This window comes from Rhinoraja longicauda, chromosome 3 (assembly GCF_053455715.1).
Source record: "Rhinoraja longicauda isolate Sanriku21f chromosome 3, sRhiLon1.1, whole genome shotgun sequence".
Taxonomy (NCBI): domain Eukaryota; kingdom Metazoa; phylum Chordata; class Chondrichthyes; order Rajiformes; family Arhynchobatidae; genus Rhinoraja; species Rhinoraja longicauda.
The window spans coordinates 80,421,980-80,494,068 of NC_135955.1; the positions used below are offsets into that span (position 1 = coordinate 80,421,980).

At 41.4% G+C, this 72,089-nt stretch overlaps 1 long non-coding RNA gene across 2 annotated transcripts; it reads right to left on the bottom strand.

Annotated features, from left to right (window-relative positions):
* Positions 1-21,147: 21,147 nt before the first annotated feature.
* On the bottom strand, positions 21,148-49,924 carry LOC144592455 (uncharacterized). Of its 2 annotated transcripts, none has more exons than XR_013547130.1 (4): positions 49,890-49,924; positions 40,566-40,682; positions 38,583-38,699; positions 21,148-21,227 (listed from the first exon to the last, which is right to left on the bottom strand). It is a non-coding gene; the product is annotated as an uncharacterized LOC144592455 (long non-coding RNA). The 2 variants fall into 2 exon arrangements; XR_013547131.1 differs by lacking the exon at positions 21,148-21,227 and adding an exon at positions 36,716-36,870.
* Between the last annotated feature and the right edge of the window lie 22,165 nt (positions 49,925-72,089).

The window sequence follows — 72,089 nt, forward strand, 5'->3', positions numbered from 1 at the left end:
CGAAGGCAGTGGAGGCCAATTCTCTGGATGCTTTCTTGAAAGTTAGATAGAGCTCTTAATGATAGCAGAGTCAAGGGATATGGGGAGAAGGCAGGAACGGGGTACTGATTGTGGATGATCAGCCATGATCAAGGTCAATGGCGGTGCTGGTGTGATGGGCCGAATGGCCTACTCCTGCACCTATTGTCCATTGTCTATTGTCTATTGTACCGGCACATGGTGGCGAATGTCGAAGAATTTCCATGCAAATGTTAACCTGAGAGAAAGGTTGTGGGTAGAGATGAATGTGGTGTAGGTACGATCGATCCTGGTTTGGAAGCCAGGAAACAGAGCTGGAAGCTAAGTGCCACAAGACTGCTGTGCCGGCAAGTGCTGAGGAAAAACATGTGGCTGCGATAGTGACATTGGGTCAGAATATGGTTGGTATGTTCCTTTCTTAGTACCTGCACTGGTGTACAGCACTTTGGTCAATGTGGGTTGTGTTTAAATGTGCTATACAAATAAAATTGACTTGACTTGACGAGCAAGAGAGCAACAGGAATCACAAAGGAATCATGAAGGCTGCTGCTACTCCTGATGTATAGGGGACTGGTATTGGCTTGATGGTCTGTAACCTCTTTCATGATGTGTTAATTCCACAATACTATGATTCAATATAAAGGAAAGCTACTAAGCAAAAATGATCAATCTGTACAGTCACTTGAATAGCGTGATACATTCCTGCAAAATTAGACATAGTGCCTCAACTCAGATTGCTAATTCACCTCTGACATCTGACATCCCAAACAACTTTGTCAGCAATAGAGTCTTTTTCGAAGTTTAGACATCATTAAAATTTAAAAATATGACAGCCAAATTGAATTTACCAAACACCCACATTTAACATTGTGATAATGACCAGGTAGTGTTTCATTTTCTGTTGTAAATATTGAATGCGTGACAAAGTGCTTTGAATTCTTTTTCAGACGTTCAATTCCATTGAGTTTAATGGAACTGGATGTCTGAAGATGAATTTAGCTCATGCACAATGCCACATTGGCAAATTTAACAAAAAGCATATGTTAACTTTTCTTCCACAATCTTATTTTTAGTGATTAGGTTTAGGTATATTATTGTTGTGTGTACAGTTAAAAGAAATGTTTTGCATGCCATCCAATCATCAGAAAATACTATAGAAATACAATCAAGTCTAAACTCAAGTACATTAGGTACAGCGAAGGGGAAGATACACAGTGCAAAATATAGTTCTCAACATTGTAGCACACCAGTTCCATAGACAAAGTCCATTGTTTACAAACTCCATTGTCTGCAATGTCCATTGTCTGAATCAGGGTGTACTATAGCTTATGGTGAAGATAGACACAAAAAGCTGGAGCAACTCAGCGGGTCAGACAGAATCTCTGGAGAAAAGGAATAGGTGATGTTTCGGGTCGAGACCCTTCTTCAGACCCGAAACATCACTTATTCCTTTTCACCAGAGATACTGTCTGGCTTGCTGAGTTACTCCAGCTTTTTGTGTCCATCTTCGGTTTAAACCAGCATCTGCATTTCCTTCCCACACACCTTAATTTATGGAAGTACGATTCAGAAGCCTGATAGGAAGAAACTTCCTGAGTCTAGTCATGCATATTTTCCAGCTTTTACATCCTCTTCCTGACGAGAACAGAAGATAGATTGGGCTACAGCTACAACTCTCTGAATTTTTTTTGTATTATTACATGATATTAAATGAGCTATAGGTAAAACCATTGGCCAGCACACCACAGATAACAGCTCGGATGTTCTCCATAATATCGCCTGAGATATTTTACACCGATAAAAGAGGCAAATTGGGTCTAGTTTTACATCTCAACCAAAAAGTAGCCCTTCCAACAACGCAACATTTCCTTGCTGTTAGTGTAGAACAACAACCTCTATTTTTGTTTTCAAGTTTCTGAAGTAAAAGTTGAAGCAATAACCATCTGATTCAGAAGCAAAAGTGCGACCGACTGAACCACAGCTAAAATGTGGTCATGGGTGCTATAACCGTGATTTACATACTCTATAAAAATATCAAGCCCAACCCAAAGTTTTGGGAACAGATGATGGCTTTAAATAATAATTTTCATAAGATATTAAACACACAGACAAATTAATAGATATTTGCAGTGAATTTATTGAAAAATGTGTGTTTCTTTGAACATTGTATGTTATTTCAACCTTTAAAATGGACATGCTGAGTATAAGTGAAACTGATATATCTTTGGGAAAGTATTTTCAGTGCAGCAAAACAACAGGATGATTATACTCCGGTTAATAAATAACAACCTTTGTGCCACACAGTTTGGCACCTTTAATAAGGAAAATAACTATTGCAGCACCACTCATCTCTGCAGCTGGATCGTTGACTTCCTGACCAACAGACCACAATCAGTGAGGGTAGGTGACAAATCACCTTAGATAATCCTCAATACTGGTGCTCCACAAGGATGCGTTTTCAGCCCCCTTCTTTACTCCATTTGCGTCCAAGACTGTGCAGCTAAGTACAATCCACCACAATTTACAAATCCGCGGACCTACCACTGGGCCGGATATCAAATAATGACAAGACGGAGTACGGGAAGGAGATTGAGAACCTCGTGACCTGCTGTCAAGACAACAACATTTCTCTCCATGTCAGCAAGACAAAGAAGATAGTGATCGACTTCAGGAAGCGCCACAAACCCCAGTATAAATTGACACTGCTGAAGTAGAGATGGTTAAAAACTTCATGTTCCATGGGGAAAATATCACCAGCTTCTTGTTCTGGACTAGCCATATTGAGGCAATAGCCAAGAGAGCACACCGACACCTCTCCTTCCTTAGAAGGCTTAAGAAGTATAGCATGTCCCCAAAAACACTCACTGACTTCTACAGATGCGCCATTGAAATAATTTGATCAGGATGCATCACAGCATGGTTTGGAACCAGGTCCATCCAAGATCGCAAGAAATTGCAGAGATTTGTGGACCGCAGCCCAGATCATCACACAAACTAACCTCCCTTCCATTGATTCCATCTACTCTTGGCGCTGCCTCGGCAAGGCCACCAGCATAATCAAGGAGGAGTCGCACCCCCAACACTCTTTCTTCTCCCTTCTTCTATCAGGCAAGAGGTACAGAAGTGTGAAAACGCATACCTTCAGATTCAGGGAACAGTCTCTTCCCAGCTGTTATCAGGCAACTGAGCCATCCTACCACCAACTAGAGGGACCACTGGACTATCTTTCATTGACTTCACTGGACTTTATCTTGGACTAAACATTATTCCTTTTACCCTTTATCTGTAAATGTGGAGGGCTTGATTGTAATCATGTATAGTATTTCCGCTGACTGGGTAGCACACAACAAAAATGATTTTCACTGTACACATGACAATAAACTAAACTAAACTACCTGGAATTACAGATATCTGGGCAAGTCTAACATTTGTATCCCATCTGTCAAATTAAACAAAAAGATAAAAGAACAAGTCTTAAGTTCTACACTAGTCATGCAATATTTCGTTCTCCTCAGACATTAGGTCAGATATCAACATTTCAAAAGTATCTTCCAAATTGAAAGAAACTTTTGATCTGGAACTGGAAATTGACAAGCAATTATATCTCCAAATATCTCTACCGATGTAACTTCTTAATGGTTATAATTATTTACAATGTCCAATTAGGTATAAAAAAACAATGCAAGAGTCAGTAAATAAAATTGACAAGAAAACATGAAAGACTTTGAGAAGGATAAAACAAAATTAAAACATAATTTTCTTAATAATCTTAACAGAACATGCAATATTACATAAATGTGTTCCAGACTTCAAATTACCTGTGAGCAACAGCGGATGAAATTTTAAAATAATCACATTTATTTTATGCATTTGAGAAATTTTCAACATGATCAATTTAATATTTATTAGATAATGCGGAATGATGTTTTCCACAGCTAAATACAATTGTCCATTCTAAGTCGTGGGTAACCATCAAAAGGAATGGATTTGCAGATACAGACATAAGCAAAAAAAGATAAACTGCAGCCCTGGTTGTCGTGTAAAAGTATTGCATACGCACAAACCAAACATTTAAATTCTAGATTGAGGATCCTCCAATTATACAAAGTGTTTGCTTATCTTCACATACTTTAATAAGCTGACTGTCCTCATTTCAGCTTGAATCCTTGGTGTTGATGTACCATAGTCGTAATTAAATCCTCTGGAGTGGTTGGCTGTATGGGGTTAAGGTATCATTATCCAATTACTTTGCATTGTGCTTTCTGTCTGATTAATGAAGGGTAAAATATTCAAATAAATATCATCTCATTATTCTGACCATACAAGTCAAGCTGATTCAACAGGCAGTGGATAAACACAAATGTTGCCATAGAAACAGTAACACAGTTTGACCCAGCAAGCACTTCACTCGTTTTATGATATTTCATATCCAGAGATAAGTAAATATTATTTTAATTTTTTCTCGATATGTGGAACAAAATAAAAGTTTCACAACTGAGCTATACTTGTGAAAGTCCTTGATTTTAGAGGAACACATTTTAACATACGGTATATGAAGAGTGAAGGGCGTAAAGGTGAAATGCCTTCAAAGAATCGTCTTCAATTAACTCATTATGTAATTTGCATATTTAAGGATGTGCTCTCTTTCTTTACCCAAAGATAACAATTTCAGGATGTCATAAATTGCATTGCAGTCTATGAACTGCTTTTGAAGTGTAATCACTGTTATTGTGCTCAACATGCACAGACGTACTCACAAGACAGAGGTTTACAAAAACTCCACAAAATGCTGGAGTAGCTCAAAGGGTCAGACAGCATCAATGGAGAACATGGATTGGTGATGTTTTGAGTCAGGACCCTTGTACAGCTCGGATGTATAATGTGATAATGGCTGAATAATCTTTTTTTTTAATTGATGAGTATTTAGTGACACATGTTGGTAGGACATCTGGTAGAACTCTTTAAGATAGCACCTTGAGATCTTTCGCATTCACCTGAGAAAGCAGACATGACCTCATTCTCATTAGAAACACGAGATAAAATGGAAGTGGTGCTTTCGTCATTGGAAAGCAAAATATAATCCAGAATGTAGCTTATTTTGCATGAGTTTGCAGTGCTGTTCCAAAGGAATCAAGGGTCAAAGCATGAAGCAGGGTAAGTTAACAAGTTCAGGGTTCACCACATTGGAAAGAATGGCTATAAAAATAAATATTAAACATTACAATGCAAAGGAGACACAAGAAACTACAGATGCTGCAATCTTGAGATAAACACAAAGTGCTGGATTAACTCACTGGACCAGCCAGTATCTGTGAAGGGAAGTCTGGAAAAATCCATGCAGTCTGAAGAAGGATTTTGACACGAAATGCGCAAAATCCGTGTTCTCCAGTGATTCTGCCTGACATGCTGTGTTACTCCTGCACTTTCTATCCTTTTGTGAAAGAAATGGGTAGACAACGTTTTGGGCTGGAACCCTTCTTCAGACTGGTTCAGGTGACCTAAAGAAGCACCTATCCATTCCCTCCACAGGTGCTGCCTGGCCCGCTGAGTTACTCGAGTACTTTGTGCAATGCATCAGGACATCTCTGAAATATGTGGCAACATGTATATTTATCAATATTATTGTTTGTGTAGTCCAGGGTTCTAAATAAAGAATAATCATATCAGCATCTAGTCATCATTATGTAAGCACAAGGCCAGTCTTCAGCAATAGAAGAAGCGAAGGTTTAAGGGAACAAAGTCAAAATTATGTTCTGGATGAATAATACGTTACCAGCAGATGAGACAATCGTATCACTTTTGGTTATTAATGGATGTACAATTCCATCCCTGCCCTCTCCATGATATCAAAATTTTAAGACTTACACAGAGTTTGTGCCCCAATGATGCACCTGGTAGGGCTGCTGCCTCACAGCTCCAGTGACCTGGGTTTGATCCTGACCTTGGTGCTGTCTATGGGGAGTCTGCACATTCTTCCTGTGACCACGTGGGTTTCCTCTGGTTGCTCCAGTTTCCTCCCACATCCCAAAGACGTGTGGGTTTGTTGGTTAATTGGCTGCTGTAAAAATGCCCTGAGCATGTAGGGGGTGGATGCAAAAATGTGATAACAAAGGACTAGTGTGAACAGATAATTGATTGGTGACATGGATGATGGACTGAAGGGCCTGTTCCCATGTTGCATCTCTAAGTGCTAAGTTTAAATGAAATTAGGGCATTTTAGTCTTGCTATTTTCCACCACCTGCTTGTCCTACTTGCCACGTTGATGCATGTGTATCACTGTAAATGTGTGTGTCTTGCATATTCCAAGAATCCTTTTTCCCAATGTGCATATAAAGTTGATATTGTCTGCAAACAGTGTTTATAACAAGGTCTTGTGCCAATATAAATCATTGTCTAAAGTTTCAAGTTCAAATTCAATTAGATATAAATGGTTTATATTAAAAATTAACAAAAAATGTTTTTAAAATGGTAAAGGTATGTAGTAAGGAGCCATGAAATGGTGCATGCCTAAAGGTTACTAACTCTTTTAGATATTTCACCAAATAAGGGAGCATTTACAGAAATTGGATTCATCTATGCATAATCATTTGTGTTAAGCTTGATACTACACTTAGCATCAGGAAAAAAATCCTGTGTTTTGGATCAACTCAGTTTAGTAAATAATTGCAGATATTTTCTTAATGCATTTTCTAGGGTGTTGCTATTGAAAAGTATGAAAATAACAGTTTTGCTTCTTCCGCACAATATTTGCACTTTTGGGAAAAGTGTTCTGTTACATTTGTCAAGTTCTGGCATTGACTGATGTGTTATAAATACCTGTTTGTTTCTGGTTACGATTGGGTAAACCAGCAAACACATAAGTTCCAAAATGTACTTTAGACTAACTGCCTGGTCCGTGGAATGTCATGAGTCCTTTCTGCACTTTATAGAAAGCAACCAACAATCACTGAAGTTCCTGAACCTGATGTAATGTCTTTACATATAAACCATTTTCCATGCAATTCAATATATTTGTCTTATTTTCCTCTGGTTTCATTGCAAGTAAGCACTATCCCCATTGTGTGTGCTGAATGAGCACTTGAACTATCCAGTCAGAAAGATTATAAATAAGGAAAATATTCAAATTGTGAAGTGACAGCGAAAATATTTGCCCAGATTTTTCAATTGCAATAATGGCAACAATCTAGGCAATTCCCACTGAATAAATAATATCAAGATGTTTGCACTTGTGTAGTTTAATGCAACAATGCCAAATCCAGTAGTCAAAAAACTGCAGATGCTGTATATCTGAAACAAAGACAGAAAAAAGTCTGCGAACATCCAACAGCCTAGACAGCCTCTGAAGAAAGGTCCCGACCCAAATCTTTGTCTGTCCATTCCTTCCAAAGTTGTTTACTTTAGTTTAAAAATACAGGCAGAAACAGGTTCTACACCGACCAACGATCCCCACACATTAACACTACCCTACACTAGGGACAATTTACATTTTGGACCAAGCCAATTAACCTACAAACCTGTACGTCTTTGGAGTGTGGGAGGAGACTGAAGACCTCGGAAAAAACCCACGCAGGTCATGGGGAGAACGTACAAACTCCATACAGACAGCACCCGTAGCCAGGATCGAACCCGGGTCTCTGGCGCAGTAAGGCAGCAAATCTACCACTGCGCCACTGTGTTGCTGAGTTCCTCCAGCACTGTGTTCTCTGTTCCAGATTCTGGACTCTGTAGTTGCTCATGTCACCAGATACCCTCTGTGGAAGGGGACATGTTAAAGCTGCATATATATCAGAAAATAACTGCAGATGCTGGTACAAATCGATTTATTCACAAAATGCTGGAGTAACTCAGCAGGTCAGGCAGCATCTCAGGAGAGAAGGAATGGGTGACGTTTCGGGTCGAGACCCTTCTTCAGACGCAGATCTGGCACCTTTCTGGCACTTATTTTTCTATCTTTCCCATTTTTGATGAAGGGGCGGCACGGTAGCGCAGTGGTAGAGTTGCTGCTTTACAGCGAATGCAGCGCCGGAGACTCAGGTTCGATCTTGACTACGGGTGCTGTACTGTAAGGAGTTTGTACGTTCTCCCCGTGACCTGCGTGGGTTTCCTCCCACACTCCAAAGACGTACAGGTATGTAGGTTAATTGGCTGGGTAAATGTAAAAATTGTCCTTAGTGTGTGTAGGATAGTGTTAATAGTGTTAGTGTGCGGGGATCGCTGGGCGGCACGGACTTGGTGGGCCGAAAAGGCCTGTTTCCGCGCTGTATATATATGATATGATATGATATGATATGATTCCAGACTTGAAAGGTTAACCATTTCACTTTCACAGAGGCTGCCTGACTTGTTAATGGTTTCCAGCATATTCTGTTTTTGTTGCTGTCTGTGGGTTAGACTTCCTCTCTCTAGAAAAGAGATTTAAATCTTTCTCCGCAAACATGAGATGTATAAGTTGTATTATAATAGTACAAAACAATAATAATGTCACTCTTTATTGAATGTAACTTGTCAGTGTTAATGGCTCAACAAATTCTCCATTGCTAATACAACCTAATTTTTATTAATTTTTCTAAACATATTGGACTATGAATAATGGTGGCACTGTTTAGGGTGGCACCGTGACGCAGCTGGTAGATCCTGACCTCGGGAGCACGTTTCCCTGTGACCGCATTGGTTTAATCCGGGTGCTCTGGTTTCTTCCCACATCCCAAAGACGTGCGGGTTTGTAGGTTAATTGTCTTCTGTAAATCGCCACTGGTACATAGGGAGTGGATGCAAAAGTGAGATAACATAAAACTGGCGTGAACGGGTGATTGATAGTCAGTGTTGACTCACTGAACCGAAGGGCCTGTTTCTCTGCTGTATCTCTAAACATAACACATTGTTAACATATCTGGAGAGAAGGAATGGGTGACGTTTCGGGTCGAGACCCTTCTTCAGACTGACTGGGTCTCGACCCGAAACGTCACCCATTCCTTCTCTCTGGAGATGCTGCCTGTCCCCACGGAGTTACTCCAGCATTTTGTGTCTATCTTTGATTTGAACAAGCATCTGCAGTTCTTTCCTACACACATTGTTAACATATGATGTCTTAACTTCCACTTTATTTTTATGAGTATGCTTTTATCTTTGCTTGGTACCTTATAGATAGTTAATATGTATATATATATATATATATATATATATATATATATATATATATGTATATATGCCTTTTCCTTTGTGTCATGCTGCCTCAGTAATGTGAGTTGGTGGGTGGGGACAGGGTGATGACTTGGCTGCAAAATATTAGGTATCTCTTTAAATGAATCCTGACAGCAGCCAATTTCAAAACATTGGAATTTCACCCATCATCAGATGGATATGGGGAGTTTCCTTCAAAGTGGAAGGTGAAAAATGTTATCACGGATCTGCCTGCACTTGGGACCAATACTAAATCAAGTATAAAGGAAAATAAATCATCTTTTCTCCAGAGATACCGATTAACAGAGTGACAAAGATTGGATTAACAGAGTGACAAAAGAGACAGAAGGAGAATGCTTAATCTTTTTATTTTTAAAATCTCCAATAATACTTCAAATATGAAGAATGAGAAATGTGCTTGTTAAAGTCAAATTTCAGTGCAAGAGAGAAACAAAATGTTGTTTGAAGAAGGGTCTCGTCCCGAAACATCACCTATTTCTTTTCTCCAGAGATGCCGTCTGACCCGCTGAGTTACTCCAACGTTTTGTGTCTATCTTCCTCAAATATCTGGAGCTGTGTTTGTCCTCACTCTGACAGCAGAGGAGGCCCAGGACAGAAAAGTTATTATTGGAATGGGAAGGGGAGTTCTCCTCCAACTTCATCAACTGTATCTGCTGTTCCAGGTGTGGATTTCTAAATATCGGTGAGACCAAACGCAGACTGGGCGATCGCTTCGCTGAACATCTTCGCTCAGTCCGTCTTGGCCTATGTGATCTCCTGGTTGTTAAACACTTTAATTCCCCCTCCCATTCCCACACTGACCTTTCTGTCCTGGGCCTCCTCCATTGTCAGAGTGAGGCCAAACACAAACAGCTTGGGCAGTTGACAACCCAACGGTATGAATATTGATTTCTCTAACTTCAAGTAACAGGTAATATAGGTACCTTAGGTTACATAACAAAAGCACCATATTTTAAGTTTAGACGAATATGGCAAAATTGCAATAACAATTGTTTTACCTACATCCTGTTGTGGAAGATTAAACATAATGTAGATAAAGTGAGCATAGTAATAACTCTCTCTTATGGAAATATCTTATTGACGCCACATACAATACTAGGGTGATTGCAGTGTTGGCTCGAAGGGCCAAATTGCCTCCTTCTGCACCTATTTTCTATGTTTTCCATGATCTATCTCTGCCCCAATTCCCCCCCCCCATGCTTTTCTCCTGTACTTTCTGTCTCTATTCCATTAATTTGCGGCTCTAATTTCATGCATTCTAGCTGAGTCAGTTGGGAATGCAGATATGAAAAATCACAGATATTTCATAACTGTTCTTGGATAGAAAGAAGCAACTAAATTATGGGAGATACGAAGGAGGAAAGCTAACATCTGACTCCAGTTGTGGAGAAAAAAAACTTTTAGTTTAATGTGGTATTCCTAAAGAAAGCTAACTTGTGTTTTTCTTTCATTGTCAAGAACTGCTTTGTTCACTCGTATAAAATGAAAGCATAAGGAACAAAAATGAAAAAAAGGCTTTGTGAGAAGAGAACCATAGCATATCATTAATCAGCATTTTTATCCACTTACTTAAAGCCTCTTTTAACTCAGAACACGCATTAAATCCCCATGAGTCTATTTAGAACATGACCTTATCTGCAAAGAATGGAAAATAATGTTTGCCATGATTTGTTCAGCCTACATCACAATTATTTTCTGGTTGAATCCTTTATTTAAAGTGATATATTTCTAAAGCTCAGTGTTTACCATCCTTAATTATTGATTTAGAGCTACTGGCTTTAAGCTTGAAATACATGGAAGAATAAAATAAAGGGCAGGCAGATTGAGATTTTGGTATCTTTCTCGACTTCAAACTATACAACCAATATTATTACATTTTCATATTTGCAAAGAAATCTGTCCCATTTCCATTCATCTTAACACTTTAGAGTTTTATTTGCCATTTTCATTGGAGATTTTAAAAAAACTGGGATTCTTTTTCTTACCCTATCCTTCAGCTACTTTGCTCATTTATGCTCATGTGAGATGGTCTCATTATCATTGGGTCAGGCAAATAAGTTTAAAAAAATGCACCACCAAAATCAAAGCTTTAAATCATATTGTCAGCTGACATCAGCAGCATTAATTATTGGCACCAAGTGCTGTTATGCAAACAAGTAACAATAAACTGTGAGCTTTGAACATAATAATGAAAGACCTGCCTTAATAATTGGATGAAAGGTAAATGATTTTTCTGCTGCCTCATTCTTTTAAAATGGCAAATGTTAGATGCTCCAGTTGACATTCAACATAAAGAAATCGATCATTCCTGAATATATTTTATTTCCATGTTTCTCAGGTCTAACTCAACCTTTATCTAAATTAGATTTAATTTAATAATTAATGCTCTTTTGCATGTTTTTGCTTTGTGCGAGTTTAGTTTAGAGATACAGTGTGGAAACCGAGTCCATGCCGACCAACGTTCACTCATCCACTAGTTCTATCCTACACACTAGGAACAATTTACAGAAACCAATTAACCTACAAACGTGCACACCTTTGGAATTTGGGAAGAAACCGGAGCACTCAGAAAAAATCCATGGGGAGAATGGACAAACTCCGTGCAGACAGCACCTGTAGTCAGGATCGAACCCGGGTCTCCGGCGCTGTAAGCAACTCTATTGCTGCGCCACCCTAAGTTGATTTATGAGATGTAAATGGTGGGAAGATGTGGAACATTGGAACATTTTATAACATTTTGTTAATTAAAGCCTCGATTTAATCATCATTGCACTTTTTCAAATTTCTCCACGGGTCTGTTCAATTCTACTTTTGCAGTCTCCTCCAGCCCAACAAACCTTAAAAAAATCTCCAAAAATGGCCTTGCATTTTATTCCTCCACTATCAGTGGTCATAGTTTGAACAGCCTCTTTGGAATTCTTTTCAGAAACCTCCAACCTTCCTTATATTTTCTAGCTCCTCCAATATATCCCTTAAAAAGTGACTTCCTCTTTGACCAAGCTCCTGGTCACCGGCTGCCCTAATATCCATATGCTTGGTGTCGTTCTGATAGATAATGCTCCTATGATATGTTTTTTAAAAAGTTATTGGTGCAATATTGTTTTTATACCACAAAAATAATACAACTTTTTGTTAACACTGAAAAATATCTGCAACATTAACAATTATACTGGAGCCTGGAATTCTCAAAAGATACCTGATTATCACCCTTGGATAATTTTAAATGAAGTCTAGCTGGAGAGGCAATGCACAAAAAAAGAAGTAATTTACCACTGTGCAGTCATCTTGGCTGAGTGTTAATTAATTTATAAGCAAGGGACATTAACAATGAAGTTATCATTTTATAGGCAGGTTGAACATTCTGATCCATCACTTTTTGATTATGAGCAAGGGACTTCTAAAACTCCAGAGCATTTGTTCCTCGGCCAAAAGAGAGAAAACTACTAACTAGGAGACTGTTGGGAATTCTATATTCCCCACAGACCTCTTGCTGTCTACAAGCAGCTACTGCTTACCGCACTGGTGAATAACGAATGTGTGAGTACTGAAGAAATCAATGTCCAATCTACAGTATTGAGATGCAAATAGAAGTGCACACTAATTATACCGAATTGTTTTTAAAAAAAGCTCGTAGGAAGAGTGCACTTAGTCCATGTCACTGAGCAGCCTCAATATGCTCAGAGTCCCTCAACAGCTGTTCCAGTACTGTAAGAAGATGTTGCAGAAAAGGGGATCAACATACACTAATAAATCAACCCAAAGCACTCTGCAAAAGGACAGGAGACCTTGATTTAAAAGGGGGTGTAATATCCTGAACGATTGCACAGCAAAAAGGGAGTTGCGACGTTGTTTTAAAAACAATCATTCATTCATTTTATATTTTATAAGTGTGCAGACTTGGAGAGATTTGCAGCAAGATTTCAATGTTGCAGTTTTTCATTGAGGTTAACACTGTGCAAGAATATTAATGTTAAAGTAGATGGATATTCAAGATCAAGATTCAAGAGATTCAAGATAGCTTTATTGTCATCCAAATTGGACGAAATTCAGTCACCCACGGTCCAACAACAAAAGCACCAAAATAGGCATTAAAATTACACAACCCCAAAAACACACAAAAAAAGGAACATCCATCAAAGAAACATCCATCACAGTGAGTCTCCTCCAGTCCTCTCCTCACTGTGATGGAAGGCCACAATGTATTTTCCCTTCTCCTGCCGTCCTCTCCCGCAGTCAGGTTGTTGTGGTTGCAGGCCGCGCCGGACGGTCCGCAACGGGCCGAGCCTAGAATATTCGAAGGCTGAAAAAAAAGCCTGGTCTTATCGTGACAATTTTCTTGTTCAAAGGTAAAAATATATTCGGCATAAGGATAGGTTTAAAGAGCATTGTCATGCACAATTACCCTCAAGATTATGATAGCATATAATGAAACCTTCAGTTCAATAGCATGTATCCTGAGTTAATTCTGATCGTTTAATCGTTTACCAAAGCAATAAATGTATATTCTGGTTACCTAAGTTAATTTTAGCAATTATTTACTAATAAAAAATAAATACTCATTCAATTATTAATATTATACATTTAAAAATCTGTTCGTTTGTAATGTGTATTTGTCGTGGAATCTAAAAGAGTATTAAATAAGTAACAGACCGTATTGCCGTTCCTGCAATAATTATTACTTGGCACTATTATGTGTTTTTTTTAACATTTCATCTCATGTATGCAAGACAAACATTGCATTCTATGTTTAGTTTCATTCATCTAAGACAAAGGTCATGCTTATCTTTCTTCAATTTTATGTTAATTCCAATGTTAACCATTTTGGTCATTAACTGCTTTAACTGTTTTTGCGTAATTGTTTTCTGCTCAGATGGACTGTTACTAAACACCTACTTGCTTCATTTTAATTTAAACTGTAAACCAAACATTTTTATATCATATCCAACGAACATGCAAGGCCCGACGTGAGAAACATGGAAATAGAAAGTCTGCACTAATACAGTAATTTAAATTAAAACACACTTCATTCCATTCATTGCCACCCCAACCGTCTCTGTTACCTAGACTAACATGTTTCTCTTTCTCATTTCCGATGAAGGGCTCTCACACAAAGTGTTCATTGTTTCTCTTTCCACAGAGGCTGACTGATTTACTGGTTCTTCAGCAATTTCTGCTTTTATTTCAGAATTCCGACTTCTCGAGATTTTTGTTCAGATTTTCATTTAAATCAGTAGAACATGAAATGGTGCAGGTAGACACAAAATGCTGGAGTAACTCAGCGGGACAGGCAGCATCTCTGGAGAGAAGGAATGGGTGACGTTTCAGGTCGAGACCCTGCTTCAGTCCCGCTGAGTTACTCCAGCATTTTGTGTCTACCTTCGATTTAAACCAGCATCTGCAGTTCTTTCTGACACATGAAACAGTACAACACAGGAACAACACAGGCCCTTGGCTCACAATGTTCTTGTCACACATGACACCGAGTTAGAGATACAGTGTGGAAACAGGCCCTTTAGCCCACCGAGTCCACGCCGACCCGGCCAGCGATCGCTGCATATTAACACCATCCTACACACACACAGGACAATTTACATTTATACCAAGCCAATTAACCTACAAACATGTATATCTTTGGAGAGTAGGAGGAAACCAAAGATCCTAGAGAAAACCCACGTGGTTACGCGGAGAATGTACAAACTCCGTACAGACAGCACCCGTAGTCGGGTTCGAACCCGGGTCTCTGGTGCTGAAAGCGCTGCAAGGCAGCAACACTACCGCTGCACCACCATGCCGCCCCAAGGCATGTTAAAAGTAAAGTGAAGGTGTAGTTTAAAGGGTGGCACTGTAGCGCAGCTGTATTGAGTTTGTACGTTCTCCCCATGACCACATGGGTTTTACCTGCGTGCTCCGGTTTTCTCCCACATTCCAAAGAAGTACAGGTTTGTAGGTTAATTTGGTTTGTAAAATTGTAAATTGTCCCTAGTGTGTAGATAGTGCTAGTGTATTGGAATCGCTGGACGGCATTGGCTTGGTGGGCCAAAGGGCCTGTTTCCACACTGTATCTCTAAAATAAACTGAATGGGAATGAAGATCAGCAGAGACGTGAATAAAATGGGTTTGAATTGATATAATCTATTTTCTAGCATCTCCCAGGGACACAAATATCCACTGTGGCTCATATGTTCACTGATGCTCCATATTGCATTACCTTCAATGGCCTAACTGAAACAGGGGACTGAGTTTCTGCATGTGTTAATTTCTTAATGGCTGCTTTATCACAATGAAATCGTGCCAGTCTTTCTCGAAGATTTACATGGTGCTTCTGCTGAGTTTACCATAGATGGTCAGGAGAACCCCCGCTGAAGTTGAAAACCATAAAGGAGTGAAATTTCTCCTGAGTGTAATTTAAATGCATAAAGCAGCTTGTTTCAATTCTTCAACAAAATGATTGATGTGCAAAATTATACAGCATTTTCAAATTTCTCTACAAGGTTTTTGTTCTTTAAAAAAACACTTCCATCCCTGATCCAATACTACAGTGTACAAACACCTTGTAGTTATGAGTTTATTGGCAGCTTTTTAGAAAATTTGATTAATACCTCGTAAGCTCAGATATTAGTTCAAGGTTTCTTTCTGCGTGATAATAACATATGGGATTAAACACCAGACTATTCTGGCAAGGGATTGGAGAAGTATTTTGTATAAATTCTCAGACGGGAAGTATCCTTCTGCTGGACCCTTAAAGGTCTTAATCAAAGCCTTGTTTTATAATTCTCCAGATTATCCAGATCCGACATATTGAACACCTGAAAATAATCCCCCCCCATCAGAAGTCGTGACTTAAGCCCCTCTAAATTCTCTGCACAAGCCTCACATTTTCTTTATATTCTCAGCTCCTTTAACATTTTCATTTGTGTTTTCAAATACACAGGACGTGATGTTAAAAACCACAGTGCCAAATGTCAACTTGCTCTCGGTGGTGATGGGAGGCTTATGCACTCACCTATGCTCCTCCGATGTTGAGAAAGGCTGGGCAGACACATCATTGGGGTTATTAAGTGGGCACCTACTTTCATCGACGTTTCGCTGACTGGGTCCACGACGTCTCCAGTAGGCATTCTAGCGTCCCTGAACCAACCCCCTCTGCATCTGCCTAGCCGGCTTATTTGGGAGTGCAGATGGGGTCTTTCCTCTTCAGCCAGAGCCACTGGCTTCTCCGCTCTGCCACCCCTGATGTTTCCTTGATGGCCTGGCATCGGGCATTTATTAGGTTTTTTTGTGTGACATCTTCTGCATTCTTTAAAAATGAATATGAATTCCTATACCCATCAAGGACCCAATCCTTTAAATGAGTTCTGTCACAAAGTGGAACTTCGACAAACTAACAAAGTAGAAAATCACGTACAAATCATTGAACACAAATGGTTCATATGTTCACAAGTCATCGGAGCAAAAGTAGGCCATTCGGTCCATTGAGACTACTCCCCCATTCAATCATGGCTGATTATCTTTCCCTCTCAACCCCATTCTCCTGCCTTCTCCCCGTAACCTTGTGCCTGCCTTCTCCCCATATCCCTTGATTCCACTAGCCCTTAGAGCTCTATCTAACTCTCTTTTAAATTTATCAAGTGAATTGGCTTCCACTGCCTTCTGTGGCAGAGAATCCCACAGATTCACAACTCTCTGGGTGAAAAGGTTTTATTCATTTCAGTCCTAAATGGCCTACCCCTTATTCTTAAACTGTGACTCCTGGTTCTGGACTCCCCCACCATCGGGAACATTTTCCTGCATTTACCCTGTCCAATCCACTAAGAATTTTATATGTTTCTATAAGATCCCCTCTCATCCTTCTAAATTCCAGCAAATATAAGCCCATTCGACCCATTCTTTCATCAGACCATCAGTCCTGCCATCCCGGGAATTAACTTGGTGAACCTACGCTGCACTCCCTCAATATAATAATGTCCTTCCTCAAATTAGGAGAACAAAATTGCACACAATACTCCAGGTATTGGATCTTACCAGGGCCCTGTACAACTGCAGTAGGACCTCCTTGCTCCTAAACTCATAATTCCTCTCGCAATGAAGGCCAACATGCCATTGGCTTCCTGGGCCTGGCCAAGCTGGCCATCCGCGAATCACAGCACCAGGCGGAAGAGGGCTCTGCCCGAGCCAGCTGCCTGCCCCTTTTCTGGGGTTACGTCCGCGCTGGGTGGGGTTAGAAAGGGACTACGTGCTGTCCACGAGCACCCTGGGGGGTTTCCGGGACCGCTGGGCACCATGAGGGGTTGAATGCATCCTTGACAAGGATTGTAAGATAGTTGTGTAATAGTTTATTGTTTTATGGTGGTGGGTTCTGTTTTGGTTTTATTTAACTATATATTATTTTAATATTGAATAAATATTTTTGATTTTTTTTAAAACGTGCCATTGGCTTTCATCACTGCCTGCTGTACCTGCATGCTTACTTTCAGTGACTGATGTACAAGCACTCCCAGGTCTCATTGCACCACCCCTTCTCCTAATCTGACACCATTCAGATAATAATTTGCCTTCCTGTTCTTGCCACCAATGTGGATAGCCTCATATTTATCCACATTATACTGCATCTGCCAAGCTTCTGCCCACTCGCTCAACCTATCCAAGTCACCCTGCAGTCTCATAGTATCCTCCTCACAGCTCACATTGCCATCCTGCATTATGTCATCTGCAAACAGAGAGATGTTATATTTAATTCTCTCGTCTAAATTGTTAATATATATTGTAAACAACTTAGGTCCCAGCACCAAGCCTTGCGGCACCCCATTAGTTACTGTCTGTCATTCTGAAAAGGACCTGTTAATTCCTACTCTTTGCTTCCTGGCTGCCAACCAGTTCTCTATCCATGTCAATATCCCACCCCCAATACCATGTGCTCTAATTTTGCACACTAATCTCTTGTGTGGGACCTTGTCAAAGGCTTTTTGAAAGTCCACATACACAGCATCCACTGGCTCTCCCTTATCCATTCTACTTGTTACATCCTCAAAAAATTCCAAAAGATTGGTCAAGCATGATTTCCCCATCATAAATCCATGCCGACTTTGTCCGATCCCATCACTACTTTCCAAATGTGCTGCTATAACACCTTTAATAATCGACTCCAGCATCTTCCCCCACTACCGATGTAAGGCTAACTGGTCTATAATTCCTAGTTTTCTCTCTCCCTCCTATCTTATAAAGTGGAGTCACATTGACTACCTTCCAGTCCACAGGAACTGATCCAGTATTGAGAGAACATTGAACAAATGTGCAGGGAATAAACGGTTAAGGTGATGGGTGCAATGTCAGTCAAATAGGCTACTTGTCTCAAATGACATCATGTTTCTTGTGTGTTGTTGGATATGCGCTCCTCCAGGGATGTTGAGTGCATTCCAATACAGTGTTGACCTGTGCTTTGCAGACTTGGAGGGGATACCGCAGGCAGCAGTGACCAAGTGCAGTTGTTGCACTTGTGCCTCTTGGTGGTAAAGGTCAGAGGTTTGGGATAGTTGCTAAAGCAATCTACAGGTATGTGAGTTATTCCAGAATCTAGAGTCATAGTCTTACAGGGTGGAAACAGACCCTTCGGCCCAACTTGCCCATATTGGCCGACACGTCCAATCTATACTAGTCTCACCTGCCTGTGTTTGACCCATATCCCTCTAAACCTGTCCTAAATTGTACCTGTCTAAATGTTTCTTAACCTCCGTGGTGTTTTGATTTCAAACACATGTGATGATACATTCTAACCACTGAGTGGGTTAAGAACATTTTCCTGAATTTCATTTTTGATTTATTAATGATGATCTAATATTTATGGTTCCTACATTTAGTCTCCAGAAGTCAAGTTCACAAAGACAGCCATGCGTGCCCACACTCTTGGGCTATCTGAATAATGTTTACATATTGGATTGTTTCCTTCCTTACACCAGGAAAGAATATGGACACACTGCAGTGTGTAAGAAGGAACTGCAGATGCTGGTTTACACCGAAGATAGACACAAAAAGCTGGAGTAACTCAACGGGACAGGTAGCATCCCTGGATAGAAGGAGTGGGTGACTTTTTGGGTCGAGAAAGAAGGGTCTCGACACGAAACATCACCCATTCCTTCTCTCCAGAGATGCTGCCTGTCCCGCTGAGTTACATGGACATACTGCACAAAATGCTGGAGTAACTCAGCAGGTCAGGCAGCATCTCAGGAGAGAAGGAATGGGTGACGTTTCGGGTCGAGACCCTTCTTCAGACTGAGTCTGAAGAAGGGTCTCGACCCGAAACGTCACCCATTCCTTCTCTCCTGAGATGCTGCCTGACCTGCTGAGTTACTCCAGCATTTTGTGATACCTTCGATTTGTACCAGCATCTGCTGATATTTTCCTACACTACTGGACATACTGCACATGTTTATATAAACCTGTTTGCAAAGGACGTCCTATTTTGGCCCATTTTGGCATGAGGTATCACTTCAGGAATGCCAACTTCTGATCATAGTTCATGTTAAGGTTCATGATTCTTCCTTATTCCTGCTTGCTTGTTCATACGGTAAGCTAATATGATTGATAGCAAGAAACCAAAAATGAGAAAAAGAAACATTAGAAATGCTTTAGAAACCATAGCCAAAAAGAAAAGATTAATCAGGCCTCTTTAATACCTGGAGATTATAATTAAAATTGAGCTCAGCTGCAGCTGTTTCTAAAGTGAAATGAGTTCCAGTTAGTCTTCATTTACCCATTTACCCCAGTAAAAATAAATAAGTGATGCAAATTATTAGGCTCATATTCTCTAACAAAGAGCAGAACGTGAGATATGGAGTCAAAATGTTAATGATAGAGAATCGCATGAATCAAATCTATAGTTTCACTGCATTTGTGAAATTGTGTTTATTAACGATTTCTGTATTGGGTTGGCCAGGGTTTTTTTTCTGCCTGCCTGTGAAGACATTCATAGTCTCGACAAGATTTGATTTTTGATAAAGAAAATGTGCTAAATCTTGGCGCGGCAAGGTAGCACAGCAGTAGAGTTGTTGCCTTACAGCACTTACAACGCCAGAGTCCTGGGTTTGATCCCAACAATGGGTGTTGTCTGTATGGAGTTTTTACCTTCTCCCTGTGACAACATGGGTTTTCTCCGAGATCTTTGGTTTCCTCCCACTCTCCAAAGACGTACAGGTTTGTAGGTTAATTACCTCGGTATAAATGTAAAATTGTCCCTAGTGTGTGTGCAGGGATTGATGGTCGGCGCTGACTCAGTGGGCCAAAAGGCCTGTTTCTATGCTGTATCTTTAAACTAAACTAAAATATACTAATCCACCTTCTACCACGGAAGCCCATTTCTGATAACATTTTATAAAACTCAGCAGAGTAACCTGAAGAGAACAAATTGCCACAGGGCACATCTCTGAATTTAAGATTTCACCAGTTCTTTCTGAACTCATGGCTTTTTGTGTGTTTTGTCAAAAATAATGCCTGAATAATTTGGTACTTGACAAAAATCTTTTGGCTTCCAATAACAAGGGTGAACAAATTATTTTCAACATCTTTCTCTGGATAAAATTTGGCATGGCATTGCCCCAGTCGGGAAAATATATTCCTTCCATCAAAGTAAGGGTGGCATGGTGGCACAATGGTAGAGTTGCTGCCTTACAGCGCTTACAGCGCTGGAGACCCATGTTCGATCCCATCTACGGGTAAATGTAAAAATCTTCTTTTGTGTGTAGTGTGTAGGATAGTGTTAATATGCGGGGATCGCCGGTCGGGGCGGACCCGGTAGGCCAAAGGGCCTGATTCCACGCTGTATCTCTAAACTAAACTAAAATAATAACACTCTAATAACTGCACATGTAAACCTATGATTACAACAAAGCTGCCTAATCCATTGCTGTTCCTGGTTTCCAATGATACTCACAGTGTCCAGCAAATTCTTCATTACTTTGTCAAATATTTAAAAATGTGTAGGATGATTCTTGCTCCATATTCTTCACATCATTTGCTACCACAGTTTTAGGAAGAGGAGGAATAAATTAGAATGGATGATTTTTTACGTTACATTACCTCATTTGTTATTATTTTCCAACAGGCATTCTGCATTCTATGCAGAAGGTTAGCCAATGTAGGTGCTAAATTGTAGGACTCCTAAGGCTAGCAGAAATATTTCCAATTTTTGTGATCCTCGTAGGATCATTATTTTTCTTGTACGTCTGGTGGAATGCGACAAACATTTCGAGTATCAGATCCCCTTGATTCGGCATGGAGCATGTGAGCAGCAAATTTTCAAACATCGTATAAAACTATGTACATCATAGTCATATAGGTCCTTCAAGATAGAGAAAAATCCCTGTATTTTAAAACACAATACTGAGAGGAAAGTGCAGAGACTCAGACGCAAAGACAGAGACACGAAGAGAAAAGTAGGATGAGACCTTTGTTAAGAACTTGTATTTCACTTTCAGGTGCCGAAGGCAGCACGGTGGCACAGCTGTAAAGTTGCTGCCTTACAGTGCTTACAGCACCAGAGACCCGGGTTTGATCCTGACTACAGCAAGAGCCAAAGATTGAAGGATAAATTACACCATACACAAGCCATACACAAGTACTGGTTTATTATTGTCACCTGTACTGAGATACAGTAAAATATGTGCCGCCCAAACAGATCATATGAAACATGAAAGGGAGAGTCTAGGACCAGAGGGCATAGCTTCACAATAAAAGGATTTACCTTTAAAAAGGAGATGGGGAGGAATTTATTTAGTCAGTGGGTGGTGAATCTGTGGAATTCATTGCCACAGATGGTGGTGGAAGCCACGTCATTTTGCATTTTTACGGTGGAGACTGACAGATTCTTGATTAGCACGGGTGTCATGGATTATGGGGAGAAGGCAGGAGAATGGGGTTGAGAGGGAAAGATATATCAGCCATGATTGAAAGGCGGTGTAGACTTGATGGACCAAATGGCCTACTTCTGCTCCTATGACCTATGAACATTAACTTACGAGTACAATCAAGCCATACACAAGTACCAACAGGTAATGCAAAAAGACAATAAACAATATGTAAATTATAGTGTTAGCGAGAGAGAGAGAGAGAGAGAGAGAGAGAGAGAGAGAGAGAGAGAGAGAGAGAGAGAGAGAGAGAGAGAGAGAGAGAGAGAGAGAGAGAGAGAGAGAAAATAGTGACAGATAGAGAAATAAAATGCAGATAAAAATGTGTAACGGGTGCAACAAGGTAGGTTGGGAGACTATGGCTACATTTTTATTTTATGAGAGAACCTTTCAGTAGTCTGATAATAATGGGGAAGAAGCTCTTCCTGAATCTGGTGATACTTGCTGGTAAGCTTTTGTATATTCTGCCCAATCGGAGAGGGAAGAAGGGGGAATGATGTCAGTAAATGGACCTTGATTATGTTGGCTGCTTTCCTGACGTAACCTTAACTGTAGATGGCATTGATGGGGGAGAGGAGGCTGGTTTATGTGATGGATTAGTCTTCGTTCGCAACACTCTGCAATTTCTTACAGTTCTCGGGTAGAACTGTTGTCAAACCAAATTGTGATGCACCTCAATAAGATGCTTTCTACAGTGTGCCTGTGGAATCAGAGGAAAAAACCCCTTTATTAGTACTTCTGCTATTGCTGATTTTCAGGGTCATTACCAATGAATCTAGATTGAGTGCGAGCAGACGTTCATGGTGAACAGTTTTAATGGAAGGAGGTGCTGAGGATTATTTATGGGAAATTGGAGACAATTGACGATAGAGGACGTTGTTATTATCCAATTTTCCCACCAGCTCCACTTACTTTTTATCCAGTATCAAACAATATTACACAGATCAATGCTTTCCTTTGCAATTTTAGATTCTGGGAGCACGTGGATTTTTTTTTATAGAGCCTGGTTACATAAAGCAAGCATAAAAATTAAAGCATAACTGATGGCTAGGGGCTGACTCTTGAAATCTGTTCTCTGTTTGCATTATTTTCCTTGCATTTTGCTGGAAAATTGGCATTGGGTGTGCTCTTTCTGATGAGATTGTCACTGCAGTTCCAGGCCATTACAGTCATACTTTCTCCAGGGAGCAGGACTGGAATTGTCCAGTGTTTATTTTTAAATAAATTCTCACACTCCCTCAACTTTTCCTTGACTTGGTGAGTTGTTTTTAGTTCAATGCAGGGCACGGAGGCATTCTCAGAGGTAGTACCAGCGCATATTCCCAAAAATGGCAATTTCCCACATCATTAGCAGTTTACAACAAAATCAGTCGATGAATGGTCTGAATCATTCTTGAAAAGAAGCTTGCAAATGGTTACGATTAATTCAAAAGTCCAAAACTCTTGAATCAAGATCTTTAATGAACTTAAAATCTCTCTCCATCGATTTTGTTTAAATGTTAAACTTTTTATTTATTTTCCAGCATCATATTTTTGCTTTGTGATCTTTCTCCCAGGGTTTTAAGTACCATGGGCCAAGCTAAACTGGAAATGTCTCCACAATGTGCTCTTTCATAGGATGAGCCTAAAGGAGCCCAGTCCACACAAAGTCAGGTACGACTGAGCAGGACTGTACTTAGCAAAATATTATTCATGGCATCTCACTGAAATAGAGTTCCTCCTGGCAATTTAGAATGATGCTCATATCTAATGACAAAGACAAACCATTTTTAACTCTAATAATGCCCTCTTCGTTCCAAAGCATGCGGGTCCAATCGTAGTTTTGCAAACTGTATAACTGCTACCAAATAAATAGTTGCAGCAATGTAAGTTAAGTATATTTTGGATTGGGCTTTGCAAGGTAGGTTTTTTACAAGAACCAATTGATGAGCATATCCAGTCTAATTTACTAAATATGATAAATGAAAAATAGACACAAAAAGCTGGAGTAACTCAGCGGGACAGGCAGCATCTCTGGAGGGAAGGAAAGGTCTTGACCCGAAACATCACTCATTCCTTCTCTCCAGAGATGCTGCCTGTCCCACTGAGTTACTCCAGCTTTTTGTGTCTATCTTCGGTTTAAACCCACATCTGCAGTTCCTTCTTACACATGATAAATGGAAAAGCATATAAGATAGCTGCATCTATGGAAATGGCTTTTAAAATTCCAGATAAATTTCAGCCTGCACAGATGTGTAAATACAATGCACAAATTAATGGCGAGAATAGAGGTGGTAGTTCCAGCATTAAATGTGGGTCCTGGCAGCATGAGAGGTGTTGGTGTTGGTTTATTTTTGGTTTATTTTTGTCACAAGTACTGAAATACAGTGAAAAACTTTGTTTGTGTGCGATTCAGTTAAAAACCAAACCATAAATGAGTACGATCAAGCCATACATAAATACGACGTCGTGCAAAGAGAAAGATACCAGTGTGCAGAATATAGTGTTACAGCATTATAGCATTACAGTCACAGGGAACATGCGTAAGGTCCACAGTGGGGTAAAGTGGAAGATCTTCCCCCTAGCTTTTGGGAGGTCCGTTCAATAGTTTAGTTTAGTTTAATCTAGAGATACAGCACGGAAACAGGCCCTTTGGCCGACTGAGTCCGCGCCGACCAAAAATCCCCATGCACTAACACTATCCAACACACACCAGGGACAATTTACATTTATGCCAAGCCAATTTCCTCTACATACCTGTATGTTTTTGGAGTGTGAGAGGTAATTGGAACTCCTGGAGTAAACCGACGCAGGTCACCGGGAGAACGTACAAACTCCGTACAGACAGCACCCGTGGTCAGGTTCGAACCCGGGGCTCCGGCACTGTAAGGCAACAACTACCGCTGTGCCACCATGCCGCCATATCCGATAGAATATCAGAATAGTCTGATAACATCTGTTCCTGAATCTGGTGCTATGCACTTTCAGCTTTTTGTATTTTCTTCCTGACAGAAGGGGAGAGAAAAGGGAATTAAAATGGTCCTTAGTTATGTTGGCTGCTTTCCCGTGGCAGAGGGTAGTGCAGCTGGGGTTGATTGTGGGGTCTGTGTGACAGACTGGGTTACATCCACAACTCTGCAATTTCTTGCGGTCTCTTGCAGAGTTGTTGCAAGTCAAAATATGTCAGAGAAATAACATCCCAATGGAAGCTAAACTGTGATGAGAGAAAATCAAAGGAGATAGACTTTGAAGTGGATGAGCAATGCAGGAGGATATTTTAAGTAGCCCCTATTATAGAATAGGGGAAATGATTAGCATGGAGAGTGGCCATGAAAACCCATCGCTTAAGTTGCACGCACACTGAGTAAAAGTAAGAAAAAAGGCTCAGACAGAGGAAGATCTTTGGGTGGGACGGTGGTGCAGCGGTAGAGTAGCTGCTTACAGTGCTTGCAGCTCCAGAGACCCGGGTAGGATCCCAACAACAGGTGCTGTGTGTTCAGAGTTTGTACGTTCTCCCCGTGACCGCGTGGGTTTTCTCTGAGATCTTCGGTTTTATCCCACACTCCAAAGATGTACAAGTGTGTAGGTAAATTGGCTTGGTAAATGTAAAATATGTCCCTAGTGTGTGTAGGATGGTGTTATTATATGCGGGGATCGCTGGTTGGAGCAGACCCAGTGGGCCGAAGGGCCTGATTCTGCGCTGTATCTCTAAATTATAGTCTTGTACAACTGTAACTTGACATCCCAACTCTTGTATTTAATTTCCCATCCGAATAAGGCAGATATGTCGTACTCCATTTTCACCACCTAGTTTACCCCTGTCATCACTTTCGGGGAACTATGTACTTGTAATCTTCGATCTCTCTGTACAACAACACTCCCCAGAGACCTGGCCTTCACTGTGTACATCCTGCCCTGACTTAACTCGAAGGGCCGAATACCTACTCCTGTACCTATTTTTTATGTTTCGATGTTTCTATGTTTCTATGTAACTTCCAAAAATACATCACTTTGTACTTATCAGAGTTAAATTTCATCTGCCATTCCTTAGCCCATTTTTCCAGTTGATTTAGATTATGTTGGGGTTTAGAAAGCCCTCTTCATGATTCACTGCATCACCAATTTTGGGGTCATTCAGAAAAACGTACAAGTAACAGTGGATTGATCTCTGTTGCACATCACCAGTCACAGGGCTGAAAACAGATCGGTGGAACTGTCTTCGTCCACAACTAGTCAACTGGTTTGCACAACTCCTGTGCCCTGTCTGCAACAGCCATCAAAAGCTTTGGCCTCTTGCCCTTTCAACTTACCATTCCACTCCTACACTGATGTGGGGGGGGGGGGGGGGGGGGGGGGGGTGGTCAGAGGGGGAGGGGGAGCCGCGACCTCCGACCTTCGGGTCACCGCCATCTCCGCGCCCCACCACCGCCGCTTCCTCCTCCTCCTCCTCCCCCACAGTTGTCGGCCTACTCCACCTTGGAAGCGACAGCAGGTGAGAGGGGCCACAGTGACTGAGGGGGCACACTGAAACACAAAGTGTTGGAGTAACCCAGCCGACTGAAGCAGTCTGAGGAAGGGTCCCGATGTCACCTATCCGGGTTCTCCAGAGGTCTTGACCCGCTTGAATTACTCCAGCACTTTATGTCATTTTGGTGGGTGAAGAAATGATGCACCTTGCAGGGTTTGGAGTGGCGTCAGAACCGGGGCTCTAAGCGGCTGGAGAGATGGTGTGAGCCGGGGGATGGGTCCGCAGGTCATTCAATTCACATTGAGGTTACATTTTATACTTGTTTTATTTAGGTTTCTGACACTCCGTGGTGCTTTAGAGACATGGGAGGGGTGCCATTAGCAGGCACTCAACTGCCTCTGACTCCCAATTCCATTCCTCCTCAATATCTGCCTCCTTCTGCCTATCATACCTCAGCTCTCCTTTGTCCATCTAACCCCTGTCCACCCCTGTAAAAGGCCCACCACTCCAGAGGTACTTCTCTGAGATACTTCATCAAAATTTTTTGCTAAAGAGTCCAGCATCAGAGGTCTCATGTCTTCATTTCCAGGTGTCTCTCAGATAAGGGGATAAAGCCAAATTAAATAAGATTTTAGGAGGGAGGATACAAAGTACTGGAGTAACTCAACGGGCCAGGCAGTATCTCTGGAGAAGATAGATAGGTGACATTTCAGGTTGGGACCCTTCTTCAGAATGATTGTGGGGGTGGGGGGAGAAAGATGGAAGAGAGGAAGGGCAGAACAAGGCCTGGTAGGCAATGAGTGGTGCAGATGAGGGTTTTTTGTTAGGCATGTGGTAGGACAAAGGCCAGAAACAAAAAGGCAGACAGTGTGAGACAATAGGACTGATGAGTTGTGAATTGTGAAGCTAGAGAAGGAAATATAGGTGAAAGAGGAAGAAAAGGGGAAAATAGGTACGTGTCCTGGTGGGGAACAAGGGAGAGGCGGAAAAAGGGGGGTGGGTTGTATGGGATGAAGGGGGAGGGGGAAAGGCAGGGTTATATAGTTCCCTAAAATTAGAGAATTCACCATTCAAACCATCCAAGTAGAATATGAAGATTTGTTCTTCAAGTTTGTGTGTGGACTCACTCTGACAATGGTGGAGGCCCAGGGCAGAATGGTCAGTATGGGAATGGGAAGTGGAGCTAAAATGGTTAAACCAAGATTTTAGGAGGGTGTATAAGTAGGATGCTTTATAAGGAACATCTTAGAGAAAAGATGAAGAAGTGACACAGGGAGCCATTTAGGAAGAGAATAGCAGTGGAAACGTTTTACTGCTTATTTGATATATTTTTCATGTGGAATCACTCTGGCTGGTTCTGAGCTTGCATTTCAACATTAGTTGCTGGCTTTGGGCTTCACAGACACCCCTGTTTCAGTACTTAATCCTGACTTGCATCTCATAATTCTTTGATTTGCTTACTTTAACAAAAGGCCACGGCACTACCGAAAATAGTGAAGATTTGGATTTTGTTCCCACGTCATATTTCATAAGGTGTGGGAGCATTTGCAGTCTGAATCATTCCAAAAATGTTGGCATTTGTGACCTAAACTACAAAACTCTAGCATTTGCTTTTGAAAAACAGAATGGTACCAAAGTCTCATTTATATCTTTCAACTGGAACATAACTTGTATATTTCTATATGCTTCTTGTGGGAATTTTGTTTTCTCCTCCCATCACACAATGACGCTGAATGTTTCCATTAACTGATTCAATTCCACCCCCGAATCTTATGTTAATGCTGGCACCGAGGAGACTGCAAATTGCTGACGCCCTGCATAAAATAGGATAGTCAGTGTGCATGGTGCTGGAAATAGCTTCATTAAGTTAATTGATTTTTAGAAGCTATTTTGGGATTCAGAAGTAAAAATACCAGCGAAGGCAGCACAATAAATACAAAGGAAACAATTCCTATCTATTGCCCAAGCTTTACATTTGATGCTTACAAGGATTTAGGCAAGCAAAACTGATATGGAAAGAATGGAAAGACTGAGTAATAATAAATCTGACAGTTTAACGCTGGTGCTGGGCAGATTATCGGAAAGTATTCTGATCGTTGGTTTATATTAAAATCCGGAAAGGCACAGAATGTTCAAATGGTTTGTTAAGGGGGTTTGGTGTTTGGCTGAAGGTTGAGGTAGTAAACGGACAATCAACAAAGGTTTTGAAAACCATATCACATGGGCAAGCTCAGATACCAATGCGCCAATGTTAATCAAGGACTGAGGACTTAAAATTGTGTTTTAAGAATGAAATATGTGTGTTGGAGTGTTTGAATGATGCAGTGAACATCATGGGATGGGAAATGCGTTTTATTGGTGTTTTCACTAATTTTGACATACGTTTGAGGACCTTAGCCTTCTTGAAACTGTGGGCATGACCTCGCTAGCTATGGCCACCGACTGCCATTTCATCTCTGCCCCTGGTGATTTGGTAAAATGTTGAGTTGGCCATCTGTTCCATAGTGACTTCAAGGTCAGTGTATATGAAAGTTGGTGTTTTTGTTCCATTTCCTGTTGGTTGATTTACTTTTCATCTCTCCATTAAGAGATGCAGAAATTCAGTAGATTATGCTGTTACCGGTTCATGCTGGGAGAAATAGTGGAATTGGCGTCTCCTGTGCACAAAAAGCTGTGTGCATGTAAGTCATGCATTACTGGAAATGGGTTAAAGTGGCACCAGGCCTTCATGGAACACCATTCTTGTACTTGCAATTTGAAGTCCAAATCTACCTGATCATTACTAATAGCTATTTTATTCATTTCATGGAGCAACGGCATTGCTGACAATGCCATAAATTATTGCCAGTGTATAATCCCCTTGGGAAAGTGGTGATGATCTATATTTTTCAACTGTTGCAATCCTGATGAAGATAATTGGGCAAATATCAGAAATAGACCCAGTTCCCATGAAGGATTGGCAATCTATGACTCAAGTCAGAGGAACTCGCAGTTGGTGGTATTTTCCTTTGGCTGCTGCACTTGTCCTGATAGATAGAAGGGGTTACATGTTTGGAGATCACTTGAGAGGATGTATCAAGCCTGGTGGTATATAGGCTTTTGTGACCTGATGGGGCAAGATATCATGTCAGTACTTGTGGTATTGACCCAATGAACCATTTAAAGTGCAGGCCTTTGTAACCATTTGGTCATAGAGTCATACAGCAAGGAAACAAACCCTTCAGCCCAAATTGCCCCTGCTGGCCAAGATGCTCTATCTACACGTCCTACCTGCCCGGATTTGGTCCATAATCCTCCAAATCTTTCCTATCCACGTACTTGTCCAAATGCCTTTTAAATGTTGTTATAATATCAGCTGGTGTTATGCTCATGTGTCCATATGACAAAATGCACTTTAAGTCAATAAGGAATGGCTTGACATAGTCAGTTGACTTCTCAATAGTTTTAGTTCATTGAACACTTATTTGTGAATTGACTCATAAATAGCAATGGGATCCACCTCAAATGGCTGCTGACTACATCTGAAGAAAGGCATCTAATGTCTATTTATGTCCCAAAGTTGGTATCAGAAATTAACTTGATGTTTCATTCACTTTGGCCACTTGAGGATGTTGTACAAGTACAGCTAATTTTCAATCTTCCCATTCCAGTTGCCACCCTATAGTTCCCCTCTCACCCGAAAACCTCCCCATAGTCCCACCCCACTCCCACTTATAGAAACGGGATTCTAGGAACAAATACAATTTCCCTTCACAATGAGATGACCTGCTGAGTTACTGCTGCTTTTTGTGTCTGTTTCCCCTGCATGATGTTCATTCCCAATACAATGAGACCCTTCCCCCCTCAAATACAGCTTCTGATCCTAATTATGATTTCTTAGTGAGGTAATTAATTAGTATCCAAACAACTTTGTTAATGCAGTGGATATTAAACAAAAGTTTAGATGATAATGTTGTGTAGTACAATAACAGGATCATTTGGAAGATCTTCAGCCTGACGTTTTTACAATAGGTATCTATTATTGGGTACTGAGACGGAGATATTTTCAGGCCTTTTGTAGCATCCAACAGTTTCAGCTTGTCGAGTAGTTTTGCAGAAGTGAATGTTGTTTCCACCCATGAATATTATGAATCCACTGCACATGTATTTTCAAAATAAAAACATGTGTTACAAGCACTGAATTAGACCAGTACAATGTACTTTATTATATCTATACATTTTGCCCCAATTCTTATTGTAATATCCAAACGTAGGGCTAATGATCAAAATGCATTAAGGAAAAGTTGACGAAAAGGTTGTTTGCAGATGCCAAGCGTGCATTTTGAAAATATTGGATTTTTTATTGCCCCCTTCCTTCAGCTCCCCACCTTCCTCCCACGATGCTTCCCTACCACATTTAGCAATGGATTTCTTTGAACTAATGATCACTTACTAATGATCAGTTTTCAACACAGCTCTTTCTGTCCTCGGTTTTCTCCATTGTCAGAGTGAGGCTAAACGCAAATTGGAGGAACAGCATCTCATATTTCGTTTGGGCAGCTTACAGCCCAGTGGTATGAATATTGATTTCTCTCACTTCAGGTAGCCCCGGCATTCCCTCTCTCTCTATCCCTCCCCCACCCAAGTCGCACTAACTTCTCATTTTCACCCTACAAACAGCTAACAATGGCCTGTTTCCTTTATCATCGTTACTTTTTTGCATATCTTTCATTCATTGTTTCTTTATCTCTCCACATCACCATCTATATCTGTTGTTTCCCTTATCCTTAACCAGTCTGAAGAAGGGTCTCGACCCGAAACATCACCCATTCCTTGCCTGTCCTGCTGAGTTACTCCAGCTTTTTGTGTCTATCTCCAAATCATACTTTAAGTGATGGGATATGTACTTCCTACCCTTCCTGAACAATTCAAAATGTTTGGCCGTGTGCTCTGCAGTGCACTAAATGCTAAGACATATTTCCTTTGGGCAGCTTACAGCCCAGTGGTATGAATATTGATGCACCGATACATTAATTTCATGCCAATGCTCCCTGTGGGGGTGGTATAAGTAGACAGAATTGTCGTGTACATTTTATAATTATTAATAAATTATTAGGCAACCAGGCACAGAACCTATCTGTATCCTTTTCAATTCCCTGCAGGGATCATCAAGTTGGAAAATTACTCCACAAACACCATTGACCAGGACTTGAAATTGTGGCTGGTTTTATAATGCCGAGTGCAAGATCAGTTTGTATCTCTTTTTTTACAACATTCACTCTAAACTTACAGTGAAGTGCAAAGTATAACATGGTTGCAACGTGACCAAGAGGCTTGAACAATAAATGAAATGGAGTTGGTCTCTATCATGTCAAAGAAGATATCAACTGACAAGATCCATGACTGGCCATAGTTAGGATTCTCTAGGGTGTGGAGAGATCAATTAAAATAAGGACTTCTGCAGTCTCTATAAATTTGAGATTACATGGAAAACATAAATTGGAATATATTACATTGAAATCTCTCTCTGTTCCCTGGGGAGAGAATTATCCTAACCTGTCTATGCGGTGATGTTACATGGTGGTTTCAAGCAGCCAAAAAGTCATTCTTCTTTTATGCTGTGAAATCATTGTGCAGTTTGTTTATTTAACTTAAAAATCCCCTTACGTTTTTTTTAAATTGCACCTTTTCTTTTGTTTTGTGTCAGAATGTAAATGGAAATAAATTGCACTGTTACAGGTATTATAGTAAATGAATAAGTTAATTTATTTTCCAGCAGAAACTTGAAATTAATGTTTAGAAATAAACTAAAATCGTAACTGGGAGTGACAGTGTCGTGTTACGTTCTCTATTTCAGCAAATAAAGACATTTAATATATAACACTGAATGAATAAAACACAAACCAGAAACCACATTTTGGTGCACTGTGTGATGCAATTGTAATGAAAATTCAATGACTTATTCAAAGTTGGAGAAGTGTACCATTTTTCTTTTGAGTCTGTCTGTCTGAGATACTAGCATGTAGAGGGCCAGACATGTGCAGAAGCATTCAATGGTTTACAACAAACACATGATTTCGCTTCCAGAAATTTTATTCACAAGTATGTGGCCTGTAGTTGGTCTCAGTCATTCTTGCAGTAGCTGCACAAGTCTATCCTTAGCATTACCTGAAGGGGGAAGGATGAACATGGCAGAGTCTGAAGAATCCAACTCACTTTAGGCAGACCTCTTTTGAAATACAATTTCCCACATCTCTCTGAAATCTACCCATCTAATTGCAATCCTCAACTTGGAATACTTGTTGGATCTCACCCCCAATCCCAATCCCAACATAGCTACATATCTTCCAACCCTCTCCATAACTGTCAGTCTGACAACACACCAGCCACTGACTGGAGATGCACAGAGTCTCTTACCCAGAGTAGGTGAATCGAGGACCAGAGGACATAGGTTTAAGGTGAAGGGGAAAAGATTTAATAGAGATCTGAGGGGTAACTTTTTCACACAAAGGGTGGTGGGTGCATGGAACAAGCTGCCAGAGGAGGTAGTTGAGGCAGGGACTGTCGCAACGTTTAAGGACCAGTTAGACAGTTACATGGATAGGGCAGGTTCAGAGGGATATGGGTCAAACGCAGGCAGGTGGGATTGGTGTAGCTGGGACATGTTGGCCGGTGTGGGCAAGTTGGGCCAAAGGGTCTGTTTCCACACAGTATCACTCTATGACTCTATGACTCTATGACACTATGACTATTGATCCACCACCATCCAGCACTAAGCTCGCACCTTCATCATTTCTCTGGCATCTTTGTATACTCGTCACGCTCTGACTATCAATCTTGCCTTGTTGGTGAACCTTCTGATCCACAGTCACTCTCCCCTGCTTCCAGATGCATTTTCTGACCCAAGATGCACTTGGCAGAATGCACAGAGGACAGTTCTTTCCAAGCGTAAGGTCCATTCAGTAGTATAAGTGAAGTGCTATTGAATTTTACAGAGACGAGCCATTGGAAAATAAGTGTGCTGCCCATTTGCACATCTAAACAGACACCATTCAGTTTGGAGTCAATAAACTCTTTTTTTTGCTAAGGATATTGGCAGCCTTGAATTTCTTTGCGCACTGTTTTCTTCTATACCTTTTCAAAAAAATATCAACCAACTTTTAAATTTAGCTTAAACCAAACACATGAATAAACTGTGGGGTTGTTTAAATTATTGTCAATTCGCGGCAGAGAATTTGAACCCCCGGAGCACAAAAGCTAAAAGAAAATCCTCTCTTGGCTTTTAACCCTTTGTCAACTGAGGGCAAGAAATTAGTGTGAGCTTCAGTTGGGGAGAAGTTTAAAAAAAATAGTTCAGGACTGTTTCAGCACAGTTTTTCAGTCCCTAATGGACTCTGCAAGAACCAGATTTTCAAAAGCATTAGAGCTAATATCATATTACATCTGTGATAAATTTTCCACTGATTTTCTTTGAGACACACTGGGGAGATATTCAGTTGATTCCATTCTTCTACCCAGATTTGCCCCTGTCAAGACAGAATAAATCCAATCATAGATACGACACTAGGTCAAAATTGAATACTGAAGCACATTTCATTGACTTGGGTAAGTTCCCAGGATCTGGCACACTTGTAGGTACACTTTGTGTGAGCTTTGCTAGTATTACCTCTCCTGCTGAGCTGGATGGTCACATCGCACAATGAACCGGCACAGATCTACTTGCACTTTATTCTGTTTTAAAACTGTTCTAATTTGTTTCATTGGGTTGTTTAAATTAATTTATTGCATCGTATGGGAGGCGCATTCCCAATCTCGTTGTACCCCTGTACAATGACAATAAAGATATATTGTATTGTATTGTATTGTATAGGCATATCTCATGAAGGGAAGAGAGCAATGTTGAGGAATCAATCACAGATGGTAATGGCCAGCAAAATACTATTCTCCTATGCCCTTGAATTTCTTCAATAATTATTCAAATTTCTTGATTATTTTTAGATTTAGATTTAGAGATACAGCGCAGAAACAGGCCCTTCCGCCCACCGGGTCCGCGCCGCCCAGTGATCCCCGCACATTAACACTATCCTACACCCACTAAGGACAATTTTTACATTTGCCCAGCCAATTAACCTACAAACCTGTACGTCTTTGGAGTGTGGGAGGAAACCGAAGATCTCGGAGAAAACCCACGCAGGTCACGGGGAGAACGTACAAACTCCGTACAGACAGCACCCTAGTCAGGATCGAACCTAAGTCTCCGGACCTGCATTCGCTGTAAGGCAGCAACTCTACCGCTGCGCCACCGTGTCGCCCGTACCGATTATTAAAGGTATCGGGGGTTATGGGGAGTAGGCAGGAGAATTGGAAAGAGAAAGGCCTGGATAGAGTGAATGTGGAATGGATGTTTCCACTAGTGGGAGAGTCTGGGACCAGACACCATAGCCTCAGAATAGAAGGTCATACCTTGAGAAAGGAGATGAGGAGGAATCTTTTAGTCAGTGGGTGGTGAATCTGTGGAATTCATTGCCATATGGTTGAATGGCAGAGTAGGCTTGATGGGCCGAATGGCCTAATTCTGCTCATAGAACTTATGGACTTGTGAAATTTGCTTTTCTGGTGTCTGGTCAGGTGCACTACAAGGAACCCCTCCCTACCTGAGCAGATCCATCATCAACTTCAATCAGAGGCAAACCAATTGCCCAAATGCATTTTAAAACCAGCCTCACGACCATCATTATTATTATATTGTTAAAATATAGCTTTGACTACCTGAAAATAGTTCTAGATTAATTATATATTTGGATATATTTCTTTGGAATGTGTAGTATAACCCTTTGATTTTGCATCATTTTTGTATGATTCATAAATGCTAATAATTTTTAAGTTTTGATCACACAGCTCCCTTCACTCAATGCCTGTTCTGTTACATTCCCTAAACAAGCTTCCACCTTTCCAATAGTTATTGCTGTCACCTTTTGATATTTTCATTTAACTATACTTTAATGCATCCAGCCCATCCAGAACAGACCTTCAATGCGCATTTGGCAAGGCTACAACCAAAGAGTGTCTATCTGGGTAAAGACGTCTCGCACCCTCAGAACTGTACTATTAGGAGGGAAGAAGCAGACTGGGCAGGTGGTCCATTGGACTGATGTTGATTGAGAAGCTAAAAGATGACATTTTGCCAGTGAGTCACTTCTTCTGCTGGAATTGTTTTTATTGCATGAATTCTGACTGCACTGAATCCATGAGGCATCTAGGTTTGTTTGAACTGGATATTCTTCATTCACTGTTCATTGTCACTGCTAGCTCCAACACAGGCGAGGCTGCTGGGCTGGACACTTAGTTTTTAGTTTATAGATATAGAGTGGAAACAGGCCCTTCAGCTCACCAAGAGGGTGGTGAATCTGTGGAATTATTTGCCACAGAAGGCTGTGGAGGCCGTCAGTGGATATTTTTAATGCAGAGATAGATAGATTCTTGATTAGTACAGGTGTCAGAGTTTATTGGAAGAAGGCAGGAGAATGGGGTTAGGATGGAGAGATAGATCAACCATGATTGAATGGCGGAGTAGATTGATGGGCCAAATGGCCTAATTCTACTCCTATTCCTTATGACCTTATAAATCCACACCGACCAACTATCCCCACAAATTAACACTATTCTACACACACCAGGGACAAATTTAACATTTATACCAAGCCAATTAACATAAACCTGTACGTCTTTGGAGTGTGGGAGGGAACTGAAGATCTCGAAGAAAACCCACGCGGTCACGGGGAGAACATACTAACTCCCTTCAGACAGCACCTGGAGTCAGGATCGAACCTGGGTCTCTGGCATTGTAAGCGCTGTAAGGCAGCAACTCTACCGCTGCGCCACCGTGCCACCCACGATGTTGGCTGACTAGAACAAAGACAAAATGAAGTCCATTCATACTTGTGTTTCCTTTCATCCTCACGAACAGAGACACTTCATGAGACATTATAAAGAAGTGTTTCTAATTATCAATTTAGTATTTTCACTTTCAATTTGGCATTAGAATTTTCCTTTATTTTAATAATGTTTTAATGATTTGCTAATGTGAAACAAACCGCAAATAAAACTGATTGCTGGGAAGACTTATCCAATAATTGCATAGAAATACACAGATAAAATCAACAGGAAGTCTAGTTCATGGCTGCTCATCTCTGGTAACCACAAGTCCCAGTAGCTCCTGTTTTCTTATGCCATCTCTGAGCTCTTGGGGCTGCACTGTCATGACAGGCAGCGCACGCATCTTTCCATTCCCTACCTCTGTGATGAATGCCCTGGGCCAGTGTGGAACTCTGCAGAGGAAGTGCCATAAATTTAATGCTGAATTAGCTCAAAAAAACCGGAGTGGGGTTACAGGATCACAGCTGTGACTTGGCTGTGGGAAACAGATCAGAGATTGTTAGCACTGGCCATTCCCATGAACTTGAGGTTTCAACTGTGTTACTATGGGCACTAAGTGAGGTGACACTGCAGTAAATGCAGAACTTTTAACTCTTCCTGCACAGGGGTTATTTTAGTCACATACCATTTTGCATGTTTCGCAAGTTCAGAAGCAGTTTTCCCACAATTCTGAACTCACTTATCCAGGTCAATCCTTCAAATGTGACATGCTATAAAAAATTAAATAAGTATGGTGCTGCCTTCTATGCGGAGTAAAGAATGCTGAAAGAATGCAGCAGGTTGGATAAAACCTGAAATCAAAAATACAAGTAAACATGTTGGATGGAAAATTCATTTTTTTCTCTTTCAGATGCTGGCAAATCTGCATTACACTTTTTGCTCGTGACAGCTTTATTTCAGATTGCCATTAAATGAAATTTTGGTTTTGTCTGGACAACATAAGAATAGTCCAAGGAATATTATACTGACCACATGCTACAATAATATAATAATAGCCCACTAAAAATAACCCTTTCGAGTCCTGCTAATTGTTTTGTGAACAAAACATTTATTTCAAGAGGATGCTGAGGCTTTATAAGGTTCTTATTTGGAGTATTGCGAGCAGTTTTGGGGCCTAATATCTGAGGAAGGACTTGCTGGTATCGGAGAGGGTCCCAAGGAGGTTTACGGGAATGATCCCAGGAATGATTGGGTTAACATATGATGAGCGTTTAATGGTACTGGGCCTGTACTCGCTGGAGTTTAGAAGGATGAGAGGGGACTTCATTGAAACGTACCGACTAGTGAAAGGTTTAGATAGAGTGAATGTGGAGAGGATGTTTCCACTAGTGGGAGAGTCTAGGGCCAGAGGCTGTGGCCTCAGAATAAAAGGTCGTACCTTTAGAAAGGAGATGAGGAGGAATTTCTTTAGTCAGAGGGTAGTGAATCTGTGGAATTCATTGCCACAGAAGGCTGTGGAGGTGTCAATGGATATTTTTATAGATTCTTGATTAGTGTTATGGGGAAAAGGCAGGGGAATGGGGTTGAGAGGGAATGATAGATCAGCCATGATTGAATGGCACAGTAGACCTGATGGGCCAAATGGCCTAATTCTGCTCCTACAACCTATAAATACACAGAATATGGTTGGTAACGGTGAACATTGGGGCAATTAGCTCAGTGCATCAGTATAGACTGCATAATGCAAAAAAAAATCAAATTGCTCTTATGATTAATCTTTTAAAGAGCTGCTGCCTGTCAGAGAAACACAAAGGAAGCTTTTATCATAGCCTGCACTTTACACCATGAGGCCTGCACCGACAGCCGTAGTTTGCTTCATGTGGATTTTTTTTCTAAAGTGGTTTCAGCTGAAAAGAATTAAAACAAAATGAATTTGATAAAGTAATTGCCGTGTACACAATAGATGATGCTGTGACATCATCATGCGCAGGTATAAATGCCACTGTGCAACAAACGACTTTGCAAACTCCGTGCAGCAGATAACCATTAACAGAACAAGTTTCCATAGAAACTAACAGGGGAGCAATACAAATTGTTGTTTTTTTCCCTAAAATTTGCAATTTAGCGGTGTAACCATGCTTATAAAACACAAAAATATTCAAACCTTAGGATTCTGAACTGCAGCTTTGGGTGAAGTATTTCCCCCTCTTTTATGGTAAAGTAGTGATTTTACTTAAAATCTGTTAGGTTGGACCTCAGTCTCTGGATCACTCACCAGCCTCTGCCAAAAATCACAAATTTATGCCACTTTCATCACAGTTTACATATTATATTCAACAAGGCAAACTCGAAGTTCACATTGCCAGGTTATGAATCTGCATTCCCAAGCCTACTTATCAAACCATATATATTTTTTCTTTTTTGCGTTCTACAATGTTTTGTCCTTGCGTGCCTCTAAAAATAATTTTTGCTTGTTTCAGCCAACAAGTTAAACAAAAGCACAGATTCCTAAAGACCTCAGTTTGCTTCATCGACACGAGTCAGACAATCTCTTACATGAAACCAGAAAGAATTCCCCGCAGTTCTACAAGCACACGCCTTTGATTGGGTGAACGGCCCTGCTATTTAGTGGGGCTAAATTAGATGAGCCGCCCATCCAATCAAATACAGGCATTGCTACAGTGATTAACTTTAGCTTGTTTTCAGTTTGCCAGTTTTTGTGTTTTTTTTGCTATTTTGCATGATTACTCCGTGCAGACATAACTAACTGTTCCATTAAATGGCTGCAAATTTCAACTGGAGACAATATGAAGGGGGTGGCGGGGGGGGGGGGGGGGGAGCTATCACTTAAAGCTAGCCGACACTACAGTAAACCCTCACAATAATGGACCACGGAGGGAGAGCTGGCGCCCGTTATTACCGATTGTCCACTGTGACTGAGTGAGGGGGGTGGGGGGGTAAAGTTTAACCCAAGGCTGAGAGGGAAGAGATGCATTGTGGGGGGAGTTGAACAAGTGGGAGCACACAGGTTCTGATTGTTCTGGTTGATTACTGCGCAAACACCTCATAAGTGGTTATCTCGCGCAGGTTGGTGAGCTGCAGAGTCCCCGATCCCACACAGGATGCATCAGGTGAGGGAATTGTACTCACGTCGCCGTCATGCTGCTCGCTCTCTTCGCTCCCATGACCAGAAGAACGCCACGTGACACCAGTTTGTTGGGTAACTGGTGGAAGTAGGTGAGGTGGGGGTGGGGTGGGGTGGGTGGGGTGGGGTGGGGTGGGGTGGGGGGGGCACAATGATAGCCTCGTATAACCGAAATCCACCATAAAGGAGATAGACACAAAATGCAGGAGTCACTCAGCGGGACAGGCAGCATCACTGGAGAAAAGGAATGGGTCGCGTTTTGGGTCGAGACCCTTCTTCAGACTGATGTCAGGGGAGAGGGAGGTACATAGATAAGGAAGAGTATAGATAAGAAAGTGTAAGGTGTGAAAACAGGACAAAGGAAATGGAGATCAAGGAAAATGGAGAATAGATCATTGTTAGTTGGGAGAGGGTAACAACAAAGTAAACAGAGACAAAATGTAGTTGGAGACAGTAAGACTGGTCGGAGAACTGGGAAGGGGAGGGATGGAGAGAGAAGGAAAGCTAGGGTTACTTACAGTTAAAGAAGTCAATGTTCATACCGCTAGGGTGTAAGCTGCCCAAGCGACATATGAGGTGCTGTTCCTCCAATAGAAGTCTGGTATTGTGAGGGTTTACTGTTCTTAAATAGTCTCCTTCTAAAGCCAACTACAGTCTTCCCCATTAAAAACCAGGATGCAACCACAGCTATGGGAGAATATTGGGGGAGCACTACACTGTAGCACTAGGAGGAGCATTGGTACATGCTTGGCATGGAGTGTACAGTTTGAACATTTTACATTTCCATGCAGTATGACATTCTTTGCTTTACAAATTTGACTCCGGATTTTTATTTTGTTTGACAGCTCGTTTAGCCCTGTAGTGGTCAGTGATAGAGAGAAGATGATTTGTGGGACAACCTTGAATAGGAATTTGGTTTCAGTTTACCTGCTTTGCAGCAGCTGACTGTGGCACAGCCTAACAATGAACTGGTTACCCAAGTTGTGTGTTTCCTTCCCCTACCTGTCACGTTTGCATTCTCTTCCTCCTTGCTCCACATTTGTTTTGGAATATGTTGTAGCTGGTTGTAAGCAGGGATGCAGTGCTGCTGGAGCTCACCGGAGCGTCGCTCCACCACCTCTGTAAACAAATCCCAAAATAAACAGCGGGGAATTTTAACCAGCGGGGAATTTAACAGCGGCCGCCCTGGCACCAGTGACAGTTCCTGCACCTAAAAAATTAGCACTGCAACACTGGCTGTAAGGGCTGTGAACTCACAACATTTAGGGTGTACAACATGAATCAGAACATCCTCTGAAACCCATTCTACTCTAAACTGAAGTCAGTGAAAACTTTGCTTCAGTATGCCAGTGGCCCATTGTATCATATGCCATGTGTCAATATGACTCTAATTCTTTGCACGTTGTCCTTGTAAATATAAGTTGAAACATATAGTCCCAAGCTTTGATAATCTCTGACTTTATTTGATTTATTATGGTGGCTCAAATGCAGAAAGCATTCCTTGAAACTTCATTGATACGAACATGCCAACTTTGCCAACATAACTTTTTTGAAAAAGGACCCCACTCCTTCAATATTACACAGATCAACAAATATCTTAATTAAATCCCAGTGCAACATGTGAATGTTCTTCCATTGGCGTCCGTCTTGTATTTAAAATTGATTTATATTAGCGTGAAGCTTCCATTTTCTTGAAAGACATTAACTAATACAAGAATATATCAATGATGTACTAACTATATGCAGCATGGCATGGGCAGCACGGTGGCGCAACGGTAGAGTTGCTGCCTTATAGCACTTGCAGCGCCGGAGACCCGACTACGGGTGCTGGTTGTAAGGAGTTTGTACGCTCTTCCCGTGACCTGCGTGGGTTTTCTCTGAGATCTTCAGTTTCCTCCCACTCTCCAAAGACATACAGGTTTCTAGGTTAATTGGCTTGGTAAAGGTAAAAATTGCCCCTAGTGTGTGTAGGATATTGTTAATGTGTGGGGATCGCTGGTCGGCCTGGACCCAGTGGGCCGAAGGGCCTGTTTCCATGCTGTATCTCTAAACTAAACTAAACTGAACTAAACTCACATAGCCACTGAGAACCCTTGTATTTGTGGTACCACTGATGCTCAAAAAATGACAAATGTGCAGTCAACGACACTTGGCAACACGAAGATGCCTGTAATCCTTGAGAAGGTACAATGACACACTTCCTGTTGCTTTCTTGGAACTGACAATGTAATCATTTTGCTTTGAATCGAGATTGTTAGTTGCATTCTTTTAGCAGGGACAACGTCAGTGAGATCTTGCAAAAAATTGAAATTCCATCTTGGAGAAAACCCAACGCAACGAAGATGCATTAGCAATGACACCCGTGAGCATTATTAGTCTCATTTGTGGTTATGGCTGGATCAGCAGGAATGTTTCGGCAAGGAAAACTTTATAACACAGAAATAATTCACATGCTCTTGCTGATTGAGATACCGTAAGGAAAATCTTTTCACGCAAGACACTGGATGGGTTTGGCCAGCTAAGACGCCTCCTTTTAACACCCTCTTTTACCAGCTTGTCCAGTTCTCTGAGCCCACTGCTCATGTTCCTAGTCATGCTGTATTCCAAGCAAGTGCCCAGCTGCCTATCACTGAAGTTTCCAGCAGTGATGTGTGGTGCTTGAGTGCTTGAATGCATCAATGACTTGCAGAATACTAGCAGGAGCAATTAGAAATTAGAATTAATTAGAAGCCACTTGCAACTAACCAAAAAAATGGTTAACGATCTCTTTAAATGAAACCAGTGAAGAACCCTTCCTGCCGATAAACACATATTCGAATCCATAAGATTAAAAGAGGGTGTTAACCGAAGCACTGAGTTCTAAAAAGGCAGTGTTAGCATGAAATCAGTGTTGAACAGTGATTGACATCATCATCTGCCTTAATCTGCATATTTTTGGCTTTATTAATAGCATGTGCTAATACCTCTCCTAATCGGCAACCATTGCAATTTACTCCATGAACACACAAATCCACATTGCATTCTAGTACCATTTTGACTTATCCCGTGTCCAAGAAAAAAACTGCATCATATCAAACTGAATTTTGTGGCCAGTAGGTATTCTGCCTGTTACTGAAATAATATTACCTCAGTAATAAACCTGCTTGCAACATTTAATATGTCTTACAATCTTCTTAAAAGCATTTTTAGTATCAGACATTTTCAGAAGGTTACTTGACTGTAAGAACTGCTTTAGCTAAAGTTAGCTTAAAAGCAAAATAAAGTAAAATAATTTTTAAGTGCCTTTGCTTCCTGAATGCCGTCAGGATTTCAGCCAAAGGCTCGTGGTCGGCGGAACCTTTCCTGACGGCTTGGCGGACAGTGTAACTGGGAGGGAGCTGGAGTAGTCGGACTCAGTAGGAAGGTGAACCAGGGTAATGCCTCCAGCGCCTTCATGTAGCCCCTGGGACACAAAGGTGGCCGGGCGAAGAGAGGAGAGGGACGTTGGTTTGTGGGAACTGCTCCAGTACTCCGAGCGTGCGGGCCGACTGGACTTTGGATAATGGCGCCAATAATATCGGCGCCCGCACGTGTAATATATGCTAACAGAATTTCACTGTGCAGTTGCATACACGACAATGAAGCACTATTGACAATTCGACAGCCTTCACTGAAGTCAATGGGGTTTTGGATCCCACACTGGATTCCGAGGGGAGATTCCCCAGCTTAATGTGGGAGTTCAGTGGTAGAGTAAGCTGACAGATTTTGTCACGCACAACCAAACAGGACATACTGCAGTTTAAGTAACTGTATGTTTCTAATCGGAAACATCACCTGTAGCCACCAAGATTTGGCCAAATATCTCAGGTCAATGATTTTCCATTGGAGTTTCCATGCTTTGATGGAAGATTATTGACCTGAAACCATTCACTCTGTCTCTGTCTCCTTCTCTATAAATGCTACTTGACTTGTTCAGCATTTCACTATTACTTTGAGCTTACGACAGAATTTCGCATCAGTGCTGATGGAAGCTGCATTGCTGTGAGTTAAAATGAATGTTGAGAAACGCAGAACCAATGCAAGTGTTGGAAGAAAAAATAACCTTTGCACCCTACCCTGGTACACGTGGCAATAAACTAAACTAAACTAAACTAAGACATTTAGCGAGGAAATCAGGTGACTGGCCTGCCTGAACAGCTAGAGACAGCCAGAGAGGGCTCCATCTGAACAGTTAGGTACCTGTCAGCACCTGAATGATTCATGGAGCACTCATCTGCTGGATGGAATGTGGAAGCTAAGGCAGTGTGGTGCTGGAAATAGCCAGATAATAAAAGAGAAATCAAGCTCTCCTTTGTTAGGGTTTTAAAAGTTTTCAAATATTTCTCTCCTCTCCCAAATCACAATCTGCCCTAACCTCCATGAGTTGCATTTCTATTTTAAGGTCTGTACTTTATTTAGTCCTTCGTAGAACATGGATGCTACTGACAATGCCAGCCTGTATTTCACTTCTCCAATTGCTCCTGAACCAAGGAGGCAGTGGGGTGAATGGCATCACATTTATCTCGACCAGATTGGAACAGCAGATTCTCTTCCCCGAAACCTTACATGGACCAGATGGTTTCATACAATAATTCAGTAGTTTTCGTAGTGAGTGTTGCCGAGAAACCTTTCTATTTGTTTTAGTCCATATTTATTTATTTTCTTAAATTTCCCATCTGCCGCAATTTGAATAATGATGCAGAACTCTGGTGGCTCGTCCAGTAATTTAACTGTTGTGCTACCATGCTGTATCCACCAAGGCTAACTGTGGTAATTCCTGGTCTCAGAATCTTAAATTGATGTTGTGTCTCCAGTATTATATAACCAACCAACAGCACCCCCCCCCCCTCCTGCCAGACCCTTCCTCCTCTTCCCCCCTCCCCTCTCTCTGTGTCCCAGCCAGATGCACAGCCATTCCTCCCACCGTCCTGTCCCCCATTCCCCTTTGCTCTGTCCCCTTCCACATATATCCCTTCCTCTGGCTTCACATTTCACACTTCTTCTCTCCTTATCCCACAGCCTTTTGCATTTTTTTCCCCCATCTCTGGCCTTTGTCAAGATCATAAGATCATAAGATCATAAGTGATAGGAGTAGAATTAGGCCATTTGGCCCATCAAGTCTACTCCACCATCCAATCATGGCTGATCTACCTCTCCCTCCTAGCCCCATTCTCCTGCCTTCTCCCTATAACCTCTGACATCTGTGCTAATCAAGAATCTATCCACATCTGCCTTAAATATGTCCACTGACCTGGCCTCCACAGCCTTCTGTGGCAAATAATTCCACAGATTCACCAATCTCTGACTAAAGAAATTCCTCCTCATCTCCTTCCTAAAAGAATGTCCTTTAATTCTGAGGCCATGACCTCTGGTCCTAGGCTCTCCCACTGGTGGAAACATCCATTGTCTACTCATCTACCAATCAAACTCCCCCTCATCTGTACCCACCTATTACTTGCCTGGTTTTGTCCCACCCCCACTTCACCCTCCAACATTCAGGATGAAGAAGGGTCTTGACCTGAAATGTTGCCTAGCCACTATTGTTATTGTTTCTGTACTCATCAGGCAATTGGAGAGCGTTTCAATTGGACCCTGTTGATGGTGGAAAGACACTGCAGTGCCAGGAGGTGAGTCACTGCCTGCAGAGCATCCATTTTCTGACCTACTCTTGTACCCATGGTATTTATGTGGCAGATCCAGTTGAGTTTCTGATCAATGGTTACCTTCCAGGAGATTGATGTTCGGAAAGTTGACAATCGTAATGCCACCAAATGTCAAGGAAATTTGAATGTTTCTTTTCACATAACATCCCATGCCTGAATGTTATCTAGACCTCGTCTATATGCAGGCATGAGCTGCCTCATGGGGTGGGATTCGAATAACCATTGTGCAATATTAGTGAACATCCCTACTACTCATTTTATGATGGAAGAAAGGTCATTGATTTGAATATTTGAGTATAGGAGTAAGGAGGTCCTACTGCAGTTGTACAAGGCCCTGGTGAGACCACACCTGGAGTATTGTGTACAGTTTTGGTCTCCTAATTTGAGGAAGGACGTTCTTGCTATTGAGGGAGTGCAACGTAGGTTCACCAGGTTAATTCCCGGAATGGCGGGACTGACATATGATGAAAGAATGGATCGACTGGGCTTATATTCACTGGAATTTAGCAGAATGAGTGGGGATCTTGGAGAAACATATAAAATTCTTAAGGAATTTGACAGGATAGATGCAGGAAAAATATTCCCCATGTCGGGGGAATCCAGAACCAGGGATCACGGTTTAAGAATAAGGGGTAGGCCATTTAGGACTGAGATGAGGAAAAACGTTTTCACCCAGAGAGTTGTGAATCTGTGTAATTCTCTGCCACAGAAGGCAGTGGAGGTCAATTCGCTGGATGTATTCAAGAGAGTTAGATTTATCTCTTACGGCTAATGGAACCAAGGGATATGTGGAGAAAGCAGGAACGGAATACTGATTTTGGATGATCAGCCATGATCATATTGAATGGCGGTGCTGGTTCAAAGGGCTGAATGGCCTATTCCTGCATCTATTTTCTATGTTTCTATGATGAAGCAGCTGAGCATGGCTGGGTGTGGGTCACTGCCTTGGGAAGCTCCTGCAGTGATGTACTGGAACTGGGATGATTGACCTCTGGCATCCACAACCATCCTCCTTTTTGCAATGTCTGACTGCAACCATAGGAATGTTTCCCTTTGATACCCACTGACCTCAATTTTACGAGGATACCGCTCTTGGCCAAATATCTTATTATCAAGGGCAGTCACTTTCTCCTCACCTTTCAAAATCAGCTGTTTGCTCCATATTCAGTTTAAAGGCTGTGATGAGGTCTGGAGCCAAGAGCACCGGGTGAAACTCAAAATGGGCAGAAGCAAAAGTATTCCATTCTTATTCTGAAGATGGATCTCGACCCGAAACATCGCCCATTCCTTCTCTCCAGAGATGCTGACTCACCCACTGAGTTACCCCGGATGTTTGTGTCTATTTTTGGTGTAGGCCAGGATCTGCTGTTCCTTCCCACACATATTCCATTCTTGTAACTAACATAGACATTTTGGCAGAAGGCCGCGAGTAGATGACAATGGAAAGGTAAATCAGATAGAGTGCAATGGGTGTATAGTGGGCCATGATCCATTATTGCCAGTCCCCAGCACTCCCCAAGGTCTATTGTCTATTGAATAATTACATTCCTTGGAGCTTATAAAGAAAGCCAATTGAGTTTAGAGTGCCATCCTGGTGGGTCACTTGCTGCTATAGCTATTTGCCGGGTTGCTGAATATCTCAATCATCAGTCATTTGTGGCAACGTTAGGTTTTAAGCCCATTTGAAAACCCTTTGTACCAAAATAAATCAGAAACCCTGAAACCCTGAAAAAAATCTCCTCACTGCTGATATTTCAATTTGATTTAATTGCTGTGAAAGAATTGCCAATGCTGCAGAAGCACTCTATGATTTTTCTCCCTTAATGCTGGTTTCCAATCGGCGTATAGGTCTGATCTGACTCATGCCTCATGGCATTAAATTGCACGTGGATTATACCATTCAAAAGACAAGAATAATTTATTCAGCCAAAATCTAAGCTTACACTTGTTCAAAACTATGCACATTTCGCCATTTGGGTGTTTGCAGTAAATAGTAGCAGACAAGAGAATGCTTGGTAGTTCCTTTATTTATTAGTTTATTTATTCTTACTTTAAAGTTAATTTATTCTTTTGCAATGTCTGTTTGAAGTAAATGATCAGCCAAATCTAAAAACCAAAACCAGACAAGAATCTGCCATTGCCATTTTGTAAACTATAAGAGATGCATGCAAGAATTCCAAGTGATTCCTCCCTGTCTGCAACCTTCTCTCATTGGCGTACCTGAAATTGAGAACATAAAAGTGTGGGGAATTGAAGGAGTGAATCTACTTCCCAGTGTTCAAAATGCAGTGCATTGGATCTCCGGAAGTTGCATTTTAAACACCAAATGTTCAAAACCTAACCACATCCAACTGATTTTAATAGTAATGCAAATTGTAAGATCACCATCAATGCTGGTAATAATTACTGAAGGGTTCATATGCTAAAATTATTTACAGAAAAAAAAATGCCTCTGCTCACTATTAGAAAAGTTATTATAAATGTGTCCTTTACTTACATGGTTTTGATTTTCTAGCAAGTAAGTCACAAAGGGAAATGCTTCCCCATGAAATTTGGTTGGCAATCCTTTTGGACTGTAAGCAGTACAGTATCTCCTATCCCACCTACTGTATGATTCTGAAAAATTATTGCTTCTACAATTTCAGCTACATTACATCAATTGCATACACACACACACACACCTTCCTAATATGGAGAGAAGGTAAATTAGAACTAGGGAAGGACTTCACAGTCCATCAGCAATAGGGTAGTTTGCCTAAGTAGGAATTTGCTGGACTGTCTGCCATATCTCACTACTTAGACCTGACTTAGACATTAGTCTGAAGAAGGGTCTTGACCTGAAACGTCACCCATTCTTTCTCTCCAAGATCCAGCATTTTGTGATAACTTAGACCTGAGAGATATCAATGTTTCACACCAAACATTGATCACCTGTACATTAGTTCTATGGTCTGCAAACTAGGGACCATTTACAGAAGCCAATTAACCTACAAACCTGCATGTCTTTGCAATGTGGGAGGTAACCGGAGCACCCAGAGAAAACCCACACGGTCACAGGGAAAACACTGGCAAAATCATTGTAAATCTTATCTGCGACCTTTCCAGCTTAATGGCAGGATGAACATAACTGAATATAATACTCCAAGTGTGGCCTCACGAACGTCTTGTACAACTGTTACACAACGTCTCGACTTTTACACTCAGTTCCCTGCCTGATGATGGCCAATGTACCAAAAGCTTCTTCACCACATTATTTTCCTCCGATGCCACTTTCAGGGAAATATGTACTTGTTATTCTAGGTCTCTCTGTTCTACAACACTCCCCTGGGCCCTATCATTCACTGTGAAAATCAAGCCCTGGTTCGACTTCCTAAACTTCACTTCACACTTATCTGAATTAAACTCCATTAGCTGATCCTGGATCCACTTTTTCAATTTCAACGTGTTCTAAATTGTTTTACTGTGGTTTTTTTTAAAGAATTAAATAAATGTTATCAAATATCTGTTTTCAATTTAGGAATTATCCCAGTATCAGATTATGATGAATGCCAAAGGATATTTTCTATATTTTAACTCCATTCACCCAGCAGAGGGCCTGAACATTTGTTCCTTCGTTTACAACCTTAGGTTCAAACTAATGCAGCAATTGACAACATCTTGGGAAAGTTCCAGAAGCATTTGCCCAATTATCATGAGGGAACAAGTGTTCTGTGTAATTTGAAATTTTTTAACATTCCTTTGAAGTACAAATGGATATATAGCCAATGATAATTGACCCTATATGGTGAAAGGCTGCTCACGGGCTGCTGAAGGTGCAGCAGGGATCTGATCAAATACTGATCTAAGAAACATCTGCCTTTTTCCTGGCTTGAAGAAATATTCCTGTTTCTGGTCCTAAAGAAATCTTAACTTCTGCCAGCCTGTCTCCAGCTCCAGAGACACTCAGGAAATTTACTGGCCTCTCAAGACCTGTGGAAGCCTTGGCCACAAAATTGGTTAAAAAACCCATCGTAGCCTAAATGGACAGGCAGTGGTCTTTGTCCGTTATCAGCCTGAAATCAGTATCAGCCTTAAGAATGTGTCATTTAGTTCAGTTTAGTTTAGACCGTTCGGCCCACCGAGTCCGCGGCGAACAGCAATCCCCGCACATTAACATTATCTTACACACTAGGGACAATTGACATTATTACCAAGCCAATTAACCCATAAACCTGTACGTCTTTGGAGTCTGAGAGGAAAACGAAAATCTCGGAGAAAACCCATGCGGCCACAGGGAGAACGTACAAACTCCGTTCAGGCAGCACCCGTAGTCGGGATCAAACTCAGGTATTCGGTACTGCAAGAGCTGTAAGGCAACAACTACCGCTGCGCCACTGTGCCGCCCGTACATTTATCACAATGTGATCATTATAGACTCTGATATTGAGAACTAATCAGTTAAATACTGAGCTCAAGGATAAGAAAGCATTCAAAATGATTTAGATGTGTTGGTGCAAGAGAAGAGGACCAGACCATTTAGCCCACATGTCTGTACCTCCATTCAATTAGATATTGGGTGACTTAAATCAATTAAACAGTCCTGGATCTATAAGATGTAATGCCATGGACTTCTAAAATCTATGAAATATCCATCTGCTTTACTTGCCTATCTGTCATGCTGTCGTTCTCTCTGCCTGCTTGCTTCATGGCAACTGACTTACTGTAACTGCATCCTTTTAAGTGCTAGCATTTCCTTTTGAAATTGGAAGCTTAGCAACCAGCTTTGCACAATATGTTCAGTTCTATCCTTTGAAATGCCTCTCTGTAACATGCACCATAGTAACAGACTTTTTAACACTTAATAAGTTAATCCTTTCAGAACCAAGCTTGCAGCCTAGCAACACGCAATTGTCTAACTTAAAACATTAATTTTCTCAAATCAGCATGGTCATTATAAAACAGAGCAAGGAAATGAGGAAAACTGCCATCTCATGCTTCAATATGACAAAAACGCTAAATTCTAATTTTCGGTTTTTCAAGATTGTCAACACCACACACCCCATGGAATCAAATGCAATCTTAAAGTTTACACTAAATTAACTCTTTCCCAATTAGAGTTGCACATTTATTCAAATAGATAAAACGCACATGCATTTATTTAGTTTAAAAAAGAATAGACAGGGATTGAAATTCAAGAGCATGGCCCCTGCAGAGGTTGGGTCAATACTTTTGGCCAATATTTCCATTTATGGTATTTTCAAAGAATCATGCAAAATATGTTGTCCAACCCATCAAATCCACGCCAGCTCTTGAGCTAGTCGGACTTCCCACTATTTCCACCTTAGTCCTGCAAATTATTTCCAGTCAGATATTGATGGGTCAGTTCTGTTTTAAACCTTGCTTCAATGACAACCCCTAGTGTTGCATCTCACACCCAGCACTCAGGAATGAAAAGTTTTAACAAAAACATTATCCCCACTATCTAGAAAATAGACCAATATTTTAATTAATATCTTATTTAATTTGTACACAGTAGTGGTGTTTTTTTGCCAATGACCTTTATTTTGTGCCTCCTGCTTCTTGACCTTTCCGTCAATGGGAACAGTTTCCCTTCAGCTGCAATGCTTAGATTCATCAAGCTTTTACATATCTGCATCAGCTCCCATCACAACCTCCTCTATTTCAGTGAAAACCAAGTTGCATCGCAGCTTGGTTTGGGAACAGCTCTGCCCAAGACCACACAAAATTGCAGAGAGTGTGTTTGTCACCCAGTCCAGCAAACAGACCAGACTCCCCACCACTGACTCCATCTACACTTTCTGCTGCCTCAGGAAAGCAACCAACGTGATCAAAGACCCTTCCCACCCCAATTGTTTTTTTCTTCTCCCTTAATGGCATGTTGGCCTTCATGACAAGAGGAGTTGAGTATAGAAGCAAAGAAGTCATTCTGCAGTTGTACAGGGCCCTTGTGAGACACACCTGGAGTACTGTGTGCAGTTTTGGTCTCCAAATTTGGAGAAGGACATTCTTGCTATTGAAGGAGTGCAGCATAGGTTCACTAGGTTAATTCCCGGAATGGCGGGACTGTCGTATGTTGAAAGACTGGAGCCACTGGGCTTGTATACACTGTAATTTAGAAAGATGAGAGGGGATCTTATTGCAACATATAAGATTGTTAAGGGATTTGTCATGTTAGAGGCAGGAAACATGTTCCCAATGTTGGGGGAGTCCAGAACCAGGGGTCTCAGTTTAAGAATAAGGGATAGGCCATTTAGAACAGAGATGAGAAAACCTTTTTCACTCAGAGAGTTGTAAATCTGTTGAATTCTCTGCCTCAGAAGGCAGTGGAGGCCAATTCGCTGGATGCTTTCAACAGAAAGTTAGATAGTCTTCTTAATGATAGCGGAGTCAAGGGGTATGGGGAGAGGGCAGCAACGGGGTGCTGATTGTGGATGATCAGCCATGATCACGTTGAATGGTGGTGCTGGCTCGAAGGGCCGAATAGCCTACTCCTGCACCCATTGTCTATTGTCTATTGTCTATTGTCTCCTGTCAGGCAGGTTGTACAGAAGCTTGAAAGCACACATCATCGGAGTCTGGAACAGCTTCTTCTCCGGTAATATCAGGTTTGGGAATGATCCTTCCATAAGCGAGGATACAATCCGATTCTCCTCTACCTCATTATGGAAATTAGACATTGTCACTGGAATTGGTGCGCTATGATATTAAGAACTATATTCTGCACTCTGTATCTTTCCCTTCACCCTATTTACTTTGGCCTGATAGTATTTATGCACGGTATTATCTGATTTGATTGGATAGCATCCAAAACAAAGCTTTGCACTGTACTTCAGTGCATGTGACAATAATAAAACTAAACCTAAACCAAAGACAGTTTCTGCATTCTATTTTGTTAACTAAAGTCTCCCATCCCTTGATTGATTCTCGAAAATCTCTTCTTGCCCCTGCCCCATTAATGGTGGAGATTGTAGATTTGGAATATACTGTCAGAAGAATCCTGGTAAATTGCTGCAATGCAATGGAAGATGGTTCACATTGCTGTTATGATGCCCAGTGTGGGATGGCAAAGTTTACACTGGAGGATACGGCACGAGTTAAACATAATAGACACAAAAAGCTGGTGTAACTCAGCGGGACAGGCAGCATCTTTGGAGAGAAGGAATGGGTGACGTTTCGGGTCGAGACCCTTCTTCAGTCTGAACTACCCGATCTATTCCTCTCATGATTTTGTATACTTCATTAAGATCTCCCCTTATCCCCCTGCGCTCCATGGAATAGAGACCCAGCCTACTCAACCTCTCCATATAGCTCACACCCTCTAATCCTGGTAACATCCTCATAAATCCTTTTTGAACTCTTTCAAGCTTGACAATATCTTTCCTGTAACGTGGTGCCCAGAACTGAACACAATATTCTAAATGCGGTCTCACCAACGTCTCATACAATTCAGTTCAGTCCATATGATGTCTGGATCCAGCTTAACTCTGGAACCAGACCACAACCAGGATGTAGCACTGAAATAGACAATAGACAATAGACAATAGGTGCAGGAGTAGGCCATTCAGCCCTTCGAGCCAGCACCGCCATTCAATGCGATCATGGCTGATCACTCTCAATCAGTACCCCGTTCCTGCCTTCTCCCCATACCCCCTCACTCCGCTATCCTTAAGAGCTCTATCCAGCTCTCTCTTGAAAGCATCCAACGAACTGGCCTCCACTGCCCTCTGAGGCAGAGAATTCCACACCTTCACCACTCTCTGACTGAAAAAGTTCTTCCTCATCTCCGTTCTAAATGGCCTACCCCTTATTCTCAAACTGTGGCCCCTTGTTCTGGACTCCCCCAACATTGGGAACATGTTATCTGCCTCTAATGTGTCCAATCCCCTAATTATCTTATATGTTTCAATAAGATCCCCCCTCATCCTTCTAAATTCCAGTGTATAAAAGCCCAATCGCTCCAGCCTTTCAACATACGACAGTCCCGCCATTCCGGGAATTAACCTAGTGAACCTACGCTGCACGCCCTCCATAGCAAGAACATCCTTCCTCAAATTTGGAGACCAAAACTGCACACAGTACTCCAGGTGCGGTCTCACCAGGGCCCGGTACAACTGTAGAAGGACCTCTTTGCTCCTATACTCAACTCCTCTTGTTAGGAAGGCCAACATTCCATTGGCTTTCTTCACTGCCTGCTGAACCTGCATGCTTCCTTTCATACACTGGTATCCCCCATTATATTCTGGTCAAGTTTGTCTAATACACTGATGACATTAGCATCTACGTGAGAATGTGGTAAAATGCCCAGGTAAGCTCAGCTTTGCACAAAGTATGAATCGAGTCCAATTGAGGGTAATTATACTCTTTTTGCCTTCTCTCAATTTTAGTAGAGATTAAATGTGGTGGCATCTGTGATATTAAACGGAGATTATAGGCTAACATTTCAGTCTTTCCTGTCAGAAAAGAGAATAATATTTATCTGAACCATTTAATATTATCATAATCTAGTCATTCCACTAACCATCTACGGGATCACTTTTGACCAGAAACTTAGCTGGACCAGCCACATACATAACGTGGCTACTCAATAAGAGGATGGATATCCTGGATGAGCACTCAAATCTGTATTATCCAAGTTTTTCCCACTACCTTCAAGGCACATGAGAGATTACTCTCCACTTTTTAGAAATGAATGCTGCCTCAAGAAAGTCAATACCTTCTAAATATTGCAGCTCATCTGATTATCTCTCAGTCCAACCATAAACATTCAGCACAGACATAGTGGGCTGTTATAGAGAGTCATAAAAGGGATACAATAAGGAACAGGCCCTTCGGCCTAACTTGCCCACACCAGCCATCATGTCCCAGCTACACTAGTCCCACCTGCCTGAGTTTGGTCCATACCCCTCCAAACCAGTCCTATCAATGTAGCTGTCTGACTGTTTATTAAATACTAGGATAGGCCCTGCCTCAACTACCTCCTCCGGCAGCTTGTTCCATACACCTACCAGCCTTTGTGTAAAAAAGTTACCCTTCACAACCAGCTTCAATATCTGCAAAACCACCCACTTTTTATATCATCTGCAAACTTGCTAATCTTGCCATGTATGTTCTCATACAAATCATTGATATAGATGACAAACAGTAATGGGCCCAGCACCGAACCCTGAGGCACACCACTAATTACAGGCTTCTAGTCTGAGAAACAATCTTCTACCATAACCCTCTGCTTCCTTCCATGGCCAATTTTCTATCCATTCAGCTATCTCTCATTGGATCTTGTTTCTGTACTGTACTTCTTTATGTATTCACTCACTCCTTTAGTATGAATCATGCACCATCTATAAATTTAATTACTCATCAGGCTACTTCAATGGTATCTGCCAAATCCCCAGGCTCTAACATCAAGAAGGACCAAGACAGTCAGCACATGGTCGTATACAAGCTTTAATTTAGGTTAAAACATACATAAACTGAAGTTAAAATTTAACTGCATAACATTCATAGAATCCTGGTTAACGATCTTTGGTAAAATTCCATCATCAACTTCAGATTTTATAACAAGTTGCACACTATCTTGACTCAGAAATAAATTGCAATTACTTCACTATTGCCGTGTCTAAATTCTGGAATTCTCCACCCAACGAAAGTATGGAAGTAACTTCATCAGATGGATTGCAATTGTTCAAGTGTTGATGAGCCATCATCTTCTTTAAGCACATTTAAGGATGAACAATAAATTCTGATTTTGCTAATGGCACCTAAACCAGTATATAAAAACAAACCAGATGATATAACAGCATTAACACAGTGAACCCTTGTCTCTTCAAACAGAGACAACATTGTCTCTTTAAAGAAAATTATTTAGCTGAATTATTTAGCGATGCTGGCTCGAAGGGCCAAGTGGCCTCCTCCTGTACCTATTTTCTATGAAAAACAAATTTAGTGTTGGAACTTTTACAAAACAGTCATGCAGTATTCTGATTCCTTTACTCATGGATGTGTTGATTATAATGTAACCCAGCAAATTTGTCGCTGGCATTGCAACATGGTCAGAAATTAATATGTCGTAACCCTGTTCTGGAATTGAAAATGAGAAAAATGCACATTAATTTCAATTGCAAAAACACATGAGAGAATTGGAAACTGCAACAACATTCAAAACAGATTTTCTTTGCACCAACTAATATGATTCATCATGATACCTTTGGCATGGCATGATATTTTCTTCTATTTTAAAGATGAGATTAACCACTTTAAACTAACTAACACCTTAGCCATAACAGCAGGCAAATACATTTCATAGCAATTTCACAGCAAGGCTTCACCCAATTAGGGTTTTCTTACCACTTACCTGTTCGATTTTTTTAAATATCAGTAAGTAGGATGTAATAGCAGACAATTATAGATAAGAAATGATGCTGAGATTTAAATTTCAGGCCAATAAAGTAAATCTCAAATCTTCCACATATTACATAAAACGTTACCAGGATGTTGCTAGGACATGAGGGGCTGAGCTATTGGGAGAGGTTGGGCTGGGGAGGACTATAATCCTTGGAGTGCAGGAGGATGAGGGGTGATCTTATACAACTTCATATGATCCTGATGGGGATAGATAGGGTGAATGCATCGAGTAGGGGAAACCAGAGGATTTAGGTTTAAGGTGAGAGGGGAAAAATTTAATCGGAACCTGAAAGGACAACTTTTCAACATAGAAGGTAGTGGGTAGAGTCATAGAGTCATAAAGTGATACAGTGTGGAAACAGGTCCTTTGGCCCAACTTGCCCACACCGGCCAACATCTGCCAGCCACACTAGTTCTACCTGCCTGCGCTTGGTCCATATCCCTCCAAATCTGTCCTATCCATGTACCTGTCTTAATGTTTCTTAAACGATGGGATAGTCCCAGCCTCAACTACTTCCTCTGGCAGCTTGTTCCATACACCCACCACCCTTTGTGTGAAAAAGTTACCCCTCGGATTCCTATTAAATCTCCCCTTCACCTTGAACCTATGTCCTCTGGTCCTCAATTCCCCTACTCTGGGCAAGGGACTCTGTGCATCTACCTGATCTATTCCTCTCATGATTTTGTACACTATAGGATCACCCCTCATTTTCCTGAGCTCCAAGGAATAGAGACCCAGCCTACTCAACCTCTCCCTACAGCTTACACCCTCTAATCCTGGCAACATCCTCGTAAATCTTTTCTGAACCCTTACAAACTTGACAATATCTTTCCAAAAACATGGTGCCCAAAACTGAACACAATATTCTAAATGCGGTCTCACCAACATCTTACACAACTGCAACATGACCTCCCAACGTCTATACTCAATACTCTGACTGATGAAAGCCAATGTGCCAAAAGGCTTTTTGACCACCTTATCTACCTGCGACTTGACCTTCAAGGAACCATGCACCTGCACTCCTAGATCCCTCTGTTCTACAACACTCCCCAGAGGCCTTCCATTTACTGTGTAGGTCCTGCCCTTGTTAGACATCCCAAATTGCAGCACCTTACACTTCTCTGTATTAAATTCTATCAACCATTCCTCAGCCCACCTGGCCAATCGATCCAGATCCTGCTGCAATCTTTCACAACCATCTTCACTATCTACAAAACCACTCACTTTTGTATCATCGGCAAACCTGCTAATCTTGCCCTGTATATTCTCATCCAAATCATTGATGTAGATGACAAGGGCCCAGCATTGAACCCTGAAGCACACCACTAGTCACAGGCCTCCAGTCCGAGAGGCAACCTTCCACCATCACCCTCTGCTTCCTTCCATGGAACCAATTTGTTATCCATTCAGCTATCTTGGATCCCATGCGATCTAACCTTCCAGAGCAGCCTGCCATGTGGAACCTTGTCAAATGCCTTACTGAAGTCCATGTATACAACATCTACAGCTCTGCCCTCATCAACCTTTTCAGTCATGTCTTCAAAAAAATCAATCGATTTGTGAGATTTCCTTTTTCAGTTTACTCCTTAGTTCCCGAAACACCTCCAGGGTTGCACTTGATCCCAGCTGCCTTTACCTGTCCCATGCATCCTTCTTGTTTTTGACCAATGCCTCAATTTCCCTCGTCAGCCAAGCTTCCTTACGTTTGCCTGCTTTGCCCTTCACTCTAATGGGGACGTACATATCCTGAGCGATATGGAATGAGCTGCCGGAGAGGTAGATGAGGAAGGTACTATAGCAACACTTAAAATACATTTGAACAGGTACATGGATAGGAAAGATTTAGATGGATATGGGTCAAATGCTGGCAGGTGGGATTAGTGTAAATGGGCATCTTGCTCAACACAGGCAAGTTGGGCCGAAGGGCCTATTTCTATGCTGCATGATTCTATGACTGTAAAGGATTTTGGAGGACGTATGATTACATGAACATATAGTCAGTGTTCTGGTGTCTGATAGAGAGCATGTGGTTTACCTAAAATAACCCCCCATCTCCACCACAGCTCTTCTCATCTACCTAGCTTCCACCCCACTGGCATATGCCATTCTTTCCACTCCACCCCCCCCCCCCCCCCCATTCCCATCACCCTGTTCCTTTTCCCTTTCCCCATCTCCCCTCTGCCATCTGCTTATCACCCACCTCTCCCTATTCTGAGTCCCCCATTCCTCTTCCCCAACTCCTCCCCCCTCCTCCTCTGCTTCCTGCTACCCGCCATCCTTTTCTCAGGTTCTACATTTTGCTCCCCATCTTCCTTTCTTATCAGATTTCGCTATCTGTACTCTTTTGCCTTTTCCATTTATGACCTCCAGCCTCGGTTACTATCTCCACCCTTCTCTTCCCCACCTATTCAAGGGTGTGAAGGGTTAAGGGAGAAAGCAGCAGAATGGGGTTAGGAGAGAGAGATAAATCAGCCATGATTGAATGGCGGAGTAGACTTGATGGGCCAAATGGCCTAATTCTGCTTCTATCACTTATGACATACATCTGCCAACCTTGCCCCACCCTTTCCCCTCACGTCTTTCTACCAGCTACCTCAGCTCTGCTCCATCAGTCTGGAGATGCATTGTCTGCCCATTTCCCTCCACAGATGCTGCCTGACCTGCTAAATTCCTCCAGCACTTTGTGTTTAACACAAGATTCCAGCAACTGTTTTTGTTCAATTGAAAAAAAATGTCAGTCAGTAATATATTAATAGAAATTGACTTCATTTTACATTTACCATGATATTTCAGACAGATTTAGAAAATAAAAGATTTTAATCTTTTAATCTATGTATGTTTGATATCTTTCAATTTTTTTTAACCAAGTTGCATTTTGGGGAACAATTTCTTCCTTAATTTTGACAGAAATCTAATTCACATATATAAATGAAGCATCTGCCAAGTTTCGATGGTGAACAAGAAAAACCCCAAAGGAGTTCCTTGCCAAAAAGCTACATTATTTTATTAAAGTAACAATTTTTTGTGATGTGCTAATGAACATTAGTAATGCTGAGCAAAACATAATGTGCTGGTGTAAGTCAATGAGTCAAGCAGCATCTGTGGGGAGAATGAGCAGGCGATGTTTCGGGTCGGGACCCTTCTTCACACTGATTGTATTCAAGAGGGGCAAAATTTGGAAAATAAAGTTGAAGCCGGACAAAGTAATAGGGGAATACAGATGAGGTGGGTTTGAATGGGAAGGTTGGTGGAGTTAATGACAAAGGCCAGAGATGAAAAGGTGACATAAAGGTGTCAGATAAGGAGAGAAGAGAAGTGAAATGCAAAGCCTGAGGAAGGGATGTAAGTGGAAGGAGGTATAAGGTCTTTGGTTTCCTCTTACATCCCCAAGATGCACAGGGTGATAGGTCAATTAATAGGTTAATAGATGGGTAAATTACCCCTTGCAAGAAGGGGAATGGCAGAATTTGGTGGGAGTTGATGGGAAGGAGACGAGAATAAAATAGTAGAAACAAGGAACTGCAGATTTTGGTTTGCACAAAAGGCACAAAGTGCTGGAGTAACTCAGCAGGTCAGGAGCATCTCTGGAGAACGTGGATAGGTGATGTTTCAGGTCGGGATCCTTCTTTGTAATAAAATAGAAACATAGAAAAATAGGTGCAGGAGTAGGCCATTCAGCCCTTTGGGCCAGCATCGCCATTCAATATGATCATGGCTGATCATCCAAAATCAGTACCCCATTCCTGCTTTTGCCCTATACCCTTGATTCCTTTAGCCCTAAGAGCTAAATCTAACTCTCTCTTGAAAACTAGGACGAGTATAAATGGACGCTTGATGGATGGTATGGACTCGGCAAACAGAAGGGCTAGTTTATGTGTGGTATTACTGCAACAAACGGTCTTCTGAAGTTATTGACTTCAGAATACAAATGGAAGATGGGATTATTTTAAAAGGAAGCTCATTTATTTGGAAAGCTAAGCATGTAGGTTTTTTTGACAAGGCACAAATCTATTATTAAGCATCAGCAGGTTTGCACACTTCATTATGAATCTGAGTGACAGTAACTTCAAGAGCCAGTTCATCAGTTAAAAGTATGGAGAAGGCTGATGATGGTGAAGATAGATTAAGTCACGTGCGTTTGAACAGAAGTGATTATTCAGACATGGGAGCTGTGAAGATTGAAGGAATTGACACTCAAATGTTGTTATTTAGATTCAACTGCCAGGCTATTCATGTCACATGAGTTTTAGATTCTGAAAAAAGACTTTCTAAATTGGACTAAAGTTTCTGACTAACACATTGTGTGTTTTGTCAGGTTAAATGCAAAAGTCAGAACTTTATTTCCCTATTTCCCTTGCGCTGTGACTTGTGTAATACTTTAGAAATTGGTGGTGCTTTGTGGCTTGGGGATTAGAGCCTGTGGTGTACTGGCTGCAATGTGGAACATACAGGTAACCGTGGTAACACCCCAAATGCATGCACACGCGCAAACACACACGCACATGCACACTCACGTGCATACACACACACATCCACACAAATGCACATACACCTATGTTCAGAAACACATCTGCAAGCATAGAGGAATTTACTTTTATTATTTTGGATTACTCTGAGTGTTAGTGGTCTGAACCAAGCTTTTTATAGAAATTTTTGCTCAGCTGCCTTTAGGTCGTTTAACTATGGATAAAAATTGAAGAAACTTCTGACCTTCTGCATGACTTAATTTGCAGAATTATGTTCTACTACAATGCAAGTACATGGTTATTTTTCTTTTAAGTTTTTCCTCAATCCATTATGCTAAATCAGGACTGCAGTCAGAACCAGACTTTGGTCTCGAGATGTGGATTTAATAAAATGAGAACATTTAAATTAATGCAATGAAGTGAATCTGTGATTTTAGAAATAGTTTCAGGAATAAAAAAGGTGTGAACTACTGGACAATCATAAAGACCCATCATTTAGTAAAGGAGACCTGCTGCCATTCTCTGTGTACTTTCAGCTACACCATGCTATTGACTTTTATTGACTCCTCATTTCAGGGCCATTTGGAATGGATAGTAAATGCCAACATTGCCAATGATGTTCACATTCCATAAATAATTTTCAAAATAAATCAAATTTAAATTTCAACAAGTCAGTTAACATGCAGTCTTTTAATTCTGTCCATGTATGTCCTCTGAGCTAACATGGGAACACAAGTAGTGGTCCGACTTTACTTTGGTCTCACGAGTCCTCATGGTAAACTCCTGACCCACAGTATCACTGAGATTAGCTTCAATTCTCCCCAGGGAAGGAAGTGAAGCTGGATGCTTTACCAATCTTGGGCAAACTGAGGCACCTCTAGTCACAAGGCAAAACAGGCCTGAGAACTGCTGCCTTCTGGGGATTGTTTTATAAATGTGTGGGTGTATAATGAGAGAAATAACAAAAAAAAGGAATTAATTCAATACACTGGGGAAAATAATTGCTTCCCAGAGAGGTTGGGAAGTGTAAGGGTATAGAAGTTTGATCGTCATGATCCAAAGGCAATTTGGCAGAACACAGGGGATACAATTCCTGGGAAGGTGGAGGATTGGTGGTGGGAGTCGGAAAGGTACAAGGTGGAGGGATAGGAATTGGTAGTCAGTGACAGTAACCGAGAACAATAAAAGGACTCGGACGAAAGTTATAACTTTTAAATAAATTCCGCTGCTCTTTCATGCAAAAGTATGAAATTGTACAGTTAATAGCAAAAGCCTTAACAGCATTAATGTTACTGAGGGATCTTAGGGTCCAAGTCCATAGCTCTCTGAAAGTGGCGACACAAGTAGATAGAGCAGTAAAGAAGGCATATGAAATGCTAGCCTTCATTGGTCAGGGCATTGAGTGTGAGAGTCAGGAAGTCATGATGCCGCTTTACAGGACTTGGATTAGGCTACATTTCAAATATTGCATGCAGTTCTGGTTGTTCCATTATCGGGAGGATGTGGAGGCTTTGGAGAGGCTGCAGAAGAGGTTTTACCAGAATGCTGCCAGGATTAAAGGGTTTTAGCTTCAAGGACATTTTGGACAGATGTTGATTGTTTTCTCTGGAATGCCGGGAGGTTGATAGTACATAAAATGATGAAGTGTTAATAGGGTAGACAGTCAGAAACTTTTTCCCAGGGCAGAAATGCCAAAAATGTGTACAAGGTCCACAGCACACACATTATAAAGCAGTGTACAGGAGATTCCGAATCACAACAAACTACAAAAAAAGTGATCGGTTGCCTGGGTACTTTAATAATGCGCGTAGCAGCTCTGGTGCTGTGGCCACATTTTCTGCGGCCTTATTTAATGCGATGAATTTTACTTTGTGTTATGGCTTGGTTTCCTTCATATGCATAATAGCTAACCTTTTCCACTGCTGAAGATAGACAAAAATGCTGGAACAACTCAGCGGGACAGGCAGCATCTCTGGATAGAAGGAATGGCTGACATTTAAGTTCGAGACCCTTCTTCAGATTGAAGAATTCCTTTTATTCTTTCCTTCTATCCAGAGATGTTATGCTGCCTGTTCCGCTGAGTTACTCCAGCATTTTGTGTCTATCTTCGGTTTAAATATCGCTGAGTTACCTCTGCAGCTGAAGACAAAGTACAGTAACTTCTAACTTGCAGGTTTATCATTGTTGAACAAAGTAAATGATTTTGAAAATAAACAGCTGAAACAGAGCTTGTGATTATGTAGACATGAAGTCAGACATGAAGTAGCATTACAATAGGTTCCTCCTCTGAAGACTACGTAAGAAATGTATGATGTATCTGTAGGTGATAACTAAATTAGCTATTTCAGCTCCTCTGAATGTAAACAAAAGTCCCTTAGAATTGGAAGCTTATTGTTATTTTGTAATCATGTTCTATTTGTTGCAATTTTATCTGTGAGTAATAAAAAAAAGTAGAGTACAAAATGTACTATCAAAATAAATTTAGAAGCACTTTATGGAGTCTAAGAGATAGATAAAGGAAGAGAATAGCAAAAATAAACAACAAAAAAAAGCAAAATAAAAATAAAAATAAACTTCATAATTAGACTGCAAAATTATATTTGGGAATAAGGAAAAGCTATGGTGTTAAACAAATGTTTTTGTTTATCTGCCTTTACAATGAAAGGCATAAATGAATTCTTAGCAGACCTAATGAGGAATCAAGTGTTCATTGATAATGATGGACAAACTAATATCAGACAATAGTGGAAGCAAACCTATCAAATCACCTAGAATTGATGGTTTGGGATTCTAAAAGAGTTGGCTGCTGAGGTAATGGGTGCAAGGGTTGTGATCTTCCGGAATCTACCAGATTTTGGAATAGTTCCGGGGAGTTGGAAGGTTGTGTTTAGTGACAACAAAACTAAAATTAGATGCATTGAGGCAACTTGGCAGCAGCCAAGGAAAATCAGTGTAGACCTAATCAGTTTGCATACAAAGCTCTCATTATGCTGTGATCAGAAAGCTGCCAACATGATCTTGCTCCCTAACTTGCTTAGGGCTAACTTGCCGATTTAGAAATGGGAAATTGGATCGAGAGGCAGTTGAGAAGAGTCTCCAGCAGCATAGCCTTTGTGTTACGTAAAACAATGCCAGGTGAGTCTCTTCAGCGCACATGAAGGTTTGAGAGAATCTTTCATGAGATCATGGGGATTTGCCGCATAGAAATAGATCCCCCTGCCCACTGTCCATGCTGGCTATCAATTATCTATCTGTACTAATCCCATTTTCGATACGATACGATAGAACTTTATTTATCCCAGGAGGGAAATTGATCTGCCAACAGTCATGAAAAACACAAAATACATGAAACATGAAATTAAAGTGACGAATGGAAAGGCTTGGGGGATGTGCACAGATTGGGGGGGGGGGGGGGGGGGGGGAGGGGGGGGGGGAGGGGGGGGGGGAGGGAGGGGGAGTCAGCCTCAGTCTACCACACGACAGAAGGTGGAAGAAGTTGTAAAGTTTGATAGCCACAGGGAAGAAGGATCTCCTGTGGCGTTCGGTCCTGCATCGTGGTGAAACCAGTCTGTTGCTGAAGTTGACTAGTGTGTCATGGAGGGGGTGAGCTGTATTTTCCAGGATGCTCTGCAGTTAGAGGAGCATACCTCCCCTACAAGACCACCTCCCATGGTCGGCACGGTAGCGCAGCGGTAGAGTTGCTGCTTTACAGCGAAGACGTACAGGTATGTAGGTTAATTGGCTGGGTAAATGTAAAAATTGTCCCTAGTGGGTGTAGGATAGTGTTAGTGTACGGGGATCGCTGGGCGGCACGGACTTGGTGGGCCGAAAAGGCCTGTTTCCGGCTGTATATATATGATATGATATGATAATCCAACTTGATGAATTCCAACACTTGATCTGTAATTTATATGGTTTGGTGATACAGGTGCTCACTTAATATTTTAAAATATTGTAAGCATAGTTGTCTCCATTGATACCAGAGGCCGTGTCTTGGAGTTCTTGGAGTCAAATGTCCTCTGAGTGAAAATATTCTTTCTCAAATGCTCTGTAATCTTCAAACCCTTACATTAAATCTATGCTCCCTCATTTTAGACACCTTTAGACTTTAGGGTTTAGAGATACAGTGCGGAAACAGGCCCTTCGGCCCACCAAGTCCGTGCCAACCAACGATCACACAAGCACTATTCTGCACACTAGGGACATTTGACGGAAGCCAATTTACCTACAAACCTATTTTTCCCTTTCAACCCCATTCTCATGCCTTCTCCCCATAACCTTCACACCCTAATCACGAACCTATTAATCTCTACAAATATCCAATGTCTTGCCACCACAGCTGCCTGTGGCAATGAATTACAGATTTGCCACCTTCTGGCTAAAGAACTTCCTCCTCATCTCCATTCTAAAGGTGCATCCTCTTATTCTGAAGCTGTGCCCTCTGGTTCTCGTCTCTCCAATTACTGGAAACATCCTTTCCTTGTCCACTCTATCTAGGCCTTTCATAATCCGGTCGGTTTCAATGAGATCCCAACCCCCCCCCCCCCACCACATCCATCCCCCTCCATCCCCCTCCCTCCCTCCCTCCCTCCCTCCCTCCCTCCCTCCCTCCCTCCCTCCCTCCCTCCCTCCCTCCCTCCCTCCCTCCCTCCCTCCCCCTTCTAAACTCCAGGGAGTAGAGGCCTAGAGCCTTCGACCACTCCTTTTGCAACTCCGATTTCTGAATCTACCCCCAATTTGAAAGTAGATCATGCACTTTACTAATCTGTTTTCTCATTTGCCACTTTTTTTACCCACTCTCTTCTGTCGTTAAGAGTTCACAACACAATATGGGATTAAAATTATATTTAGTTTGGATTGGTTTTGATTGCACTTTTATTTAATCTTCACTGAAGAGCAATATAAAATTATTTGTTGTTTTCATATAGTTTTGAAGATTTCATAGCATCTGCATAAAGCAGACTGCAAATTACCAGATTTATTTAATTAAATTTTACATCTTTTTATGATAAATTGAAACTCAAATTGTTCAGGTTGATAAATTTGCTATCATAATTGTTCAGGCACTGTATCTGCAAGACATTCATAACAATGCTTTTGGTCCTCCTCCCTTAGCACATCTGTTGCTGGGATCATTTTTATGCCTTTGCCACTTCCAGATTTGAATCTCAAATGCTCTCCTCTCACATCTCGCACTCTCTTTCCTTCCCACACCTGCTTTCCCACATCTCTGTACACAAGAGATCTACATCTCTCCCTGTACATCGACCACAGTTCACAGATCATATGAATACATTTCTTGCAGACTAACCAGAATAAAGATCAGTTACCGTATGTGATAATATGTTCAGAACCGAACATTACATGCATTGGGGAAGCATTTCCGGGGTGATGCGTTTTTATTTTCTTGACAATGACAGTGCATGTGAATTAATAAGGAAATGATCTCTCGTAAATCCCCATAAGCTTGTAAAGGGCTCATTAAGTCCGACGAAGAATAGTCAGGTCTAGTAAGACCTTTATAAATTTATCTAGATTATTCCAAATTGAAAACATACCATCCTTAATCTCCTCATATATTTCTTTCAACTGTTCTTTTGCCAACAACAATCTGTTCAGCTTCTGCTTGCATTTGCTCAAACCATCTACTCCCAGGTCCCTCTGCACCATATGTTTGACACAAACATCGTTTTCTAAGACAAGCAGTTAAATCATTCCTTTTTCAGTGCTTCAGTCCATTCTTCTTTTAAAATTTGTGTTTTGCTATACAATTTATTTGGGTAAATATTACTTGTCATTCTTGCAAACTCTCCAGAATATTTAAGTCCTCTTCAGAAGATTTTTTTACTTTCGGTTTTCTTAATCTCTTTCCACAACAGGGGGCCAAACTTTGATCGCAACTCATTTATGCATTGCCAGGGTATGGACAATATTAACACGACAACATTTATTGTCCATCCTACGTTTCCCTTGAGAAGACGGTAATGAGCTGCCTACTTCAGTTTCAGTTCAGTTTATTGTCACATGTACAGAGAGGTATAGTGAAAGGGTTTTGTTGAATGCTAACCAGAAAGACAATACATGATTACAATCGATCCATTTACAGTGTATAGATACATGATAATTATGTTTATTGCAAGGTAAAACCAGCAAAGTCCAATCAAGGGCGGCACGGTAGCGCAGCGGTAGAGTTGCTGCTTTACAGCGAATGCAGCGCCGGAGACTCAGGTTCGATCCTGACTACGGGTGCTGCACTGTGAGGAGTTTGTACGTTCTCCCCGTGACCTGCGTGGGTTTTCTCCGAGATCTTCGGTTTCCTCCCACACTCCAAAGACGTACAGGTATGTAGGTTAATTGGCTGGGTAAATGTAAAAATTGTCCCTAGTGGGTGTAGGATAGTGTTAGTGTGCGGGGCTCGCTGGGCGGCACGGACTTGGTGGGCCGAAAAGGCCTGTTTCCGGCTGTATATATATGATATGATATGATATGATAAGGATTGTCTGAGGGTCACTAAAGAGGTAGATAGTAATTGAGCACTGCTCTCTGGTTGTGGTAGAATGATTCAGTTGCCTGGTAACAGCTGGGAAGAAACTGTCCCTGAAACTGATGGTGTACGTTTTCACACTTCTGTACCTTTTTTCATACTTGAACAGCTACAGGGTGCCTGGTAAAGATACTCTTATAATGCTTTTAGCTAAGGAGTCTGAAGATTTTCCTTTGATGCCCACAAACAAATGAAGACATATTTGCCAGTTAGGATGATGCATAGTTTGCATGGAAATCTGAAAGTGACGGGGATTCCAAGATTTCCATCATCCCTTGAGTTTGGAAAGTACTGTTGAAAGTCTCATTGTTCTCTTGTGGAATTGAATTACAGACTTTCCCAACATTAGGATGCTGACTGAAGTTACTCTACAGTTGTCTGAATCAGTTCGTCATACTAGAAAGTCTAACCTTTTGCAGAAAAAACATTGGATTAACATTGGAAAAAACATTGGATTAACTTTTCTAAATGGAGTTCCTGCCACATTTCTACTGAAATTTAAGAACCTGGTAATTTTCGATGTGTGCTCCTGTTTACTGCATCTTTAATTTACATCAGTTCACTCAGTCTGAAGTGGAATTAAATTCAACTTCTTGCAGTGTGGGTAGCATAATTCCAAGAAATTACATCCTTTAACCAAGCCGTGTGGCATGTGGATTCAGAAGGTCAGTAGTGGATAAACAGCATTTGCTCCTGATCTTGAACGTCATTTCCTACCTGGATTTGATTTTTTAGATTTAGATTTAGATTTAGAGATACAGCGCAGAAAAAGGCCCTTCGGCCCATCGGGTCCGTGCCCGCGCTGCCCAGCGATCCCCACACACTAACACTATCCTACTACACCCATTAGGGACAATTTTTACATTTGCCCAGCCAATTAACATACAAACCTGTACGTCTTTGGAGTGTGGGAGGAAACCGAAGATCTCGAAGAAAACCCACGCAGGTCACAGGGAGAACGTACAAACTCCGTACAGTCCAGCACCCGTAGTCGGGATCGAACCTGAGTCTCCGGCGCTGCATTCGCTGTAAGGCAGCAACTCTACCGCTGCGCCACCGTGCCGTGCCCAGAAATTTGCAATTTCTGTGGTGAGAATTTCCCATTTTCCAATACCTGTGAAGGAATCCAATATCTCTTTAGCTGAGAAACCAACTACGTTATGAGTTCTCACAAACACAAAGTCGTGAACAAGGGGCCACAGTTTAAGAATAAGGGGTAGGCCATTTAGAATGGAGATGAGGAAGAACTTTTTCAGTCAGAGAGTGGTGAAGGTGTGGAATTCTCTGCCTCAGAAGGCAGTGGAGGCCAGTTCGTTGGATGCTTTCAAGAGAGAGCTGGATAGAGCTCTTAAGGATAGCGGAGTGAGGGGGTATGGGGAGAAGGCAGGAACGGGGTACTGATTGAGAGTGATCAGCCATGATCGCATTGAATGGCGGTGCTGGCTCGAAGGGCTGAATGGCCTACTCCTGCACCTATTGTCTATTGTCTATTGTCTATTGTGAAGCACAAAAAAGACAGATGTTAAATAAGTATTTAAACATATAAAGTGCCTTTAACGAAAGAGTGGTGTATATGCATAAGACGATAATTCAACTATTTTATTCACAGATTTTTAAAAGTGACAAAGAGATACATATTCTTTAGTTTTAGTTTAAGGTTTACAGATACAGCATGGAAAAACCCTTCAGCCCACCGAGTCCACAGTGACCATCGATCACCTGTACACTAGTTCTATGTTATCCCACTTTTGTTCCCTGCACACTAGAGGCAATTTACGGAATCCAATTAACCTACAAACCTGCATGTCTTTGGGATGTCGGAGGAAATGGGAGCACCCAAAGGAAATTCATGCGGTCAAAGGGAGAACGTGCAAAATCCACACAGACAACACAACACCCGAGGTCAGGATCGAACCTCGCTGATGCTGTGAGGCAGCAGCTCTACTGTGCCATTCTCTTTGTTTCATGAAATAGTTATATGAAGACATTGCCATCTATTTAGACAAAATAAGCTTTTTTTAGGACTAGATAATTTTAATTATGACTGACTACAGAACTCACTTTGAGCTCATGCAGCTATTTTGGGATATTTTATACTGAGACTGGATTATATAAAAGCCTAAATGAATGTCAGTTAGTTGAGATGACTGCAAGTAATACAGTCTTGTGGCCACACCAAAACACTGGTAGCGTCTTTGTAATTTCAGGATGAAACACATTGGCATGAAAACCATAAAATTACAGAATAATACCACAACTGCCCCAAAATCTGGGCCAACGTTTTAAGTGAGCTTTGCTGAGTTCATCTGGCCTAATTCTGATTTTGAAACCTGATTTTTTTTTAATCAGCTTGTGTATGTATGCGCATTCAGCACTCACAGTAGTCTGAAAGTTAATATCTTCCTCGCAGTTCAATACATTAACCTAATGTGTTATGAAATATTACTGGAATGCAGCTCCCATGTAGTAAGCCTCAGACCTCTGTGACTGCAGGTTTGAATCCCTGCAGAGCCGAGATTCACTCTGCAGCCTGTGCTCAGCACAAGACAAATGCAGCTGGTCACAACAGAGGTTCCCTTTCATAAATAAAAAAGAAAGATACATTCTTCAGGAGAAGGTTTGGGATTTTTTATTTTTAGCAGTCTCCAAAGTAAAGACACAAAGTTTTATCAACAACTGAGTTGGAATTGCAAGGAACATTTTATTGGAATTTTACATTTGAATTCAACATTTTAGTGGAAACATATTATGGCTCTAGATTTTAAGTAATTTTTTGCCGATCTGGCCAATTAGTACCTTTATGGTTAATCAGAATCTGACAAATTGACTAATGTGTAATGTCCCAAATTTTTTGTGATTAATGGTCTTAATGTTGATTCTTCTCCCTAGTTTTCTCCCCTCAGAATATTGACTCTTGCTCAAAGACCAGTTTACCATGCTCCTACTCTCTTCCTGTTCAGAATCTGAGTCCTTGCTCTGTTCAATTGATTCCCTCTGGAAGTGGTTCACGTCCTTGATAGTACTACTGTGCTGGAGTTTATGGAATCTTTGTGTTTTAATTTGTTTCTTCCCAGCTGTTATCAGGCAACTGAACGGCCCTCTCAACAGCTGGAGACTGGTCCTGACCTCCCACTACGTCATTGGAGACCATTGAACTATCTCTGATTGGACTTTATTGGACTTCAGTGATATATCGTGCACTAAATGTTGCACCCTTTATCCTTTATCTGTGCACTGTGGAGCTTGTTGTATTCATGTATAGTTTTTTATTTGACTGTAAATAGCATGTAAACCAAAGCTTTTCACTGTACCTCAGAACACGTGACAACACTAAACTAAATTAAACTAAAACTAAACTTAACTATTTAAATAATTCAAGTGACTCCAGAAGTCTGGAGCAGGTCACACTATGACCACTGTGTAGGATTTAAGAGCCTTTGGAAGCTTAAATGTGGGCAACCAAATGCACAGTGATGCATTTGGAGAAGTTAAACCATGGCAGGAGACACATTATAAATGACAGGGTCCTGGGGAGTGTTGCGGTACAGCATAGCTGAGGGTCATGCACATAGGTCTCTGAATGTCACAATATAGATAGACAAAGTGGTACAGAAGGCATATTGCTTGTTTGTCTTCATCAGTCAGGGTACTGAGTACCAGAGTTGGGATGTCATATTACAGCTGTACAGGGAATTAGTGAGACCACACCTGGTTTGCAGTCCTGGCTGCCATACTGTCGAAAGGATGTAATTAGGCTGAAGGGATTGCAGGAAAGATTCATGAGGACATTGTTGTTACACAGTAAATGATAGACAGGGAAAACGGGGAGTACAGAGACAGGGAACCATAAAGGTGATGAGTCAAGTGGACAGTGTGGAGAAGACGTCATTTGACACACTTGCCTGCACCTGAAAACATAGAAACGTAGAAAATAGGTGCAGGAATAGGCCATTTGGCCCTTCGTGCCATCCATTCGTTCAAAATCAGTACCCTGTTCCTGCTTTCTCCCCATATCCCTTGATTCCGTTTTCCCTAAGAGCTATGTCTAAATCTCTCTTGAATACATCCAGTGAATTGGCATCTGTTGTCTTCTGTGACAGAGACCCACAACTCTCTGGCTGAAAAAGTTTTTCCTCATCTCAGTCCTAAATGGCCTACCCATTATTTTTCAACTGTGACTCCTGGTTCTGGACTCCCCCAACATCGGGAAGATTTTTTCTGCATCTAGCCTGTCCAATCCCTTAAGAATTTTATATGTTTCTATAAGATCCCCTCTCATCCTTCTAAACTCCAGAGAATTATAAGCCCAGTCGATCCATTCTTTCATTATATGTCAGTCCCGCCATCCCGGGAATTAACCTGGTGAATTGTATTGAGTACATCAAAAGTTGGGATGTCATGATGTACAAGTTATTAGTGAGACCACATTCTGAGTCCGGTGTGCTGTTCTAGTTGCCCAGCTATAGGAAGGATGTAATTAAGTTGGAAAGGGTTGCAAAATAAATTCACCAGGATGTTGCTTGGGGATAGGTTGGATAGGTTTTTTTCTTTGGTGTGCAGGCAGCTGTGGGGAGACCTTATTGAGGTGCATAAAATCAAGGAGGGCAGGGTGGAGGATTCTAAAACTGGCGGGGCATAGGAAGGTGAGATGGGAGATATTTTAGATAGAACTCAGGGGAAACCTTTTCATCACAAGGTATTCCTGACCTGAAATGTGACAGGAAAGTATAGAAGCGAATACAATTATGACTTTTAAAAGACATTTGGACAGATTTATGGATAGGGTTTAGAGGGATATGGGCCAAATGCAGGGAAATGGGGGTAGCCCAATATGCCAACTTGGTTAGAATGGACAAGGTGGACCAAAGGGCCTCTTTCCCTGTGGTGCCATATCTCTTCAGTCTCTGGGGGGAAAGAATTGGATGTCTCTTCCAAAAATGTTATGTTCAGTTGCTATGAAAGATGAGGTATAAACCTTATTGGGACTGAAATCTATGTACTAAAATTCTTGTTTGTTTGTTTGTTCCTGAACTACAGCCAAAACGGTACACGATAGCGCAACAATTTTAGGCCCACCTTACTCACCATCATCCCTTTGGTGCTAATGGAAGAATTTTCATTGAAATCTGTGTTATATTTTTTAAGTTATTCACATTTTAAAGTTTAAATCTATCTGCTAGGGAGGGAGGGAGGAGAGAGGGCAGGATGGAGGTTGAAGGGGATGGAGTGGGGAGGGGAGGGGGAGGGGGAGAGGAAGGGGAGGAGAGGGGGAGGGGAGGGGGAGGGGGAGGGGGAGGGGAGGAGGGAGGATGGGAGGTGGGAGGTGGAGGGAGGGGGGGAGGTCGAGTGGGGGAGGAGAGGGTGCTGCACTAATGCAGGAGAGGTTTGGGCCCAATGGGTCCACTTGGTCTTGTAAATATTAATAACTTGCAA